Source organism: Trichosurus vulpecula, chromosome 4, assembly GCF_011100635.1.
Source record: "Trichosurus vulpecula isolate mTriVul1 chromosome 4, mTriVul1.pri, whole genome shotgun sequence".
NCBI lineage: Eukaryota > Metazoa > Chordata > Mammalia > Diprotodontia > Phalangeridae > Trichosurus > Trichosurus vulpecula.
This window is the reverse complement of record NC_050576.1, coordinates 12,252,998-12,325,086: the sequence shown is the minus strand read 5'-3', so window position 1 is coordinate 12,325,086 and position 72,089 is coordinate 12,252,998. Positions and strand designations below refer to the sequence as shown.

At 42.6% G+C, this 72,089-nt stretch overlaps 1 protein-coding gene across 1 annotated transcript; it reads left to right on the top strand.

Moving 5' to 3' along the window:
- Positions 1-12,535: 12,535 nt before the first annotated feature.
- On the top strand, positions 12,536-71,536 carry IL23R (interleukin 23 receptor). Its single transcript, XM_036753307.1, has 11 exons — positions 12,536-12,595; positions 16,958-17,060; positions 17,800-18,102; positions 24,746-24,869; positions 28,627-28,787; positions 32,661-32,806; positions 39,817-39,973; positions 61,988-62,077; positions 65,328-65,433; positions 69,028-69,118; positions 70,901-71,536. The coding sequence occupies exons 2-11, from the start codon at positions 16,991-16,993 to the stop codon at positions 71,534-71,536; spliced, it is 1,884 nt and encodes a 627-aa protein (XP_036609202.1). The 5' UTR covers positions 12,536-12,595; positions 16,958-16,990.
- Positions 71,537-72,089: the final 553 nt, after the last annotated feature.

Sequence of the window (72,089 nt, the reverse complement as noted above, 5' to 3'; positions counted from 1 at the left end):
CTCCTACTTCTCACTGAGAACTGGCTCTCTTCTGATGAAACAGCCTCCCTGGCCAAACTTTCCAGCACAGTGTGCACTTTCTTATTCTCCCCATTCACTGGCTGGGGTGGAGGAGTTGGAGAACTCATTGACACTTCCAGTCTCTCCCTCATCACTCAGTAATCTCTTCTCCTTTAAGGTTCACTCAATCCTAGTCTAAATCCTGGCAGCTGTTGTCTAGTGACCATTAGAACATGTCCCTTCTTTCCTCAATGAATTCAGTACCTAGCTCACATTCTGCCCTTATACTAGGGGACTTCAAAATAGATGTTGATGCTTCCTTAAACATCCTCGCCTCCTAGTTCCTTAACTTACTTATTCCCTGTGACAAGTTACTTGTCCATCCCACTTCAGGTACATATAGAGACAAAGACCTAAGGCTAAGTTCCCACTGGAATAGTATGGCGTAAAATTGTATTTGGATGGGCTGAGAAAACTTGACTATGTCCTTACAAATTCTGAAGATAGTTGAAAAGAGATTTGAAAGCTGGGAGCAAGCATAATATCATAGCTCACCCCTGAGGAGCAAAGGTGTGACTGTGGCAGAGAAGAGAGATAATGAGCAGGACCATTGGCTCTATAGATATCTTGGAGCAGAAGACCTAGCCTGAGGGAAGTCCTAAGAAAAGGCTAGCTCTTTGCTCAGCTTTCTCTCTTGATGCCTCCTTATCAACAAACACTACATGATAATCCACTATTTCATTATCCAAATGGTTTTCACTAAATTGAATTTTTGCCTCAACCTCAGTGAGGCCAAGAGTTAACAAGAAACATGCTGACACACCCACACACACATGTGTGTGAGTGTGTGTGTATGTATGTATGTATGTAATGTGAAGTTGGTCACAGAGCCCAACTTCTGTCCAAATGTTAGGAATTTTCCTACCTGGGGGCTCGGAGCAATGTTAACTGAATTAGTAACTCTTAGTCTAAAATAAATTTCCTAATGATGAAAATGAGAGAACCACACAGACCTTAAGAGCCATTATATTGTCTTTAGACTTAAAAGTAGTTAATTATAGCAGACTATTAAGAAAAAAATGCCTTATTCATCACTACTAATCGGAGAAGTGCAAATTAAAGCCATTCTGAGATTCTACCTCATTCCCCTTATTTGGGTAAAGATGACAAAAAAAGAAAATGATAAAAGTTGGAGGGGTTTTTTGTGGGGAAGCACATTGATACAATCTTAGTGGACCTGTGAATGGTTACAATCATTCTAGAAAGCAATTTGGAATTTTACAGAGAAAGTTATTAAATAGCATGTGCCCTTTGACTCAGCCATACCATCGCTATGCCTATATCCAGAAGAGATCGAAGAAAGAGGAAAAAGTCCTTTATGTACAAAATTACTTATAGCAACTCTTTCTGATAGCAAAAAACTGGAAACTAAGATGTCTTACAATTGTACAATTGAGGAATGGCTGAATAAGTTGTGATATATAAATGAAGTAGAGAACTTTTACACTGTAAGAAATGAGTAAACAGATGATTTATATGAACTGATGCAGAACGGAGTGAGCAGAACCAGGAAAACAATTTGTACTATAACAGCAATATTATGAAAATGAAAATTTGGGGGACTTTTATAAACTGAAGAATAAAATGAGCAGAACTAGGAAAAATATATATATAATGACAGTGTAAAAATATGAAACTTGTAAAGCTGTAAGATCTATGATCATTACAATGAACTCTCATGATTCCAGAGGACCAAAGAAGAAACATCCTATCTATTTCAGAGAGGTGACAGATTTAGGGTGTGGAATAAAACATGGATATTTTTATATACAGCAATTGGAGAAATTTATTTTTGCTTATGTAAATTTGTTAAAAGAAATTTGCTTTTTCCTCCCCTTTTTTCCATTCAGGTGAGGGATGGGAGGGAGAAAACTAAAAAAAAAATTAATACAGGTTCAGTGCTACAGATGCAGAATGTTGCATGCACTTTTCAGATGAGGTCACTGTGTTATTAGTTTTACTTTGTTAGAAGACATTTCTCATGAAATGGAGTAATCAGTAAACATAATGTAACAACAAAGCATCAATAAAACTGAAATTATATTTTAAAAAACAGGGTGTTATACTGGGAAACACATTTTAAAAAAATCCACTTTGCTTTTTAAGTGTAGATAGTTATGTGGACCTCATTTGAATCACCCTGGATTTCATTAAGGATGCTTTGTAGTGTTCCAAGTCTTGGTGCAATGCCAATTTATAATACCACCTGAGAATAGTAATATTTGGAGACCTTACCATTAAACAGAAATTTCTTCATTAGAATTCTTATGCTCAGGAACTCTCCTGTAAGACTAGTAAACATCTTAGGTGAACATATTTGTTCCTTATTGCTAAGACTAACTTTATTTTACTCGCATTGCCAAGAATAGATATTTAAATAAATGACTAAGAACCAAAGCAACAGAAATAAAAATACAGATACAAGTAGAAACAAACAAAAATATTCTGGTTGCCCTATTCCCCATCTTGGAGTGGGGGGAGGGTAGAAATGGGAGAAAATTTGTAATTCAAACTCTTGTGAAAATCAATGCTGAAAACTAAATATGTTAAATAAATAAATTTAAAAAAAAAGAAACAAAGAAAAATACCAAGGGCTTGTAAAGGACCTTACACACGACTAGAACTTTTGTTACTTGCTCAGTGTTAACCCTGATCCAAAAGCTGTGAGTGTTTGTTTTGACACAGTAGTAACTACATCATCCCTATTCTCCTCTTCTGTTTCTTTTGTCCTTCTTGACTTTGTTTTCAAATTTGTTGCTACCATTCTTGTCTTTGCAAAGTCTTTCTCCAATGCCTCATCATACTGTGGATGTGAGCATAGCATCTTGAAGAATATTCCACCAAGCAGGAAAGACTTTCAGTACAGTTCAGACAACAGATGGTGATTGTTTCCAAGGTCATATATTTTATAAATTCATTTTTTTGTTTCTATTCAGTCATGTTGAGCTCTTAATGACCCCATTTGGGGTTTTCTTGGCAAAGATGCTGGAGTGGTTTGCCATTTCCTTCTCCAGCTCATTTTACAGATGAGGAAACTGAGGCCAACAGGGCTAAGTGACTTACCTAGGTTCCCACAGCTATTAAGTATCTGAGGCTGGATTTGGACTCAGGTCTTCCTGAATCTAGGCACAGTGCTCTATCCACTGCACCACCTAGCTGCCCCAGCTGTTCTTGGGGGTGTTTGGGGTGTTCAAGAGACTAGCACTTCTGGTGTGAGGGCTTGACAAGCCCTTTCCAGGGCTGCTCATCCATCTTTGGTGCCCACCTGATTCACCCAGCTCTCACCCATGGCTCCTAAAAAGCTGTAGCATGCATGGCAGCCACAACCTGGTAAAATTATCTCAGCAGATGGGTGTAAGATTAATGTGAAATAAGATCTTCCCTGCCCATCAGTAGTCCTCATGTGGAGTCCATTAAGGGAAGCTTGCTTGTTTGTAGGAAGGCTTACACACCTTTTGTTAATTTCTAATTAGGCACTGAGCCTAAAGAGTATATATATTCTGAGAGGTGAGCTTTTTGCTTTGGGGGCTCACTCACTTACAAGAAAGATGTTGTGATTCCCTGGTCGAGACTCTGAGTGGCCGTATGTTCAGAGCTCCCTGACTCTTCAGAGGTAAAGGCTCTCTTGATTCAGTGGTGGATGTAAAGTTTTGATTCAGACAGCAGAGCCCTGTCTGCTGGTCTTTATTTCTCTTCTCTGTATTTTTTCTGTTTAATTAAAGAAGATCATTGATCCTTTTAAGTTGCTTTCCTAGTAAAGCAGATAAAAGAACCTGCACTAGCAGCCACCCTGGGTCTACCAGTGTGGTTGTTGTTACAATGGGTTAAACCAGGTTTAGAGCAACCCATAGACCTCGAACCTATTAGTGAGTTGGGAGGATATCTACCCCAAGTATGTGAAGCCTTCTCCTGGTACAATGGTCAGGTGAGAACAATTTGTACCAATAGCCATGAAAAGAGCTGAAGTAGGTACTGTGGAGACCTTAGAGCTTGAGCAGCCATTGAAGATGCCAAGGTTGTCTGCTGCATCCCAGACCATCGTCAGTCATCCCGACTTTTGTTATGACTTTGATGACTCTGGAAGAGGGAGTGAGGCTAATGTCTTTGAGCAACTCTGCCTCCCTTAAATCCAATTCAGGGTCAAGTCAAGACATCACTCCATGATATCACTGGCTGTCTTCGAAATAAAAGATGAATAACATTTATAAGTTCACAAATCTAGAGCTGAAAGGGGCCTCATTAGCCTATCTGAATAAGGAGAGGCTCCTTTTATGTAGACTGGCCACTTGGTGATTATTCATTTATGGAAAGTCATGAAACAAAGACAAATACAAATGTCCCTCAGTCCTGAGGCCCCCTTCTGATTCTACAGAGATGGTGGCAAAATAGTGTGAAAGGGGGCAGAAGGTGTTAAAAAGCATATAGATTTTAGACAGCTTTTCTTTAGGTGCTCTAAATATGAGATCCTCATCTAATGATCAGTAAAACAGACATACCACTGGAGGAACTAAAATATATCCATCTTTACATTCTCAATATAAATGAAACCACAAAATAGAAAGAAAATGTAGCTAACTGAGAGGATGGTTCACAGGTCCTTCTTGGAGAGAAAAATAGAAGAGTTGGCAGAGTTGGTTTTATCCCACATCCAAAGGTAGCAAGAAACATCATTTCATGGGGTAAATTTGATATTTTTATATTGCAAAACTCAAGATGAGTATTTTTAAAAAATCAATGATGAAAATAACTGAAACTTAGCTTCCAACAGCTGTTTCAGAGGATGAAGCCATAGTGAAATTCTATAAAAAACGAACTCAGTTAGACTCTTCAAATCGATGTATCCGTTGATGCTCTGTGACTTCAATGTGAAGGTGGGAATAGGTAAGGACAGTGAAGAAATTTTGGAAAATAAAGATCAGAGGAGAAAGGCAAAAGCCATGTAGACTGCACAAACTCCTCATGCTTACACATTAAGTAAATTAAGGAGAAAAGAATTGAAAGACTGTGGCCATGGCCACAAAACTGAAGTTATTTATATTCTCCTGAACAGAAAATAACTTGTTACTGAGTGGCAATTATTCCTGCAGTACAGGAGGTAGCCACAGAGCTGTCCTTGAAAGTAAATAAGGGATTCCAAAAAACTGTGGTGAGAAATTCGGAGTTGTGTCAATATTTAATAACTAATGATACAAATGAATTGAGATTATTGGGTCGATCACTGGGGAACTTTTAGAAAATCTCCTGTCACTTTAATTGAAAATGATTTGAACGCTACCATTTGGTGACAATTTTGATTTTTATTTGGAAAGAAGCACAAAGGTAGAGAAGTTTTCTGGATTTGTTTTGTACATTTGATATTTTGAAATCAAGGTGCGTAGACTGATGTGGTGATAACTCTCAGTTGCAGTTACAGGGATCTAATGAGGTTATCATAATGATAAATGATTCAAGAAAAGGAAACCCCATCTACTACTCCCTCTAGTAATGGAGAAAATAGAGACAAAATTTAGGACTAGAATCAGACTATGGTATCCCTGATACCTTTCCTGGTATCCCTAGAGCTTGGCACAGAGCCTATCACTCACACAGCAGGTGCTTAATCAGTGTTTACTGAATAACAAAAATAGGTTCTGATAAGCTAATATCAGAACTAAAAATAGATTTTGAGTAACCTTTAAATTAGATTAAGCCGTATTTTTTGTTCACTCATATTCCCTATAAATGTTTCTTTTTATGGTTTATTAGTCCATATTTGTAAATTTGGGGCAGCTACATGGAGCACTGAGCCTGGAGTCAGGAAGACCTGAGTTCAAATATGGCTTCAGACACTTGATAGCTGTGTGACTCTGGGCAAGTCATTTAACCTTGTTTGCTTCAGTCAAAATTGCTGGAGAAGAAAATGGCAAATCACTCTAGTATCTTAGCCAAGAAAACCCCAAATGGAATTACGAAGAGTGGGCCACAACCGAACAATAGCATACCATTCACAAACGTTAGCATCTGTGAATGGATGCAACAGGAAATAAAGCGTAGGCGAAACAGCACTGGATTTGGGGTAAGAAAAGCATTTATTAAGCACTTATTATTTTCTAGGCACTGTGGTAAGCAGCAGGGATACAAAGAAAGGGAAAAACATTTCTTTTCCTCAAGGAGTCCCCATTCTAATGGTGGAGACGATACACAAATATCCACTTGCATTGTAAATAGAAGGCAATCTCCAAAGGTCTGAATTCTGGCTCTGCTGTTTGCTATCTGTAGAACGCATGGGCAAATGACTTGACCCATCCAGCCTCAGGTCTCTCCTCTGTAAAATGAAGAGGGGCATCCTAGATGATGTTGGTGGTACCTGCCAGTTCTAAATCGATGACATTTGAACATGATAAGAATCTGGATCTGTTTCTACTTAAGACCACATCGCCATTGCTGAACCTTCTTCCAACACCCTTACTTCCCACTCTGGGACCCAGTGAAGCTTCATTTTTAAGGTCAACATAACCTGGTTAAGATCCCCTCCCCACACCCCTGAGAACTCTAGAAAGTGTTTCCTGGTTTATTTAGTTTCCATCGTTCCCTTCAGTCTGATCCTCTGGGCGTTAGTCGAGCTACATCAGCAGCCATCCTACAACTGCTAAATCATTTTCATGTTTTCTCTGAAAATCCCTAAGTCCTAGACGCAGTGGAAGAAAAGGGGGGGCCTTAAAACACCCCTAATTTATGATTCCCACAACACCCTCAAACAGCCCTTTACAGAGATCTTTCTCCACAACATTGCAGTGTGGCACATCACAAAAGTATCAGCATCTCCATTTTACAGACGAGACAAATGAGGCAGGAGGAGGTAAGGGTCCTCAGACTTAGCCAAGGATTCTGTTTCTTATATTGGTGTTCTTAATCTGGAGTCCCTGGGCCCAAGAGTCTGTGAACAGATTTAAGGGGGCTGTGAACTTGGATGGGGAAAAACTGCATCTTGATTTTTACTAACTTCTAACTGAAATTTGTAATTTCCTTCACTTATTTTAAAACATGCTTCGCCAGATTGCCAAGGGAGTCTAAGGCACAGAAAGGGTTAAAGTCCTTTCACCATACCATAGCAATGTAAAGACACCATTTCACCTGAGAGGGTGAACCAAAGGGCTATAAACAAAGATGTGCAGATGGAGTTCACTGGTTTTGATTTGCTTTGGCAAAGGAGAGAAGGCAGAGAATCAGCAACCTGATTGAGGTTATGAAAGCCTTTTTTAATAAACCTGTTTATTTAATCTTTTAATCCCCTGGGAAGAAATAGGGCATAATGAAGCCTAATTATAGACTAATCATAGGATAATAGAATGTTTGAGCTGGAGCCTAAATGATGTAAGATAAATCTAGAAAGTTCCCTCTTGGTCGGCTTAAGGACTCTTTGGGGTTGAAATTTCATAACTATGCTTTCAAATTAGCACTAGAGAAAGGCTGGCTTACTCCTTCAGGATTTAAAATGTCAGTGGGGAAGGGATGTGCTGCAGTTACTTTGAACCAGCTCTCAAGAGTCAATTGTTAAATTGTCAGAGGGAATGTTTTCAACTCCGAAATCCACAAACGCTACAAATTAGGGCTTGATTCATTGTTCTGTCGGTTGTCTAGACTTAATCACTGTTAAGACAATACGCAGCATTTACACAGCTGTTGCTACGTCCCAGGCACTGCACGAAGCACTTTCTAAATATTATCTCATTTGATCCTCACAAGAACCCTGGAGGCAGGCGCTAGTATTACCCTGCTTTTAGAGATGGAGAAATGGAGGCAGAGGACTTGCCCAGGGTCACCCAACCAATAAATGTCAGAGGCTGGATTTGAACTGGGGCATTGTTCTCGACTCCAAGCCCAATGACCACGCCATCTAGCTGTCCCCATATTCTAACAGAGGGAGAGAATACATAAAAGAGAGTTCGGCTGCAGGACCAATTCATTTCCATCCCTAAGGTGGCCCAGCAGATAGCAAGGGCAAATGTTTCTCCATCTTAGCACAAAGAATAGAATTATTTACTACCCCTTGCTCATCATGGCAATTTGAGTGACAGTATCCTAGAGCAGCCTCATCTTTGACCATTGGGAAGGGGAGAGCCTGTGTGATTTGAGCAGAAGAAAGGCTGGGGAACTGAAAAATGGCTTTAGGTAATGAGGTGATACAGTGTCAAGCGTGGTCAAGAGAATTGAGTTCAAATCCAGCTTATTAGTTGTGGGACCTATGTAAATCACTAAACCTCTAGATGTCTCATTTTCCCCATCTATAAAACAGGAATAATAAAGACATCTACCTCCCAGGGTTATTGTTTGGATAAAATGATACAATATTTGTATAATGCTTTGCAAACCCAAAAGTGCTATCTAAATTCTAGGCATCTTTATCATTAGTATTAGTGGATCTGGTTGGCTCGACCCTCTGGTGTCCCATCTGGAATGCAGACAGAGTGAGATGGGTCTCCACTGAAATTCTCATTTTTTTAATGGATCGATACCACTCCATCACATTCTTTCAATTTTCTTTCAATTTAACAGTTTTCCTCAAGAGAACTCAGGCTTTCCCTTCAGTGGTGGAACATTGATTTCCTGCTTATCCATCTCTCTGTCTGACAACAGATCTCATTCATTGGCCACGTTTTGTCTCCAGACAGGGAAACTGTGGGCAGTAGCTGAAATGAAGCATGGGCAATTCTAACGGATTTGTAGGGCAGGAAAGTTGGTCAAGACCAAGTTCAAAGGCACTGACATGAGAGAGCCTGGAAGTGAAGAAATTCTGGATTCCACCCATGATTTTGTTTCATTTTTACACTCCCAAACTCTGGGGAAAATACTCAAGTCAGAATGCTCCTTTCTGTAATCCCTGACAATCCTGCCCCTGTTTGTTCAATGCCCCACAAATAACACCTAAGCTTCCTGCCCACCATGACTGGTGAGAGAGACTCACGAGGGTATGGAGGTGTGGGGGTGGCAGGGAGCCAAGAAGACAATGTGCCTTGGACCTCCGTCTCCTGCAGCAGGGAACAGGCAGAGGACCTTGGAAACACATTCTGAAATGTGGCAGCTCCAAGTCTATTCGATTTAAATAAATTTGGTTCTGGTGACAGAGAGACAACAGCAACAGTGGTGAAAACAGTACAAGAGGCTCCTCGATGGTTTGCTCCCCTGTGATATTAGGGAGTTGGACTAGATGCCTTTGAGGTCCCTTCTGCCCCCAGGCACACCAACTCCTCTTGACTCAGTGCTGACCTTGTCGAATTTCTAGCAAGCTCTTTTTAGAAGGAAAATAATTCTTGTGTTCATCCCCAACTAACTGGAACAGGAAGTGGTGGAAATGACTCACTAACTCTCTTCCTTCTATCAGGTCTGACTGAAGACCCTCAAAGAATAGGAAGGAGGTCAGGGCTGAGAACTGAGTGCCTATAGATGGATGCCCTCCTTTGGATGAGGCAAAAAGAGATAGATGCTTACTTGTCTTCCTTCATCAACGCTTCCAAGACATTATTTAGATGAATTGAAGAAACTGATTCAGTTTTTGTGGAAAGAAAACAGCGCTCATGCACAGGCACACACACAGACACACAGACACAGACACACAGACACACAGACACACACACAGACACACACACACACACACACACACACAGACACACGGCGCCCTACCTCCTTTATTTGGTATGGTTGGGGAAAGGAGCATCCCAGATAAACAGATTTTTAAGATGACTGGCTTACCCCCATCATATACTCATTCTCTCTTGTGTTAACCTCTTTAGGTGGAAATCTTTAAAGAACGTCTTACACACTTTCCTGCCTTCGTAAACAGACACTACTCAGATATATCTGTGGAGACTTGGCCTCATCTCTGTGCCTGTTTCCTTGGAAACCCATCCCTGTTCTCTCCCCTGGGGATCTTTGTCTGTCAGTGTTTTCCTGTACATCCTCCAAAAGTAATCTCCTGTACATCTTTCTCTAGGTTGATTAACATTTTGTGGTTTCCCATGTGGCATCCTCGCTCCATTCTGTCTTTGAATCCTCACTACCCAGCCCAGCACTGGGCACAGAGCAGGGCAGGAAATGACCTGAGAGGCCGTCTGGTCCAGTCTCTTCACTTTACAGATGAGGAAACTGAGGCTTAGAGAAGAAAAGCGTCTGGTCCAAGGACACACGTGTAATAAATGTTAGTGACAGGATTGAAAACTAGGTCTTCAACTCCAAATCTGTCATTTTTTGAACCGTGCTGTCTTCAATAACAAGCAATTATTAAGCACCTACGATGTGTCAGGCACTATATTAGGGGGTGGGTAATTGAAAGAAATGGAAATGGGGTGTGAGGGAAGAGAAGGGAACAAGCCTTCATCAAGGATCTCCTGAATGCAGGGAGTCATGCTCAACGCTTTACAAACATTCTCTCATTTGAGCCTCACAACAGCCATGGGAAGGAGGGTGGTCATTACCCCCACTCTCTAGGGACACCTCTCTCTGTCACTGTCTGTCTCTGTGTGTCTCTGTCTCTGTCTCTGTCTCTGTCTCTGTCTCTCTCTCTCTCTCTCTATCTCTATCTCTCTCTCTCTGTGTCTCTCTCTCGGTCTCTCTCTCTGTCTCTCTCTCTTTCTCGGTCTCTCTCCCTCCCTCCCTCTTTCTATCTCTTTTTCTGTCCTGTCTCTCTGTCTCTGTCTCTCTCCCTCCTCTCTCTCTCTGTCTCTGTCTCTGTCTCTCTGTCTCTCTCTCTCTTTCTCTGTCTCTCTGTGTCTCTGTCTCTCTCTCTGTCTCTCTCTTTCTCTGTCTCTCTCTGTCTCTCTGTCTCTGTCTCTCTCCCTCCCTCCCTCTTTCTATCTATCTCTTTTTCTGTCCTGTCTCTCTGTCTCTGTCTCTGTCTCTCTCCCTCCATCTCTCTCTCTGTCTCTGTCTCTGTCTCTCTCCCTCCGTCTCTCTCTCTCTCTCTCTCTCTCTCTCTCTCTCTCTCTGTCTCTTCCTCTTCTGGTTCTCCTCCTCCCTCCCTGACTGTTGTTTCTCTCTCTCCTTTGCTGGGTCCTCCTCCAGATCGAGCCCTCTAACCCAAAATTTTCCTCAGGGTCCTGTCCTGGGCCCTCTTCTCTTCTCCCTCCATGCAACTTCATCTCATCAGCAACCCTGGATTTAATGACCATTTCTGTGCTGAAGATTCTCAGGTCTACCTTTCCTGCCCCAACCTCTCTGAGGACCTCCAGACTCGCGTCTCCAACTGCCTTTCAGATACCTCTAACTGGATTGCAGTAACATCCTGGACTCAATACATCCAAAAGGGAATTCATCCTCTTTCCCCTTCAAGTCTTTCCCTTTCCAGACTTCCTTATCACTGTCAAAGGCCATAGCCTCCTCCCAGCCCCCAGGCTCATGAACAAGGAGTTGACCTAGACTCTTCACTCTCACCCCTATACCCGATATGGTGCCAAGGACTGCTATTTCACCTCTGCAGCATCTCTCCAATTTGTCCCCTTCCCTCCTCAGTTCCTGCCCCCACCCTGGTGCAGACCCTCCATGCCTCACATGTGAACTAGGGCAGTAGCTGCTGGTGGGTCTGCCCTCCTCTTCTCTCTCCACTCCAATCTATCCTCCATTCAACCACCAAAGTGATCTTCCTAAAGCTAGAACGTGCTCTTATAGACCCCAGACAGCCAATTCCTGAATTTTCAGTGTGAGCATTTGCACCATGGAAATTGGCAAACACTGAACATCAGGCCTCCATTTATTGTTTTGTCAATTGTCTAGGCCAGAGTCATCAAATGCACTGCCTAGGCAGTCCACAGCTCCAAACCCTCCCAAGTGTGGCCAGAACCAGACTAAAATGTAACTGGGCAATATTTAACAAAATAAATAAAAGTACAACAAAACACAGATAACACATTTGAAAACTAAGGGAATGTGGCACCTGCAGGGATTCATACCTGCAGATTAGTTACCCCTTTTCTGTTTGAGTTGGACACCCTAGTCTAGACCTAAGAAAGTGTCATAATGAAGATTAAACCTTAAAACTTGTCATTCTAACTGTTAAACATTCACCAGCAGTGTGCTGCTGATAACCTGGTGAGGCGGGTGCCACAGGTCATATTCCCATTTTAAAGATGCAGAAACTGAGCCTCAGAAAGGTTAAGTATCTTGCCAGGGGTTATACAAATCGTGTCAAAGTCAGGATTCAAACATAGACCTTTCGGCCCCCAAGTCCAGCTTTCTAGACTCTAATAATTCACTAAGGTGCAAGTTGACTTAAACTATCCAATTTCAGACCCTGATCTGTTTGGGGGAGGGGGGAGAAATAAAGCTCAAGCCCATTGCCTCCTTCTTGGAGGGGCCCAATAGCCTGGAACCACAAGAAAGGTCCTGACGAAGCAAACATCTTTGAAGAGATCTGGGCTTTCCCAGAGCATGACACCGCCGGAGCCAGTCATCTCAAGCCGGACAGTGAGAGAGTTCCTCTTGAAACAGCCCAGATGTAGGTCAAGTTTGTGCTGCCTTTTCCATTTGCTTCGGGGCCCTGTTCTGAGTGGAGCACCGGGAGGAGGTAAGGCAGCAGCTGACCCTGGAGGCCTGAAAAGGGAGGCTGGGGTCCCACAGTCAGCACCTTTCTTCTCTCTGGGGTCTTAGTCCTGCAATTTGGGCTTTAAAAAGTGCAGTCAACAAAAATACCTTGGCAGCACGGAAAAAAAAACAAAACCAATTTCCTCCCCTCCTCTCCTTTTCACTCTCCTTCCTTTCCTTCTCCTCACCCCTCTTCTCCCCTCTCTTTCTCTCCTCCCCTCCCCTCCCTCTCCCTTCCCTTCCTCTCCTCTCTTCTCCCCTCCTCTCTTCTTCTCTCCTCTCTTCTCTCTTCTCCTCTCCATTCCTGTCCTTTTCTCCCCTCTCTTCTTCTCCTCTCCCCTCCTCTCCTCTCCTCTGCTTCCCTCCCTTCTGCTCCTCTGCCCTCTCCTCTCCTCTCCTCTCCTCTCCTCCCCTCCCCTCCCCTCCCCTCTCCTCTCCTTTTGTCTCCTCTCCTCTCTTCTCTTCTCTTTCCCTTGTCTTTCTCCTTTCCTTTCCTTTCTGTCCCTTGCCTTTCTTGTATTTCCTTCTCTTTTCTTATCTTCTTCCCCCTCTACCTTCTTTTCTTTTATCTCCTACTAGCTTCTAAGAAATTTGTGCAGAAAAGTAAGGACAGGATTAACAAGATGTTGTAAGAAGCCCACTAGACAAAAATGTCAGAGTTCCAAGGGTTCGCATTCCACTAGTGACACCTGCCTGTGTGACCTTGGACAAGTTACTGACCCTCCCTGGGTGCCAGTTCCTCAACCGCCCAATGAAGGGGTTGGACTCAGTGGCTTCTGAGGCCCTTTCCACCTATAGGGCAATGACCCTCAGAATGATAGGAATAGAGAGAACCTTGATAGATTTCTGACTCATTTCTTAACTCAGACTCGGCGGCTCTGAGAGCCTGGAGACTTCACTTTCTCTGCCCAAGTCAGATCAAAGTCAGAGGGTTTTTGCTTTTTCGAGCTGGGTGACATCATCGTCCTGGTCACACAGTCAGGACAGATGTGGCCAGAGCTGCTGTGCAGTGATTAAAAAATGGCTAAAGAAATCAGACTGGGTCCTTTGTCTAAGATGATGGGCAGGAAGGTGATCGTCTCTTTATTTTGTGTGTTTTCTCTGAGGAACTGATTCTTTTTCCATCCATATGAAGGAGCACTTGAAAGGCAGGGCAATAGAGTGGAAAAAGATCCAGCCACTGAGCAGGGGGTGCTGGGCTGTTTTACCTTGTACATACATTGACTCTGTGACCCTGGGCAAATGGCTTAGCCTCAGTGTCCTCGGAAAATCCCAAAAAAGTTATAGAGCTTCATTGCAGGACGGGGTTTCCCAATGGGAGTTCCCTAAATAAATAAAATATTTTTCAAATGCTAGCATTTATATAGCACTTTAAGGTTTGTGAAGCTCTTTACAAATGTTTTCTCATTTCCCTTCACAACAACCCTATCAGGTAAGTATATTATTATCCTCCTTTCACAGATGTGGAAATGAGACTGAGACCAGTTAAATGACTTGCCAGGATCGCTATAAGTATCTGAAGCAGGATTTGAACTCAGGTCTTCCTGACTCAAAGTCCAGTACTCTCCTAGTACCACCTATCTATCAATCAAATCATAGGACCAGTCTAAAAACATATTAAGAAGTGTTTCACTAGAGGTAGCGGTGGTTTACTAGTGATAGCGGTAGGCTTGGACTCAGAAGATCTGGGCTGGAATGCTGCACAGGCAGCCACATGGTCTAGCAGATAGAGCATCAGACTCAGCGAGACCCAAGTTCAAAGCTAGCCTCAGACACCGATGAGCCGTGTCACTCACATTCTTTTGGCTTTGGTTTCCTCCTTTCGGGGTTATTGTAAGTATTAAATGAGTTAATACTTGTAAATTTGCTTTGCAAATCTTTCTTCTAGATATTGTTATTATCACCACTACAGTCTCTTGTGTTCCCTAGCCGTGTGACTCTGGGCAAGTCACTTTACCTCTGTTTGCCTTTGTTTCCTCATCTGTAAAATGGACATAATAATAGGACCTTCCTCCCAGGGTTCTCGTGAGGATCAAATAAGATAATATTGGTAAATTTGCTTTGCCAACCTGAAAAAGCTAAAGACCTGTTTCATCATCATCATCACCATCATCATTGTCACCATCATCGTCATCATCATCATCGTCATCATCATCACCACCATCATCATCATCACTATCATCGTCGTCATCACCATCATCATCCTGCATTCACCAGCTGTGTGAACTTTGGAAAGCACGTGAGCTCCCCGAGACTCAGTTTTTTCATCAGTAAAACGGGAAGACCGATCCTGGCATCACCCACCTCAGAAGGTTGTTGCAAGAATCCAGGGAGAGCATGGATGTGTGAATCGACTTGTCAGCCTCAAACGGCGGCCCCGAAGTTGTCTGCCGATAAAGATAGTTCTGTCCCAGTCCCCTTAGGATGTCCTCCCTTTCGGGTTTCAGAAATTCTAGTCTCCAGCACAGCCATACAGCCTCGCACCACTCCTGTGGTTCTGTGCTAAATGTTGTAGAGGGAATGCCTACCTGCTTAGGTAGGGCTTGGACCAGATGGCCCCTTCCAACTCTGAGATGCTGAGCTTCTGGGATACTTCCTAATGCCCCGGTCACTCTGCTTGGGCTCATCTCCTCTTTCCTCACTCTACTCTATCCGACCAACTGGTCAATGGGAATTTGGCGACGACCGTTTGGTACCAAGTGGGATGCTGGCGCTACAGGGGCAAAACCAAGACAGTCCCTGCTTTCAGGGACCTTACATTCTATCTTGGGGTGGGGGGAGGGGGACAACATGAAAGTATATAAGCAAATGCAAAATGCATACTCAGTCAGCTAAGCGCAGCAGGGGAGAGTGCTTGGGTTGAAGTTAAGAATGCCCAGTTACAAATCCTGCCTCAGGCATTCACCAACAGGGCAACTTTGGGTGAGTCATTTCATATCCTTCTGCCTCAATTTTCTCATCTGTCAAAAGGGACTAATAATAGCCCCTATGCCCAGGGCTGTGGTGATGATCAAACAAGACTGCACAGGCAAGGCACTTGGCAAACCGTAATGTCCTGTATAAATGCTAGCTATTCCTATTAAATAAAGAAATAATTTTGGAGAGAAGGGCTCTAGAACCAGGAGGGAACCGAGAAAGGCTCTTGTTGGAGCTGAACATAGGTATGTACATTTTGTCTTGTCAATAGAAGGTAAACTCCTTGAGGGCAGGCCAATTTTGTTTTTGCCTTTGTATCTCTAGCAGTGAGGACAGTGCCTGGTACAGAGCAGGCACTTAATGTTTGCTTACTGATTTATGGATGGAGCTGAAGAAAGAGGCTCAAGGGAAAAGGAAGGGCATTCCAGGCATGGGGGACAGCCTGGGCAAAGATGTGGAGATAGGAAATGGAATGTTTGTATACAGAGAACAACAAGCTGGCCAAGTTAGTTAGAATAGGATGGGGAGTGGCCACTCTTTTCTAAGGGTTGTGGTACTTCTGGGTGAGGAAACTCATCACTTTCTTCTTTTGGATGCAGGTCAACACCTTCTCCACAACTTAGACCCCACCCCCCTCCGCCGAGGGTTGTCAGGATCTGGGGATGTAAAGATAATTGTCACTGCCCTCAAAGGAACCAACATCCTACTTGGGAGGTGGGGGGTAGGGGACACAGCACATTCACCGACACTGCAAAAAAATAAAAAGTAATTTTGATGATTGTGTGAGGATCACTAACAACTTTGGGGCCATGAGGAAAGAGCTCTTGAAGGCAGCGGTCCCTGGGCTGAGACTCAGAGCTAAGGAGGGCTTCTAAGAAGGAATTCTTCTCCTCATCTCCCACCCCACCAACATCCTGGATTTTACCATCTCCAGAAACTCGTCATACTGTGAGATGACATCTCCTAGGCTCATACCCCCTCAGCTCTCCCTGCTGCAAGGTCCTAGAGGGTAAAAGTAGACATCTGGAAAACCCGCCCAGACCTTCTGTTGGAGGAGGGCGAGCAAGCAGGGAATTCTCATTTCCCACCTGGCTGATCTCCTGGATCTCATGATTTCCAGAAACTCATTATTTCATAAGATGAATTCAACTCTATAACTCACACCTAGTCAGATCATTTTCTGCCCAGGCTGCAGGACTTCATCATGCTCTTTCCTTATTCCCCACCCCTTTTCAGCATCTTTTTGTAAGTTATCTTCTCTGTTAGACTGGAAGCTCCCTGAGGGTAGGAACTGTCTGAGACTTTCTTGTATCCCCAGTACTTTGCACAGTGTCTGGAACACAGCAGGCACTTAATAAATGCTCTATCAGAGCAGTTGATTAAACTATTATGCTTTGGGAAAATATAAAAGCTTTCTTTTCTTTTTCAGGGGAGAATTCATGGCGTCTTACCACTTTCCGACATGAGAAAAGCCCTCAGGCAATGGGAACTAGTCATAGCACTTTGGGTACTCGTCGATTGGAGTTCTGGAGGTATTTTGCTTCGGCCGTCTGTCTTTATTAGGGGGTGAAAAGAGCCTAATGGAATCCAAAAGTTAAAGCTAGTCGTCTATCCCAGCCAGCTGCCAACGCCAGGAATCCCTGCTGCAATGACCTCGAAGGATGGCTTGCCCATCTTTGTCTGAACACTTTCAGATGGTATGGTCCAGTGGCAAGAGCATTTGGGTTCAAATCCTGCTTTTGATACTTACTACTTGTGTAACCTGAAGCAAATCATTTCATTTCACTGGGCCTCAGTTTCTTCACCTGTAAAATGGGAAGGATGACCTCATGCCAGCTTCTGTCCTTCTCCAGTTCATTTTACAGATGAGGAAACTGAGGCAGACTCGGTTGAGTGACTTGCCCCGGGTCATGCAGCTAGTAAGTTTGTGAGGCTGGATTTGAACTCAGGTCTTCCTAATTCCAGGTCCAGCACTCTATCCACCATGGCACCACCTAGCTGCCCATTCTATTTTCTACTCATAAATAGATGTTACCTGCAAGGTGATGTCTCCTGAAATATTGTCCTAACCTATTACAGAAACATAGCAAAGAATTATTATCAAGCAATTGGGAGGTATTTGGTGTGTCTGGTACCATTTTAAGACACTGCATTCCAAAATGTTAGCTTCAGACATCCAAAGTAGGAACCAAACCCTCAACTGCATTCTGGGGCTTCTGAGGTGACATTCTCTGCTTTATCAGCAGTGATTCTTTTGTCCCTTCTTCTCAGGGATAACAACTACCACTTGCTCGGGCCAGGTCTGGGTGGAGCCAGCAGCAGTCTTTGAGATGGGATCGAACATCTCCATCATTTGCCAGTCAACTCTACAAAACTGCCAGCCAAGGAAGTTTCATCTCTATAAAAGTAGTAAAGGTATCGAGGAAAAACTTCGAATGGCAAAAATCAACCAGAGGACAGCTTGGCTACGGCTTAGCAACTTCCGAGAGCCACGAGCCCATCTAATCTGTAGCGTGGAATGTTCCGGGGAAGATAAAGAAAAGTTGGTATGTGGAGAAGACATCGCTTCTGGCTGTAAGTACCAGAAGCTAACTAGAGTGCAGAAGCTTTGGGAGAGTCAGAAATAAGCAGGCAGATGGTAACAACAAGGGCTTAAAGGTTTGCAAAGCACTTTACACAGACTATTTTACTGAAGCCTCCCAACACCACTAGGAGGAAAGTGCTATAATTAGCTCTATTTAATAGAAAAGGAAAATGAGTTTGAGTGACATTGAGTCACTTGCCCAGGATCACACAGCTGTTGTCTGATGCATAATTTGAACTCCTAAGTCCAGTGCTCTGTCCACTGCATCCCTTAACTGCCTCTCCCTATCAGTATTTCTTCCTGCAAATTCTAGGTTGGACAATGAGAAGCTCATCGGAGTCGACTTAAAGGTTTCTCTGGGTTTTCAAAATTCCAGTCTCATGGATCTGGGATGGGGGTTGGGGTAGCCCCTCCTCCCGCCGGTGGCAATCTCAGCTCACCCACGCGTTCTTAGCCAACGGGATTCCCATCCACTCTCTTTCTAGAAATCCTCCAAGGGGGATTTTTGTAAGTGTTTCTATTAGCTCAATGATAATATTTGCCGGCCTTTATACCAAGGGGAAATCTTATATGAGGTGTGTCCCGGGCAGCGTATGGAGTACTGGTTGTGAAGTTAGTGAGACTCGAGTTCAAATTCAGCTTTAGTGATGTGACTCTGGGCGAGTCACTTAACCTCTTTCTGCCTCATCCTCTCAACTGTAAAACGGATGTAATAACAGCGCCTACCTCACAGGACTGATGTGAGGATCAAATGAGATGTTTGTAGGGTACTTGGCAGAGTGCCTGGTATATAGTAGGTGCTTAATAAATGCTTGTTTCCTTCCTGTAAGGGAAAAGGTGGAAAACCTGCAATCAAAGGACTCCACCTGTAACACTTAAAGCCGTGTGCGGAGGGGCAAGTCATTAAACTTTCCTCATCTATCAAATAGGGGAACATGGCACCTTACTCAGAGACACAGCAAAGATCAAATGACACAATATATTAGAGTCCTACATGCAGGCTAACTCCAATTCCTCCGGTGTCTGTCCAGCTTTCCCTCTTGGAAGGTTATAAGAGAGCTGGATTGACCATGGGGGATCTAAGCTCAGATCCTGGCTCGGTCCCTTAGTACTTACTGCCTGTGTGACCTTAACCGTTTAAATCACTTCACTTTGCTCTCACTCAGCTTTCTCAGGGGCAGAAGGGGGTGGGGCTGGATCCCATGACCTCTGAGGTTCCCCCCCCCCCGAGATTTATGAGCCCATGTCTCACTTGAGTCCCTCCCAGCTCTATGTTTATGACTTTAAGGATTGTAACTGTAGATGGCTCGGCCATCCATAGAATGTAAACTTTCTGCGTGCTTTGTCTTTCTATCTCTAGCATCTATGGTATATGTATGACATAGTAGGTGCTTAATACATGCTCTTTGGAGCAGATTGGGCAGGATAGTGTATGGACCTGTTCAGCAAAGGCAGGTGGTATCCTTGTCATCCCTCTCCCCGTGCATGCGCACTCGAGCACGTGCACTCCACACACACACACACACACACACACACACACACCCCACTGTCATGCCTGGCTCGCCAGAGCTGATCACTGCTCATTACCAAGACCCAGACCTGGTACCCCAGAAGAACAACAATTGACCACCAGCTGCCCCTCCTGTTGAGAAGGCGCCAACCCTGGCTCCACTACCTTATCTTCGTGACACTGAGGAAATCACTAAACATCCCTGGGGATCGGTTTCCTGCCCTGTAGGATAAGAAAACCAGACTCAGTGAGTACCGAGGTCCCTTCCGGCTCGAGGATTCAGAATCATCTGCTCTGAGACCAGCGTTTTCCAAGCAAGAAAACTGAGACCCTTCCATCTGCCTTCACCCCACCCAGCTCTAGGCATCCTTCCAGACACTGGAAAACTGGCGTTTGTGTATGTGCTTTGTCAAGTGTGGGAAGGGCAGAAAGGCACTCTTTCAGATGCAAAAAATTGAGAAAACACCTTGTGCTTCTGACCAATGTTTTCATTTAATTAGCAATATCAAGAGGAGCCAAACAGGTTTTCACATAGGATTGAAACAAATCTGCAAAGTTTGAATATTCTAGAATTGCTCTGAATTCTAGAAATGGAAACCACAGAGAGGTATCGCAGAGCAGGTGGATGACTGAGGTCTGTGCAGATTCATTTAGCTTCTCCACATCCTCAGGAAGCATAAGACACTGGGCCTCTGTGAGAAAATGAAAAAAAGAGTGCCCATTTTCCTTAGAAAAGCTCAGGGGGTAACTTGTACGGAGGCATAAAACAAACTCAGGCTTTTCAAATTAGGACAGAATGGGATATGAGGCAAAAGAAGTTTTTTTGTCCCACGTTCTGTAGTGCTAGATTTGAAGACCTGGATTCAAATCCCTCCTTAGTCACTAGCCAGGTGTCTATGGGCCACATATGTAGCCCTTCTGGGCCTGTGTCCTCTTCTGTAGACTTAGGGGTTTGGATAAGATCATCAAGGAAACTTTCTTTTCCCTTTCTTTTCCTTTCTTTTCCCATTTTTGCAAACACTTTATGTATTATCAGAATTAATTGTTCTTTGAGTGTTGGAATTTTCTTGTAAATCTCTCTTGTCTTAAGTCGAGAGTTCTTTGATGGCTTGTTCCATTTCTTTTTCCTGAGATTGAGCCAATTATATTCTTTATTTCTACAGATCTAGACATTTTATATTTTTGTAAATATTTATCTATTTCATTTAAGTTGTCATTTTATTGGTATAGAATTAAGTAAAATAGTTTATAATAATTCCCTTTATTTCATCTTCATTTCTTGAGAATTTTTTTTCATCTTTGTTACTGGCAATTTGCTTTTATTCTTTTTTTAAAAAATCCAATTAGCTAAATGATTAATCTTTTTAATGATTTTTTTTTCAAAAACCAGTTGCTAATTTAATTTCAAGTCAATGTTCTTTCACTGTTGTTAATCTAATATTTGATTTTAATAATAATAACAATAATAGCTCTCATTTATATAGTACCTACTATGTGCCAGGTACTATGCTAAGCACATTTTTTTTTTTACAAATATTATCTCGTTTGAGCCTCACAACAACTTTGGGCGGTAGATGTTATCCCCATTTTACAGAGGGAACTGGGGTAGACAGTGGTTAAGTGACTTGCCCAGAGTCACATAGTTAGTTAGCGTCTGAGTCCAGATATGAACTCAAGTGTTCCTGATTCCAGGCCCAGAGCCCCCTCACTAAGCCACCTTGCTGCCACAGGATTTCTATTTTTATGTTTGATTGGACTTAATTACTTTGTTGGTTTTCTAGTTTATTTTAGGTATATGATGAATTCATTGATTTGTTCTTTCTGTTGTTGAGGAAAGTATTTAGATATATAATTTTTTCCTAGGGCCTGCTTTGTCTGAATCTTTAAATTTTGGTATGTTGTCTTATCTGGCCCTGGACATTGGCTAATCATTGCCCTCTTGGATTGAGCTTTGTAGGTTTCTGATCATGGTTTGAGTCTGAGCAGCACAACTACAGGCAAGCCCCTGGTCAGAGCTCCGGTAGAGGGCTGGTGACCTGGACCTCTGTTAGCTAACTGTAAAGTTCTCTAATTTTCCACACTGAGAATTCTCCACTGTAATAAAATAATAGGTCTGGACTAAATAAATAAATAATGATTTAAGTAGTTCAAGGAAGAATTATTTTTAAAATATATTCCCAGAAATCCCAAGACTTTTACTATCTTCATGTTGGTATATTGCCGTGTCAACCTCTATATCACCATTCTGAAAAATTATTCACAATTCTTATTTCTCTTTAAACCAGTCAGAACCATTTTGCTGTAGTTCCATATTCTCTTGGGAATCCACATGGTCCTCTGCTCATCAAGTTTTGGTTCATTTTTTTTTGTCTTGAAATATTTATTCATAGATGTCTGGACTCATTTAGGTGACCTGGAAGCAATTTTCCCTTCTGTTATTAGTATCTTCCCTGTTAGTTTATCCGCTTACACTCAAGGTCTTTAATCAAGTCTTCTTCCTCCTGAAATCTTTGGTAATTTCAGTCTCTTTTCTTTATTATACCCTTACTGTTCCCTTTCTGGTTCCTTCCCCTTTGAATGTAATTTCCCAGTGGACCTAAACCTCAAAACTGTCTCAGCCTCCTCCCACACTGGGCAATTTATATTTCATCAGCCTCAGTCTATGCCTCTATTGACTTCTGGAGGAAACAAAACTGGCCCCAGTTGGATGCTAGCCTTTTCTCCTCAGGTCTAGTGGACAAGTCTACACCTTAGTATCCTGCCTTCAGTACCCTTTTTTTTCTCAGTTTTCTGACTACCTACCGTTTCAGAACAGCCATGCTACAGGCCCAGCTTGAACAAATTTCTACCTGTTAGTTTTCCTTGGCATAGTGAGGATGGGAGAGAGAGTTGAGTTCTGTTACAAGACTATGTGCAATCCTGCCAAAGTGTAGTGGCTGATGGGGAAAGGGGTCCTGAGTGAATATGTTAGGGGTTCAGAATTCACTTTCTCTGCTATTTATCAGGTTGTTTATCAGGTTGTTACCTCATTAGAGTTCTTGGTGTCTTATCCCATGGAGGCAGTGTAACAACAATGTGGCTAGCAGCTGCTGTGGGGGTGAAAGACCAATAACACCAGAACACAGAAGGGCTGCCAGCATAGGTTCTTTGATCTGCTTTTCTAAGGAAAGCAACAGAGAAGCACCAACATCTGGGTTTTTTTCAAAGCCGGGGGCTTCTTAAAAATGGCTACCCCAGTCTCATCTGGTCAAATCACACAACACTCTTCCAGTGGGTGAGAGCCCCAAACAAAATGCTAACCTCTGAGTTTATGTACCCTTCTTAGGGCCAGAAGGCTTCACACCTAATCAGCCAAAGGGTGTGGGCCCGGGGCTTTGCACCTAGCAAGACTTAATCAAAGGCACTTGATTACTTTAGCATTCTAAAAGAGGAGACAGTAAAAAAAGTCCCACCCTGCTTAACATTACCGCAGCTGGAACTACTTGATCTGTCATGCATAATTCCTGCTTTGGAGAAGTTTATGAGGTCATGAAGATCGAAGAAAGTGTCTAGTCTTCCATCTTGTTGGCCATGTGATCAGGAAGTATCTTAACAGTAGTTCAATAACACTTCTACTATCATAGTATGTGTGTGTGTGTATTTATAATAAGGATAAGAAGAGAAAATTGGATCAGTCATTGTGTCATTCTTGAGGTGGTCTGACTTCCCCAGCGGCTAACACCCCCCTTTTCTCAACGCACTATGCCTTTATCTTGTACGTATTCTCTGTTTACTTATCTGTGAACATGTCGTATTCTCCTGATTCTAGGACCTGGTAGAATGTAAACTCCTTGAGGGCAGGGGCTGTTTTTTATTTTTACATCCCACAGTAACTAATAGAAGTTGTGGCATATACTAAGTGCTTAGTGAATACTGATTGATTGATAATATAATTATGGTGAAGAGACTAGGATTTTCAATACATACGACTATTTGTAGATTATGTTTTCACATTTTCTGTTTTTAATCGCATGAAACACTAGTCTCTGAATTCCTTGGAACCAAGAATGGACATATTATTGTAGATTGGTTCAGTCATGCGAGAAGACCATGTGGAATAATGGAAAGAAGGTTGAATTTGGAGTCAAAAGTCCTGGGTTCAAATCCTAGCTCTGCCACTTAATACCTTTGTGACCTTGGGCAAGTCACCCAATGTCCCTAAGACTCAGTTTATTCATTTGTAAAATAGAGAGTCTTCTGAAGTCCTTTCCAGACCTATGATCCTATGATACTGGTTTTGTGACTTGCTCAGGGTCCAATACCTAGTGTCAAAAGAAGTTTATGAACCCAGGTTTTCCTGACTCTGAGTCCAGAGGTTTACCCAATGTGCCTTGCTACCTCTCAGTACTGAGAGACAGATGGAAAGGAGCTTCAGTAGAGTCCTAACTCATCAGGCCAGAGTCAGTGACTTTACATTTGCTTAGACTTTTCTTCATTTTGTCACCATGATGCTAGTCAGCAGATTTATATTCTAGGGGGTTGAGCAACCCAGGAATTCATTACTTTCTCCTTTTTACTCTTTCACAAACACATTTCCCCACGATGTGTAGCTCTGACCTTACAGTAAACTCTATTTCCTAACAGTTGTTTGTTCAAGCATTATATACTTTTATAATTACATTTTTTTGTTCTCTTCTCACCATCATTGCTAAATATACCTCTCTCTCTCTATGTCTCTATTTCTCTCTGTCTCTGTCTCTTTCTCTCTCTCTCCTCGCTGTCTCTCTCTCCTTTCTCTTTCTTTCTCTCTCTCCATCTCTCCCTCTCACTCTCTCTCTCTCTCTCTCTCTCTCTCTCTCTCTCTCTCTCTCTCTCTCTCTCCTCTTCTCTCTCTCTCTCTCTCTTTTCTCTTCTCTCTCTTTTCATTAAAAAGATGACTCAATGTGGGGAGGAGAGAGAGAGATAGAGAGAAATAGAGAGAGAGAGAGAGAGAGAGAGAGAGAGAGAGAGAGAGAGAGAGAGAGAGGGAAGGAAGGAGAGGGAGAGGGAGGGACAAAGAGAGACCCATTTATGGGTCACCTTACAAAGATATTGGGTCCTTAATTCTGCCCCCTGAATTGTCCAAGGAATGTGTCTTATTGCAGATCCTCCAACTGTTCCTGCCAATTTAATGTGCCTCATTTATGAACATTCTGGCAACATGACGTGTACTTGGGATACAGGGACACCTACCTACCTGGACACCAAATATACCGTGCATGTGAAGAGGTGAGTGCTCACCCCCTCATTCATTTAATGAACACTTAACAAACTCCTACCATGAACCATGCAATGAATGCCCTTAAGTTTTGTATTCAGTTTTGGACATGGTGCTTTAGGAAGGAAATTAATAAACCAGTGAGTGTCCAGAGGAAGGCAACCTGGATGGGGAAGAATCTGGAGTTCATGAAAGGATTCTGCTGTGTGAGTTCTCCTGGGCTATCTCAGAACAGGTTACTTGCTGAAACTATGAATGAGATGAAATTTTCTTTGTTATTTCGATCAGTCAAGCAACCAGCATTTATTAGGCGCCTATGGTGTGCCAGGCACTGGCTAAGTCCTGGGGGGTGGAAAATGCTTATATTCTAACAGAGGAGACAACCTGTACGTATGGAGATACACAGAGAAAGGAACTGGACTTGCAATTTCACTAGTATGATGCATATTGTGTATTATTTGTATATTAGTATAGTACAACTAACTGGGTGAAGAAAGTCCCACCAATGTAGATCAGCCCCTCCTTTGCAGCTCTTAGCTTTAGACGGGAGCCCAGGGCAGTGAGAAGTCGATTGACTTGCCCAGGGTCACGCAGCCAAGTGTGTGTCAGAATTAGGACCCGAGGCCGGCTCTCCCTGGTTCTGAGGCTGGCTCTCTCTCCACTTGGCCGATATTTACAAAATGAATTCATGGTCGTTTTTTGAATTCTTCCCCTTGCCGCTTCTCAGGAGCTCTCTCACTGACTTCACATCGTCCCCATCAGTTCAGAGAGCTGGCCCTGCCCACCCGTGACACTGCCTTGTTCTCTTCCTATCAAAATACCCTCCATGCTTCAGGGCTCGTGTGATGAGCGGTCATGGGTCCATTAGACAGGACTTTAAGGCACTTCCCGCGTCATCTCCCTTGATCCCCACCACAACCCTGCGAGGCCTGCGCTACTTTTGTTTCCCATTCATAGGAAGGAAACAAGTATCTACTATGTGGGTACCATATAATAGGAAACAAGTGCCTACTATGAAGTACCTACTATGTGCTAAATACTTCACAAATATTATCTCATTTCATCTCACAATGGCCCTTGGAGGTAGGGCCTATTTTACAGTTGAAGAAACTGAGAGGGGCAGGGCTTACGTGACTTGTTCAACATCACGTAGCTAGTAAATATCTGAAGCTAGATTTGAACTCGGGTCTTCCTGATTCCAGGCTGAGGCTCTATCAACCACCGCACCTACCGGGTCCTATTAGTTCAATGTCTTCCCCATTTTTCCAGTATCTTGGGAACCAGTGGCTCAATGCCCTCAAGACCATGCCCTCGTAGCCTAGATTTCTGATGTACACATCAGCTTTGTTCCTCCCATCTTCCTCTTCTTCAGCACCATTTCCTTTTCTCCCTATAGCTTATCTGGGAGTGTCCTAATATGGTCATTCCATCACCATTGATGGTAAAATGGTTCATCGTAGAAATGCTGACATACCTGTTTCATTTTTCATCTGTTTGTTTTTCTCCTTCCAGTTTCATATTGAAATACACTTAGGATAATCTGACTTAATTGGGCCTCATGCCCTGTTTTCTGCCGGCTTATTTCCCCTTTATGTCAAACAGAGAGAGAGAGAGAGAGAGAGAGACAGAGAGAGAGAGAGAGAGAGAAAACAAAACCTTTAACGTTTAATTCTAGGGGGGCGGGGGGAGTGAGGACAAGTCCTGTTGTCTAGTCACTTGCTGCTCATGTACATGGTACATTATTAGGTGTGGCCGAGGTGCTAATGGAGGGGAAGGTCAGCTTTTTTAAGAAGCAAAACTCTTCAACGGGTGGTTATGGTTAACACAACTGTGCTCAGAGCCTGTTTCAGTTCTGTCTTGTGGTCTCAGCGTATGTGGTCAAAGAAGTACAAGCCACAAACCAATTCAGGACACATCTTTGCTCTAGTTTGTGAAATGGAGGGAACATTCAGAGGTGTCCTACTTTGCTTGCCATGTGCTCTGCCACGTTTCTGTTCTCACATAAGATATCTCATTGAGCAGCAGACAAAGAGTCCAAGTTAAAGCCTATTAGATTAGAAAGCCAACCTTTGGGATTTGAAATGAACACAATTAAAATTAAATTCCATGTGTTAGAATAGAACTATGAAAACAACATTGCTTTCTGTTAATAAAGTCAACCAATCCATGGGCATTCATTATGCATTGGGTTGTTGTATTTCCCAGTGCCTAACACAGTGCATGGCACATAGCGCTTAGTCAATCAATAAGTATTAATTAGCCAGTACCCAATGGACTGACCTGAATTAGGAAAGGCTAGATTTCTGCATGTTGTGGGGTAGAAGGTGAGTGAGGCAGGGAAGGTGAAGAGTAGTGCTATGTAGGGTGGCTCTTTCTCAGCTAGCCAGGTTAAGAAAGCTCAAGTATGGGGAAGGAGAAGTTGTAGGGGGTTGGTGTGACCAGAATTGGGATTTTATAGTCTTAGAACTCAAGACAGCAGAAGGGAAAATTCCTAGGAGGGTGTGGCTAACAGCGCCAAATGCAACAGAGGGGTTCCCTGGCTTTTGCTGAGAGAAGGTTGTTGGTAACCTTTGAATAGTTTCAGCGGAATGGGAAGAAAATCAGCTCTCAAGGGCTTCGGGAAATAGTGGGTGGGGAGAAATGGGGGTGGTGGTGATGAATTCTCATTCAAAAATTGAGCTGTGAAATGTAAGAGATAGATAACTGGAAGGGTAGCAGGGTCAAGTAAAGGGTAAACTTTAGGGAAAACCAATGAGACCTCTTCCCATAATATAACAGACTGATCTTCTCATAAATAAGGGCAGAATTTCAAAAAGAAGATTCAAGTTTTCCTCCTGATTCCAACAACTCCAAGTGTCGACAAATGTCACATCTCCTAACACTTTTAAATTTAATCATTTTTAGAAAGCTGCAAAATTGGCAAACCTATCTCACCCAATTTAATTAATTGGATCTAGTTCTTTGGTCAGGTATCCCTATCTCCAGCCTCTAGTAAGAGGCTGGGTCAACTCATATAGCACAGAGTTTTAAAATAACACTCAAGGAAGATGGGAACAGCAATTGTTTATGTAGACATACATATAATTAGCAATAATCAGACCAGGTTTGAGATGACTGAGGGTGTTTCCAATTTTCTTGAATAGTGTAGTGGGATTCTAAAAATAATTGAACCACTCTCAGTGTGAAATTAATATTAATTTAAAAAACATGCCATACAATGTTTCCAAGAGGAAAAAGGCATCCAGAGAATTACAATCACTGAAAACTGCTGGGACCAAATACAGTTTGGGAAGAGGATGGGGAAATGGAAGTGAGATGCACAGGTTCAGACAGATGGGAGACAAAGAGTCTTGGGGAGGTGGCTGCAGGATGACCAAAGAATGGAGAGATCAGAGGATCGTAGATTTCAAGATGGAAGGGAGCTTTGAGGGCAGCTGGTCCGACTTACTCATTTAGAATGGGGGAAATTGAAACCCAGATAGGTTAAACAATTTGACCAAGGTCATATCGGTGGTCAGCGGAAGAGCCCATATTTGAACCCAGGACCTCTGACTCCAGACTCAGCCCTCTTTCTCTTGTATCGGCCACATGGAAGTTCATTTTCCGAGGAAGAATGTGCACCTCCCACACATGTTGAGACCTTGGAGCTGAGCCCCACTGGCCTCATAATGGTTGTAGATCTGTATGTTCCCAATGAGGACTAGGAGTCAGAAACAGTCAAAAGTCACAATTTAAACCCTGCTTATTGAGCTCATTGTCTTGTTTCAGCTTGCAGACTGGAGAAGAACAGCTCTATCTCACTTCAAGGTATATCAACATTTCGACCAACACTCTACGCAGTGGCAAAATGTACTCCGTTTGGGTCCAAGCAGCAAATGCTCTAGGCAAAGAAGAGTCAGGCCACCTGCAACTTAACCTTGATGACATAGGTAAAGAATTCAAATTTTGATCATGACAGTGCTAAAAACCCAATTCAACAAATATTTATTAAACACCTAGTATGTGCTAACAGTGCCAAATGTAACAGAGGGGTTCCCTGGCTTTTGTTGAGAGAAGGTTGTTGGTAACCTTTGAATGGTTTCAGTGGAATGGGAAGAAAATCAGCTCTCAAGGGCTTCGGGAAATAGTGGGTGGGGAGAAATGGGGGTGGTGGTGATGAGTTCTCATTCAAAAATTGAGCTGTGAAATGTAGGAGACAGATAACTGGAAGGGTAGCAGGGTCAAGTAAAGGGTAAACTTTAGGGAAAACCAATGAGACCTCTTCCCATAATATAACAGACTGATCTTCTCATAAATAAGGGCAGAATTTCAAAAAGAAGATTCAAGTTTTCCTCCTGATTCCAACAACTCCAAGTATCGACAAATGTCACATCTCCTAATACTTTTAATCATTTCTAGAAAGCTGCAAAATTGGCAAACCTATCTCACCCTCTTTTATAGTGTTGTTGTGAAGCTCAAATGTATATCATAGAAGTGCTTTGTAATCTTTAAAGGGAGTGGGGAACCTTAATATGGGGAGGGGAGCCATGAACTTAAAAAAATTTTTGGATAATTACGTTTCAATATAATTGGTTTCCTTTATAATCCCTGCCTTGATGGAGCTTCTGAACCAATCTGTGCAAATATAACCTGAGATAGACTGGCTGAGATGAAGGCTGGTGTTAAATGAAATGTGTGTCTGGAAGAAGGCTCACAAAAAGAGCAGTGAAACTCCTTAGTATTTATCCATATCAATACAGGTACAGCATGGAAGCAGATGCGTAAATTAAAGTTAATTCACCCCAGCTTACTGAGAAACCTTTTAGGATTTGCTTTCATTTCTCTGTTAAAGGTAGAGGGACTTGGGGAGGAAAATAGAGTTAGAGTATCATTATTGAACTGGCATACGGAAATAGAATTGTTCTGCAGTTCTCCTCTCCAGTCACTATATTTCCCCACCCTCCCTTCTAGATGCCTTAATGGTGGTCGTTTGAGCCCGTTTGTGCTGTCATAGGATCATAGAGCTGAAAGTACCCTTAGAGGTCATTGAGTCTAACTTCATTATACAGATGAGGAAACTGAGGCACAAAGAAGTGACTTGACTTGTCCATGGCCAGGCAGACAATAAATAAGAGAGAGAGAGAGAGAGAGAGAGAGAGAGAGAGAGAGAGAGAGGAGAGATCTTCAAACCCAGTTCTTCTGACTCTCCACATCTGTGCTCTTTTCATTGAACCACTTGGCCCAGTGGGTTTATTTTTTCCCATCTTTCTTTTCTTCAGACCGAGAGATTAGAATCTAATGTGTTGGCTCTGCTGTGCTTGATGGTGAAACAAATTTGTTTTTTTTAAAAATTTGCAGATCTTTTCCATTCTTCGTTTGTTTCTTTTGCTCCCTCCAGTTTCATCCTTAAATGTCACTAGGATAACAGCTTAATTGGGTCTTTTTATAAAGTTTCCTTCCACTGTTTGTGTTCTATGAAGCGATGCTGCTCAATCTTCCATCATCTTTCTACATAAGAGTTTACAAATCCATTCATATTTTAAATTGCCATTGCCCTTGGCTGCTGTATCTCTCTATTTGACCAATCAATCATGTTTGCTGAATAAGGCATTTTTTAGGTTCTTTTAGCATCCTTGTTATGGCAATGGATTTGTATTAGTTAAATTTTGTTATGAAGTTGTTGTGATCCATCTCACCGTCCTTTTCCTCCTTCCTCTTTCTATATTTGTGCATGTGTCAGTTATTTGTTTAGGTTAGCTTCAGTTTTTTTAAAATTGCATGTAGTATCTTTTTTCTCATGTCTATTCTTTTCATTCATTTCAATTTTCTAACCAGTTGGTGATCTAGCTATACGCATTTAACTGATCCAGGAATGTCTCCCATACCACTCATCAATTATTTTCTGTCTATTAAAACATAATCAATTTCATTTTTCATGATGTTATTTGGAGCTCCCTACATCCAGCGTCTTGAAGAATGCATTAATATGTAAAAGCATCTAATTTCTGTGTAGCTGTACTTTTGGAGGCTTTCTCCTTCTCCCTGAACTATATTTTCTTTTCTTTTTTTTGTGAATGTACTGGAAAACTTTTTATTGTAGGTGGAGTGGAATAGCTGGACACAGTTTAGATGATTCCAATTTTGTTGGCAACATCTCAAGCATCGTAGTCTGGAGCAAGTCGGACATAGGCTTTCTTCTCTCCATCAGGCCGGATCAGTGTGTTGACCTTGGCCACATCGATATCATACAGCTTCTTTACTACCTGCTTTATCTGATGCTTGTTGGCTTTGACATCTACAATGAAGACTAGGGTGTTGTTGTCCTCAGTCTTCTTCATAGCAGACTCAGTGGTCAAGGGGAACTTAATGATGGCATAGCGATCCAGCTTGTTTCTCCGAGGAGCACTTTTCCGAGGGTATTTGGGCTCCTTCGAAGTCTTAGTGTCTTGGGTCGCCGAAAGGTGGAGGATGTTCAGATCTTCTTCTTTTTGTGGCTGTGGACACCTTTCAACACTGCCTTCTTGATCTTCAAGGCCTTGGACTTGGTCTCTGTCTTGGGGGGACAACGGCTTCCTTCTTCGCCTTCAGCGTCATCTTGGGGGAAAGGCTTTTCTTTTCTTTTTAAACTATATTTTACTTTTTTTTTTTGGAGGGGGGAAGGCAGGGCAATTGGGATTAAGTCACTTGCCCAAGGTCACACAGCTAGTAAGTGTGTCAAGTGTCTGAGGCTGGATTTGAACTCAGGTCCTCCTGACTCCAGGGCTGGTGCTCTACTTACTGCACCACCTAGCTGCCCCTAAACTCTATTTTCTAACCTATTTTTTGCTTGTCTTCACCTATACCCACATTTACATTGAAGTCACTGGATATATGTTGATTTTTTGGAGGTTCTTATGGAGTTCTTCCAAGTCTTTCTCTATCTCTTCACCCTCCTAAATAGATGTTGGCATATGAACTGGGATTACTTTCATGGTGGCCTTTTGGCAAATATTTATCATGGGTACTGAAATGTGAGATGACCAAATATCTCATGAAATTGTATTGCTTGTTTCTATTGGACACATCATAAAATCCACTTCAACAACTCCTTAATTTGTCTCCATAAAGAGATGCTAGAAACTATACATCCGATTAACTGGGACACTTCCTTCTGTGCTCTGGCTTCGTTTAGAACAAGAGTTTCAAAGTTAGTTCGTTGTATTAAAGCCAGAGCTTAAAAGCTATAGAATTCTAGGACTATCAAAAATGATATATGATACATGGACAGAAGGTAGATGTCTATATGTAAAGCGCTTCGCAAACCTTAAGTCCTATAGCAGGGCTGGCTATCATCATCATTATTTTCATTATCACTATCACCGTCAGGAGTTTAAGATGAGCAAAGCGCTTACAAGCATCATCTCATGAGATCCTCACCCCAGCCTTGTAGGGAGGGACAATGGGCATTATTATTCAAGCCTTCATCCTCTGACACTCCCTCTCTCACTTTCCACTTATGAAATCATAATTGAAATCAGTTACAGTGTTAATTCTGGAAAAGGTACATCACTCTATTCCCCTATCGCTCCAGCCATCATCCCTATGACTTCCCAAGCCCAGATAACCCTTCCCAGCCACCTCTTCCTCGTATGTGTTTTCCAGAACGTCGGCTTCTTGAAGAGAGAGACTGAATATTTGCCTCTCTTGGTATCCTCAGCGCATAGCACATAGTAAATACCTATGAAATGTTTCTGTTTGTTTGCTTATTTGTTTTTCCCATTTATTCATATGCCCTCCTTTTCTGGCTCAGCCTAACCCATGCCTATTATTGTTTTATTTTCCAGTGATTCCTGCCCTCCCAGTCATTACAAGAGCTGAGGATTTAAATACATCAGTGCCCACAACTATTATCCACTGGAAAATCCAAACATCGATGGATGGAGTTTTCTGTGAGATGAGATACAAGGCAGCCACAAGATCATCTTGGAATGTGAGTCAAATTTTGGTTTTCTTTTAGTGTGTGGTCAATTTAAAGAAAGCAGACTGGCTGAAAGTATTCCTGGCAGTATTTCAGTCTGGGGTACTTAACCCCACACCCTCTTGAGGGATGCGTCTTTGTATAGATTTCAGGGGTCTGTGAACAGGCATGAAAAAATGATGCATTTATTTCAGTCTGACTGGTCTTATACATTTTATTATAAGCTTTTAAAAATCTTATTCAAGGAGAGGCCCATAGGCTTTACTTAGCTGCCAAAGGGGCCCAAAGGAGAAGACCCCCTGGCGTAAGTGGTGAATTATGTTATGTGAATTTCTATCAGATGGGCACAAAAAGAATCCAGCAACATTCTCTTGCCACAATGATCAGCGATGAAGCTTTCAATTCAGGGCCAGCATGGTACAGAATCAGTAACTCCTCAGGACCAATGAGCCCTTTGTTGAGTCACAGTTATGAGCTGGAGGGGACCTTGAAGATCATTTAGTCCAACCCGCCTCGATTTATTGATGAAATCATAAGATGGCAGGCTCATAACTTTCGAGCTGGAAAAGGCCATTTTGGTCCCTTATCAAATAAGGAGACTAAGGCTTTTAAGTGACTTGTCCAACGGTCACATGGTTGGTGACAAAATCAGGAGTTGAATTCAGGTCCTCTAATTAAAGCTCCCTCCATTGTGCTACATGGCTTCTAAGTGTCCCTGTGTAAGGAGGGGCCCAAGATGGTGGACCTGTGGTCATAATAATGATAATAACAATAATAAACTTTTATATGATGCTTTCTTAACTTTTCTTTGGTCATGCTCCACCACCCCCCCATCCCATCCCACCCTTTGGCACCCCGGTGAATCCTATGGACTTCTCCCCAGGATAATGCTTTTAAACATATCATATAAAATACATGGGATTATAAAGGAAACCAATTATATTGAAATGTAATTATCCAAAATTTTTTTTAAGTTCATGGCTCCCCTCCCCATATTAAGGTTCCCCACTCCCTTTAAAGATTACAAAGCACTTCTATGATATACATTTGAGCTTCACAACAACACTATAAAAGATGTAATAAAGATTTTATTATCACTAGTTTATGGATGAGGAAAAGGAGGCCAAAGGCTTTCGTGACAAGTTGATCACGCAGCAAAAAAGAGTAAAGGGTAGGAGATGTATCTGGCTCCTCCTAACTCCAAGCCCCAGGCCCAATCCCTTCTGATGCCCAGTGATGAGGCTGAAGCACATGTATGAGGTATTTAAATACTGTCCCGTGGCCAGAAAAACTGAAATGAAGTTCTGAAACGGTCTCAGTTTCTGGCGTTCTCTCTATTCAAACCACTGACCTCAGAATATAAAGTTCGGTTCGGTTTATGTCTGGGCACCTCATTCTCAATGAGGTTTTATCAGCAGGTGCACAGGAGGGGGTAAATCTGAAGGCCTGTGCCCTGATCCAGCCTCTGGAAGGGTCTGTGTGGCCTGGAGGGAATCACTCTCAATTCTTGGGTTTTTTTTACCACTCTCTAAATTCAGAGCCTTGAGGCAAAGCACTGACCATAATACCTTATTAAAGCTCTGACTTCAAAAGAAATGCAGATTTTTTTTTTTTTACTTTCGTTGACTGTAGACTCCTATTCCTCCAAAAATGACTGCGGAACATTTCAAATGTTCTAGTAACAAAAAGTTACACATTTCCAAATGTGTATAATAAATGTAGTTACCATCAAATAAATACAGCGAAGTGACTAGGGTTCTTGGCTTGCAATCTGGAAGTCTTGGATTGGAGTCCCACACATACCAGCTGTGGGACCCAGGGTAAATCATTGACCTCTAAGGATCTAGGTTGTAGAGAAGATGCTAATCTGCATGGGGACCAATGAAATCACAGGTGTGACTAAAATAAAGACAGTAAAAACCACACTGAGCAAAAGTGGCATTTCACCTTTCTTTAGGGGTTGAAGAGTACTTTGGCTCCTCAGGACCATCACTCTGGAAATGCGGTATCACCATATGCACCATAACTAAACAATGCATAGAAGATTGGGCTAAAGCTAGACTAAACTTATGATGTGCCCTAGCTAGGGGGCACCATAGTGCATAGAGTGCTGGGACAGAGTCAAGAAGACTCGCCTCCCTGAGTCAAAATCTGGGAGGGACCTTAGGTCACCCTTAGCTGCACTGACACTCTAGTACGGACACGTCATGAATGTCCCTGGAGAAACCTTGCCCACGTGTTCCCTATTGTTAGCACCCTTGAAATTATCCTTCATTTTATAGCTTTTGTGTGCACAGTTATTTGCACCTTGTTAGCCCCATTTGAATACGAGTTCTTTGAGGGAAGGGAATATGTTTTCACCTCCATATCTGTATGTGCACTTGGCACAGAGCCTGGCACATAATAGGTCCTTAATTAATGCTCCTTCTGAATTCATCCCATCTTTCCCAGAGGAGTGCACACGTGTGGCTTCCCGCACACGGACCAGGCTCAGGACAAACTGCCCCGATTACTTTTCCTCATGCATGGCAGGCTATCTCCGCCTCTATCTTTTTCCAGACTCTTTCCCATACTTGGAATTCTCTCTCCATTATCTCTTCATCTTGGAATTCCAAACTCCCTGCAAGGCTGGGCTGGAGTCCTGCCTCCTATAGTGAAAGCTCTTCTTTCCCTCTGAGTCCCCTGGACTCATTTTCTATATATTATCCGCGTACCTTTTTTTCCCCTCCACAAGAGGATAAGCTCCCTGAGGGCAAAAGATATTCCGATTTTTTGTATCCCTAATGCCCAACACACAGTAAGCACATAACAAATGCTTACAGAATTGAATTGAATCTCCTTATTTTTATAAGTGAACAACCTGAAGCCCATTGAGGTAAAGTATATTGCCCAAAGTCACATATTTCTAGTAAAAGATGGGATTTGAAGCCAAGTGTTCTGACTCCAAAGCCAATGGCCACTCCTCTCCATGACCTTTGTCTCCAGCCTAGGCTTCAACTGGACATTTGCTTTCTGGTGGTCTAAGATCTGAGGGGATCCAGTCTGGTACCGTTAGTGATATTACACTTCCTTGTTTCCTTTTGAGTTTCTGAACAGAGCTGTATAAAGCAGGATCTGGTGTCTAGAGGTGGCCAGCAGATCGTATGGGGCTGAGTGGGCTAGTTGACACATAGTCAGTCACAACAACTGGGCACCTACTATGTGCCAGGTACTGTTCTATGTGCTGGGGACCCCAAATATACAAACAAAATAATCCCTGACATCTAAATTCTTGTTAATTGATTCTACGAGAGGGAAACATGACAGGCAAAAATATATTAGACCTAAATACAAAGTAATTTCAGTGATGGGGGAATGGAGAGAACCAGAGAGCAGCAAAACTAGACACTTGCCTTAGGAGAGGTGGGAAGAATTACACTTTAGGAAATGAGTCAAGTCATCAAGTCAACAAGAATTTATGAAGCACTATGCTAAGTGCTAGGGATACAAAGAGAGGTAAAAACCAATCCCTGCCCTCAAGGAGCTCCCAGTCAAACGAGAGACAACATGCAATCACCTATGTACAAATGAGATTTCTGTAGGATAAATGGGAGATCTTCTCAGAGGGAAGACTAAGAACCATAATTTATGTGCTTCCCAGAGTTGCTGGTTGTGTGATCATGGAAGAATCTTAGTATGTTTCCTTTTCTGTAAAATGGGATAGAAATAACTATAATACCTACCTCTCAGGTGGTTGTGAGGGGCAAATGAGAAAAATGCATAAAGGGCTTTGTAAGGCTTAAAGTTATAAAAATGTTAGCTATTTTATTTTATTTATTTATTTATTTAATTTAAATTTATTTATTTAACATATTTAGTTTAACATTTGTTTTTTTTAAATTTTGAGTTCCAAATTCTCTCCCTCCCTGCCCCCAGCTGTTGAGAAGACAAGCAATATGATAGCAATTATACATGTGGAGTCATGCAGAACATTTCCATTTGATATGTTTTCTAAGAATAAAATAACTGGTTCAGAAACAATCAGTCCTTACTGCGGGGGAGGGGAAGAGCTTATGAGCTCCCCCCAGCCCTACTTTGTTAAAGCATGGCTGAACTTCTCTTGAACTTGTACCCAAACTTGTCGATAGCACCTCGGATTTCTGATAAATCACTAGGGCTAATTTGATTGCATTTCCTGTGTGAGCCTGGCATTTCTTATCTCTGTATTGGTCCAGGCAGCTTGGTTACTTTCTCTATAACAGTCAAACACGCTGCCTGGAGAAGCGCCTTGGAAGGTTTCAATTGCTTTCTCTGGCATCTCCAGGTGTGTTTTTCCTATTTCTCCTTGGATCTTTGGTACTGACTTTTTTTCCCTTCACCCCCAGGGTTCAATCTATTTGCCTTTCATAAGGGTAGGGACAGGACTTGTGATTTCAATGGCATCAGGAATTTCCTGGATGAAGAAACTCCCTTGCAGCTTAGTACCTTCTTGCAAACTTATTTAGACCATTTCTGGGTCCCTGAAAAGTCAGATGATATGGCCAGGGTGACACTGACCATATGGGTCAGAGGTAGGACTCCTGACTCTGGGGCCAGATCTCTATCCTCCATACATGCCACACTCCCTCTCAGGATTTTCATTGTATCTGGACACTATGCAGTGAGAACAAAATTAAGAATTCAGCCTAAAAATGAGCAATTTAAAATTCCACAAGAGGTCTCTTTCACCTGTAACTCATTCATAGTAGGTGGAAGGAGCCATTTTCATTGGCAGTCAGAGCTGGTGGCACAGGGAGTAGCTGGGAGCAGACATCAGATGTGTAATGTTCAAAGCAGGAGGCAGTTGAATATGTATGGAGAGTCAGCAAGAGCAGAGAGACTTGGGTTCAAATTCTGACTCTGACACTTCCCATTTCTCACCTTTGCACCAGCCTATCTTTCCAGCTAGGTGGCGTCATAGTGCACAGAGTGCTGGGCCTAGAGTCAGGAAGACTCATCTTTCTGATTCAAATACGGCCTCAGACATTTCGTAGAAGTGTGACACTGGGCAAGTCACTTAACCCTGTTTAACCCAGTTTCTCATCTGTCAAATGAGCTGGAGAAGGAAATGGCAAACCACTCCAGTATCTCCACCAAGACCCCAAATGGGGTCACAAAGTGTCAGACAGAACTGATAAACAACTGAATAACACCTCTCCAGACTTTTTTTTTTTACATGATTCCCCTCTACACATTCTAGAGCAAGTATTCTTAACATTGTTGTGTGTCCTGGCCTTCTCAGAATCATGTTCTTAAATGCGTAAAATAAAATACCTAACATTGCAAAGAAAACCAGTTATATTGAAGGACAGTTCTCAAAATATATTTTCTAAAAAGTTCACAGACACCAGGTTAAGAACCCCTGCTCTAAATTCTGTGCAAACTGGACCACTTGCAGCTCCTCAAATCCAGAACTTGCCCTGCTCCCCATCCCTGAATTTGGTGATCCATCTCCTGCCTGTGCTTTTGCAGAGGCTGTGCCCAATGCCTGGAATGCCCTCCTTCCTCCAGCAGCATTCAAGGACTAATGTGGGTGCCGTGCCCTACAGGAAACCCTTCTGGAGCCCCCAAGTTGAAAGTGTCCTCTCTCTACTCAAATGGCTTTGTACTTACTCCTCTGCATAGCTGTTTATGTCTCTGCCTGCCCTCCCCCAATTCTGAACTAGACTGTATGGTCCTTGAAAACAGGGACTGTGATGTTGTATCCTGTGATATAAGGCACAGTGCCTTGCATCTAGAAAGGGCTTCAAAAACACTTTTTTCATTAAATTGAACTGAACTCTGTCTCCCTGGCCAAGTCACTTAATTTTGCCTGCCTTGATTTCTTCATCTGTAAAATGGCGTTAATAGCAGCACCTCTCTCCTGGGTTTTTGGACAGATCAAATGGAATAATATTTGTAAAATGCTTTGTGGACCTCAAAAAGCTATTTAAGAGCAGCTGCTTGGGGGCCTAGTTCACGGAATGCTGGACTTGGGGTCAAGAAGACATGAATTCAAATCCTACCTCAGATGTTTACTAGCTAAGGGGCTCTGGGCAAGGCATTTAACCTCAGAAACTCATCTGTAAAATGGGGTGATAATAGCACCTACGCTACAGGGTTGTGAGGATTAAATGGGATAGTACTGGTAAAGTGCTTCGCAACCCTCAAGGAGCCACATAAATGCTTATTATTGTTGTTTTTGTTATTAGACCTGAACTTGGAGGAAGACCTGAGTTCAAATGTTGCCACTAGTCCCAGTGTCTTTGAGTAATTCAATTAACCTTTAATGCTCAGTTTCCTTACCTGTAAAATGGGCATCATAGTGGTACCTGTCTCCCAGGGTGGTTGTGAGGACCACATGAGATACCGTATGAAGAGTTCTTTGCAAACCTTAAATCCCTTTCTATAAGCTAGCAACTATATCATCAGCGTCATTTACCAGCTAGTATCATTATTGGGAAGCTCAGAGTATAAAACGTCTTGTTTTTTCAACCCTTGAAGCCTGGAGCATCATTATGTGTAGCGCACTCTGTCCTTCACTGTGCCTGGAGGTTTTTATTAACTTGTTTCCTTGTGCCGCTGGGATGTTCTCCTTCCATGGCTTCCTCCAGGACTTTCTTCGGGAGACCTTTCCTGGAGCCTTCCCTCTGAGGTTACTTTGTAACCAGTCTATGTATCTTTATGTAGCTATTTCTGAGGCAGTTGTCTCCTTCATTAGAATAGAAACTCCTTGAAGACAGGGACGGTTTCACTTTTGTCTCTGTGTGCCCAGCACTACTCCTAGCCCACAGACAGCGCTTAATAAATGCTTGTTAGTTGATGCTCGGTATGACTTTAGGACTAGCCGTACTTAAACAAGAATCCAATCTATCACCTACCCAGCAAAGGGTCAACAATCTGAGCTGAAAGACCTGCCAATGAGCGAAACCCCCTCTTCTCCCGGGGACTCACTCTGCCTCTGGACGGCTATTCTCTGGGAAGCTTTTCCTAAGCCGGAATCTGCCTCTGTTTCTCAATTTCAGGTCAAAGAGCTGGAAAGCACTTCGACGTCAGCTCAACACATAGAATACAATCTGAAGCCTGGCACCAAGTACGCGTTTCAAGCCCGATGTCGACAGACCGGGAGGAAGTTCGGGCCGGAGTGGAGCGCACCCTTTTTCCACACAACCCCAGAAGCAGGTGAACCCTTCAGGAGATTTAATTCAGCTCCTTCTCCTTTACGTCTGCCCTTGTGTTCCCTAGGTAGGACCACTCACAGGGTTGTTTTCCCCTCCTCACCTTCTGGTTGGTAGTCATTGACAAAGATTCCCAACATGGCGCGGGAGATCGAGCCTTGGGCTTGGAGTCAAGTTAGTCCAGGTCTTGGAATCTTGCCTAAGATATTTGACTCTAGACAAATCTTGGCCTCAGTTTTCTCATCTACAAAATGGAGATAAATTTTACAGACTTGTGGTGAGGACCAAATTAGATTACCTAGATTTTATAAACTGACTATATAACTGTGGCACAGATCTGGAGGTAGCCGTGCCCTTAAAGACCATCTAGTCTAGCTTCTTTATTTTACAGATGAGGAAACTGAGGCCAGGGAAATTAAGTGGCTTGCCCAAGGTTCCATAGGTGATTCAGGTTTTGAACCCACATTCTCTGACCCTATTGCACTATACATTTTCCCAGTATAAGGATTCCTTTTGAAAATAAAAAAAATCCAGCTCTCTCACATCGCAGTAGTTATACGATTAATGAAATAGTAGAATCATAGCTTTAGAGCCAGGAGGGGCTTAGGAAAGGTCGACTAGTTTAACTCCCTCATTTAGTAGGAGAGAAAAGGAAGGTAGAGGGAGGTTAAGTAATGTTCCCCAGGTCACAGAGATAGTAAGTGAAAGAAATGGAATTTGAACCCACATCCCTTGACTCCCAAGACCAGCTCTCTTGTTGAGCAAGACAATACACGATGACCCAAAACTCCTATGAACTCAGTAATGCTTTAAGTGAATTTGTGTTTTACCGATCACAACAGCATTGCATAGGTTTGAAAAGAACCAACAACCCTATGTACAGGACTTCTTATCTATTCCATCCATAACAGATATGTTTAGTTATTTATTACATTGAGTCATTCTGCCCAATTTTTGGAGCAAAAAAAGATCAATATGAACTTCTTAGTTCACTTGTGTATTCCTGGATCCTTTGGAATAATTCTGAGCGGGGGGACTGCCCTAGCAAACGATTTAACTGGATAGATGTAATTATACAGTATTATGACAGTCATCCTCTATGGGCCTCAGTTTCCTTTTTTGTAAAATGAAGGAGGTGTATAAAATGACCTCTAAAGTCTCTTCTCAGCTCTAACGTTCTTTAATTCTGGTCTAAAAGTAAACTCGGGCTTTTGAAGGAAGACAAAGATGAGTTGAAATGTCTCGAGCGACCTCTGCTGCCCACTCTTAGAAAGGCAATCTTAAAAACAAAAAATGGCTGGCTGGTTTTTTTCTAATGTTAAATCATCTCACCCACTCACTCACGCATCTTTTTTCATAGAACCACCAATCACAATCTGGTCCAGTCACATTCTGGTCCAGTCACACTGGCCTGCTAGCCGGGCACCGTCCATGACGTGGCATTTCCCACCTCCCTGCCTTTGGACGAGCATCCCCACTCCATGCTTGGAGTGTGTTCCCATGTCATCTCTGTCTCCCAGAGCCCCTTGACTCCACCAAAGCACAGCCCAAGTAGCCCCTCCTACTTGAGACCTTTCCTATTCCCTCTCAGTTGTTAACATTATCTCCCCTTGGAAATTATTTTAAATTTTGTATTTTCTTACCTCTGTTTATGTTGTATCACCCAGTGAAATGTTGGGCAGACTGTTGTTTATATCTTTGTGTCTGTACCAACCAGCACAGTGATTTGCATACGTTAGATGCTTAATGAATATTTGTTGAATTCAATTATCTTTTACTTAGACACTCAGTGTTTCTTGGCCCATTCTAGTCTTAAGGTCCCAAACCCTAAGAATGGAAGTGTTAACTTGCAATGGTTATTGTTTAGGCCAGTGATAACCACACCTTTTTTGACTTAATTTTTTAAAAGATTCTGCATGAGCCTCCAATATATATATATACATTTATCTACAAATGATATGGGTACAATTTTCCTTACACAGTTCCTTATGTATATTATAAAATGTACACAAAATATACATTTAAAAGGGGTATATAAAGACAAAAACAATACTTTAAATTTCTTATTGATTAATGGCACAAAGTAATTGAAAAATTACATTTTGAAAAATCTCATATACATCCTAGGTGATAGGCTGGATGTGGGAAGATTCAAATAAATAATAAAATAACATAATATAAAATTATATTATGTGTAATAGGTTAATAAATAAACAATGATTGTCCATTAATCTGATCAGTGTGCAGAGCACCTGACTCATAGGGACATGTGTATTGGTTTTGGCTTGACTTGATCAGTCTAGCTAGCCATGCAGGAGAATCTCTCTCTTTTAAAAAAAACCTTTTAGTTTCTTTTAATATTAAAGAATACCCAACATAATATTCAAGTCATAGGTCGAAAGTTAGTGACTATCACAGCCTTTCAGGGTTTCTCTGTGTGTGAATATCCCCATAATGCACTGCAGAAACAGCAAGTGACATCTCAGCCAAATGTTTTCAGTATAAATCAACCCATGCCTCAATCATTACATGGTTCAGATTCATTGGACCTTTCCAATGTTTGGCTATTTTAGCTATATTTCTGTATGATCCCAGCATCATATGTTTAGAGCTGGGAGGCACCTTTGAGGTCAGCTGGCCCAGCCCTGCATTTTACAGACAAGAAAATGAAGAGGCTTCCTCGAGGTCGGTCCCTCTGGGAAGATGGAGCAGAGCCAGCCTGGCATTCAAATCCAGCGGCGCTGACTCCAAACCAAGCACCCTCTCCAAGCGGCAGGCTCACTCCTGAGTGTGAGGAGCAGTGAGCAGAGCAGTTTGGTTGGACCTCGGAGTGAAGGGAGGGAAATAAGATGACAAATAAGGGAATTTATACTAGTCCTTGAGGAAAGAGGGAGGGCAGGGCCAAAGAAGAAGGCGATGTTCCTGAAGGCATGGGAGAACAGGTACCATTGGGGAGCAGTATCAGTGGGTACCACTCCCTCTACTGTCCCCGGTTCTATAGGCAAGCTGGTGACTCAGCCATACAACACAGTGTACATGCCCTCCCATCCAAGCCCCAAAGCCGCTTGGGGCTCAAACTTCTCAGTTTTAGACAAAGAACTAATGCAGTTTACTAAAGGCTAACTCATAAAGAAAGTCTGTACTGGCATAATTGAATTAGCTGATCTCTCATTTAGAAACATTTTTTCTTTTGTTGTTTATTTTTTTAAAAAGTAACATTCAGTTCTAATACTTCCCCCACTCACCCAGAAAGCCTTCCCTTTTAATAAGGATTTTAAATGAACACACACACACACACACACACACACACACACACAGAGTTCAGTAAATCCAATCAACACACTTGACAGTGGAGGCAACATTTTGCACACCTAGGCCCCCACCTCTTCAGTAAAGGGAGAGAAACACATTTTCTCATCTGTGCTCTGGGGCCAAGCTTAGTTCTTATACCTGGGTAGGGTTCAATTTCATTTTTCATTTAGGAATTTTTAGACACATCCATATCTGGCACTTGGTAATATTGTGAGACTGTCTTCACAAGAGCCTTCTTTCTAAATCCCTTTATGTCCCCCAGGAAAACTCTAACATGGTACTTCCCCAATCAGGCAATTTGTCCTTTTCCAACAGTCATGCACCCAGCTCTTTGGTGGTCCAGTGGGGCCCATGGACCCCTTGTCAGAATGATGTGTTTAAATATATAAATAAAATAGAGGACCACAAAGGAAGCCAATTGTACTGAAATTACTATCAAAAATACCTTTTAAAAAATGTTTATGGCCCCCAGTTTAAGAATCTCCTCCATTACCAAATGCTACTCTTAAAAACGTACAACTTCATTCATACTAAGGTGTGAATGACTAACTTCAAACCTCAAGAAACCTTTATATAAGCCTCACCTACATGTGAGTCACCATGCTGTGCATGCAAAGAAAAATTTGAAACAGTCCTTGACTCAGAGAACTGGCATTTGTCCCACTGAGAAATGATAAAACACACCCATGGGACAGGAGAAAAGGCAGAGAGTCTGGAGAGCTTACTCCTGTGTCATCTTGGGCAAATCACTCCCCATTCTTGGGGCTTCTTCTGCTCTTTATCTGAAAATATGCGTGGGACTGGAGGAGAGAGATGATCTTTGAGGTCCTATCTGGCTCTAAATTTTCAAGGAGAAAGTAACCTCTTAGTGGGTAGGGGACGCATAAACCGAGGGGGTGGCTCCCTCTGGAGCTGGGCTTTGAAAGAAGATAAAGATTCTGGAAGGCAGCAATAAAGAAGGAGTCCATTCCAGGCAGGGGAATCTGTCCAGAGATGAATCGTGGAGCGTGGGAAACACTTGAAGCCTAGCTTGGCTAGAACGTTGAGTTCCAGGAAAGTAAGAGTGGATGTCTACAGAGCCCTTTAAGATTTGCTGTGAGTTTCACATAGGGTGTTCCACTGGACACTGCCGCCCAACCAGCCTCTTGGGTTGGAAGGAAAAGTGTTATAAGCCACATTTTATAGATGAGGAAACTGAGATTCCCAAAGGTAATGTGACTCACCCAGGACAATGCAGCCAGTGAGAATCAGAGGTGGGATTCAAGCTTAGATTTTTTTTTTTTGTTCCAAATCTAGTATGCTCTATCCACTAAGCCACACTGCCTCAGTTAGGAAGAAAAGTGATATGAAAAGTCAGAAAGGTGGGTTGGAGTTACATGGTGGGCGGCTTTAAATGCCAGCCTGAGAAATTTGTGTTTGGGGAGCCACTGAAGATTTTTGAATGGGGGAGTGCCGTCTCCAGAGCTCCATGCGTTAAGGCATAATGCCTCCCTTTAAGGCGACTGAATCTGTGGATAGATTTCAGGGGGTCTGTCAACCTGGATGAGGAAGAAAAACTACATAGTGGTTTTCATTAACCTGTAAATGAAATTTTTAAAAATTAATTTATTCATTTTTAGTTTACAACATTCAGTTCCACGAGCTTTTGAGTTCCAAATTTTCTCCCCCTCCTTCCTCTCTTTCTTGCTCCCCACTCCCCAAGGCAGCATGCAATCTGATATGATACATTCACAGTAAACATATTTTCACATTAGTCATGTTGCAAAGAAGAATTATAACCAATGGAATGAACCACAAGAAAGAAGAAACAAAACAGAAAAGAGAGAGCGAATAGTTTGATTCAATCTGCATTCAGACTGCATAATTCTTTCTCTGGATGTGGATAGCATTTTCCATCATGAGTCTTTTGGAGTTGTCTTAGAACCTTGCTGAGCTGAGAAGAGCCAAGTCTATCCAAGTTACTCATCACACAGTGTGGCTGTAACTGTGTACAATGTTCTGGTTCTGCTCCCCTCACTCAGCATCAGTTCATATGAGTCTTTCCAGGTTTTTCTGAAGTCTGCCTGCTCATCATTTCTTATAGCACAATAGTATTCCATTACATTCATACACCACACTTTGTTCAGTCATTCCTCAATTGATGGGCATCCCCTCAATTTCCAATTCTTTGCCACCACAAAAAGAGCTGCTATAAATATTTTTGTTCATGTGGGTCCCTTTCCCACTTGTATGATCTCTTTGGGATACAGCCCTAGAAGTGGCATTGCTGGGTCAAAGGGCATGCACATTTTTATAGCCCTTTGGGCATAGTTCCAAATCCACAACTGAAATTTAGCATTCAGGGGCAGCCAGGCGGCACAGTGAGTGGAGCACTGACCTGAATCAGGAGGACCTGAGTTCAAATGTGACCTCAGACACTTGACACACTTACTAGCTGTGTGACCTTGGACAAGTCACTTAACCTCAATTGCCCTGCCTTCCCCCCTCCAAAAAAAAAAAGAAATTTAGCATACTCTTCAGTTATGAATGTAGGCAACAAGACAATCCTGAGATGGAGGTCTGTAGGCCTCACCAGACTAGCAAAGGAGTCCATGACACAGTAAAGGCGCAGAAGCCCTACTTTGAGGGGTATGTGCATTTTAATAGGAGACTAAGTCTGAAACAAAAGAAATGAACCTCTAATTGTATACTTTTAGGCATTGCTGGACTTAGGGGATATTTGGGCATCAGCCGTAATACCAAAAATTCATAATCAAGTTACCTCCCTCTCCCATTTTATTTTTTTCTTTTCTCAAATGTTGCTATTTATTTTCTTTCAGTTCTGATATCATTTCCCCCTTGAAACCACATACCATTTCTCTCCCCCACCACGCAATCCTTGCTTATAACAAATAAGTGCAGCCAAGCAAGAACAAGTCCACACACTGACCCTATCTGAATGTGCATGCCACATTCTGTCCCCATAGTGCACCCTCTGTCCACCAAGAGGCAGGAAGCCATCATCACTGCATCTGCAGCGGTACTGACAGCTCACTGCACTGGGCAGGGTTTCAGACTCTTTCTTTCAGTGTGGTTTTCCTTTACCTTATTTTGGTCTTTACATAAATTGTTTGTTCTTCCAGTTTTGCTTACTTCACTCTACATATCCATTCATACAAGCAATTCTTGAATATCTTTGTATCCTTCATATCAGTTATTTCTAATAATTCAATATATTTTAGTACATTTATATCCCAAAATTTGTATGTCCCCAATAAATGGGAGCCCACTTTCCTTCCATTTCTTTGCTACTAATAAAAATGCAACTCTAAGTAGTTTTGCGTAGGAAGAGAAGAGTACAGACATTTATTAAACACCTACTAGAGCAAATGTGACCCTGGGCAAGTCATTTAATCCTCAGTTAACCCTCAGCCTCGGTTCCTTATCTGTAAAATGAGCTGGAGAAGGAAATAGCAAAGCGCCCCATTGTCTTCACCAAGAAAACCCCAAATGGGGTCACAAAGAGTCAGACATGACCGAAGCAGCTGAACCACAATGTTCCTGGTGCTGTGCTAAGCGCTTAATATATATGATCTCATTTGACCCTCACAACACCTCTAAGAGATAGGCTTTATATTATTATCCCCATTACAGATGGGGAAACTAAGGCAGATATTAAGTAATTTGCTGGGATGTCTGAAGCTGGATTTGAACTCAGGTCTTCCTGACTTGAAGGTCCAGCATTCTATCCACTGGGCCATCTTGTTGCTGCATATATGGGACCCCTCGTGACTTTCACTTCCTTGCAATATAGACCTCATTGTAGTATCATTGGGTCAAAGGCCATGTACAATTTGTAACTTTTTTAGTATAATTCTAAGTTGTTTCCAGTACGGGAAGACCATTCAGTGGTTTGTCTTTCCCCAGCCCCTCCTGCACTGATGATTCTCATAGTTTTTCGTCTTTGCCAATCTGATGGATGAGGTGCGAAACCTCAGAGTTGTGTGCATTTGAATTTCTCTCATTATTAATGATTTGGACATTTTTCCATATGGTTGTTGACAACTTGTGGGTTTTCATTTGAAAGCTATTGACCAGAGTTCCTGAAGTCTTTCAAGATTGTTTGCCTTGAGAATGCTATTGTCTTTCTCCTGGTTCTGCCCATTTCATTCTTCATCAGTTTACAAAAGTCCTCAAAATCGTTTGTCTTTATCATATCGATGTTCTATATTGTTCCCCTGGTTTTGTTCCATATCTGCTGTCTATCCTACTTCACTCCATATCAGTTCATAGAAGGCTCTTCATGTCTCTGTGAATTCACCTATCCCCTCATTTCTTACAGCCCAGTAGGATTCTGTCACATTTACATATCACAACTTCTTCAGCTATTCCTCAGTTGATGGGTGTCTCTTTATTTTCCGGGGTTTTCACCCCCACAAAAAAAGCTGCTATAAATATTTTCATACAACTAAGACTTTTTCCTCTTAAAAAAAACTCTTTTGGTTATAGGCTTAGCAGTGGTATAACTGGGTCAAAGGCCCTTGTTGCCTAATAACTTTTTGTGTATAATTCCATTTGGCTTTTCAGAATAGTTGTGCTCATTTATATATCCACCAATCGTATATTAATGTGCCTTTTTCCTCATAGTGCCTCCAAAATTTGTCATTTTCCTTTTTCATCATCTTTGAAACTCTCATATATATTTTTGTATACAGCGATTTTGTTTTGCTTGACTACGCATATTTATTGTGATAAATTTGTTTTTCTTTTCTTTTTTCCAGCGGGATGAGGGGTAGAGGGGAGGTAAAATAGATTGTCATTAACTTTTTAAAAAGAGAGATGGGGCGGGGGTGCTAGAGATGTAGAATGTTGCAGATAAGGTCACCATATTATTAGTTTCATGTAATTGTTTTATTTTATTACAGGATAGCTCTCATCAACATCTATAAGTGTTTATAATGTAAAAACAAAACATATCAATACAAATTTTCAAAAGGAAAAAGAGAAAACTCATCATTCATGTTTTTTTTTTGTATGGTGTGTGTATTTTCTTTTAATGTTGGTTTTTTTTTTGCTTTTCTTCTTCTAGATTGTCCTTCACTTCTATGTATTTGTATTCCCAATCTGTTATTCTTTCTTTAGTTTCTTTGATAAAACATGCCATCACAGATTCCAATTTTTCTCTCTTCTGCCCATGATTTCTGCTATGCAAGCCATACATTCTACTGTCATAATTCTCATTTCTCTTTTGAATTGCTCAGGAACAGTGTGTCATAATTTCATGTTCCCTTCAAATTCCATAGGGTCCCCTGTCTCATCAAGTGTTCCTTTGTTTTGCAATATTTATTCATAAATACCTTAATTTGTTTACTAGATATGGAGGCCAGATATCCTTCTGTTGTAAAGTTTAACCTGCTGGTTTATCTTCTTATATTCAAGGTCTTTGAGTTTTCTTCTTCTTGAGATCTTTGGTAATTTCAATCTCCACCCTCCCCACCCCCAAGCCCAACTCTGATCTTCCCCCATTCACTCTGACTTTCTCCTTGAAAGTCAGTTTCCTTGGGTCTCAAAATGTCTCAGCTTCCTCTCACGCTGTACAATCCATGCCTCATGAGCCTAGGTCTCTGCCCCAACTGACTTTTGAATGGTCAAAACAGGACCCAGATAGATGCTGTGTCCTTTCCCTAAGGCTTAGTGGAGAGCTGCACAGCTCCCCCTCCCCCAATACACACACACACACACACACACACACACACACACACTCAGTATCCAGTCCTGTTCCTTCTGTCCTTTACTTCTCTGGCTTCACACCAAACAATTCAAAGTTTTGCAGCACTAGTGCTACTGGGTTGTGACCTCTGGCAGGCTTTTTGCTCCTGAATGGCTAAGGCAGTGCTGGCTGGCTGTCACAGCCCTGGAAAACTGCTATAGCCTTTAGACAGGCTTCTCCATAGCACTGGAAGGGGGTCAGTATCAGGGTATGGAGGCAGGTTTTGTTGTTAAGTCTGTGCTGGATCGTTGGGTCTGCTGGTGTTCTCATTACTGGTAGCATGGGAGGTAGAGGAGGGATGCTGAGTGAGCTCAGGGTCAGGGAGCATCAGTTCATGGGTGTTTTTTTTTAAATTTTTTACCTCCTTTTAGATTTTGGGTGTTCTAGACCATTGAGATAGCTGATGTTGTTTTATCTTTGGTGCATAATTTCTATTTCAGAGAGTTATGAGGTGGGATAGATTCCTCTATTATCCCCTATTTTTTTAAATGATGTGGCATTTTATATTAAAAATGTATATTTATCTGGGGATTATTGTGGTATAAGATGTGAGATGTTGACCTAATTTCTTCCAAACTGCTTGGCAATTTTCACAGAAATTTTTGTCTTCACTCTAATAGTTGGTGTCCTTGAATTTATCAAACATCATGGCTTCAATATTCAATTACTTTGGGTCTTACTTACCTAGTTTATTCCATTCGACAATTTATTTTTTTAAACCAAAACCAAATGGTTTTAATTATTCCTCATTTGGTGTCTGGTGATGGTGGTTACTTTATTCTTACTGTATTTTGCTATTTCTTGCTCCTTCAGATTAATTTTTATCAACTTGTCTAGTTTGATAAATTAATTCCTTGGCAGTTTCATTGGAAAGGCACTAAATCTATAAATTAATTTTAATATTGTCATTTTCATTGTGAACAATTAATATCTTTCCAATTATTTCTCTTCCTTGATTTTTCTAAATAGTGTTTTAGTGGTAGTCATTTATATGCTGAGAGTGTCTTGGTAGGTTGACGTCCAGATATTTTATACATTTTGAAGTTATTTTGAAAAAAAATGTCTTTTTTTCTATCACTTCATGCTAAATTTTGTGAGTAAAATACAGAAAAGCTGATAATTTTTCTGTATTTGTTTTTTAATTTACTTTTTTAATGAAACTATTGGGTTTTTTTTTCCATATCATTTACAAAGAGGAAATTTTGCCTCCTCTTTGCCTGTGCTCATTCCCAGTTTTTTTTTTCCTTGTCTCATTACAAAACTAATATTTCTAGAGCCTTGTTGAATACTAGCAGTGATAATGGACATCCTTGCTTTACACTGATCTTTTTAGAAAGCCCTCTAGTTTTTTCCCCCATTATACATAATTCTGAATCCTATTTTAAAAAATCGATAGTTTTATCATAGTAAGGAAAAGCAACTAGATAGTACAGTAGAGTGTTAGATCTGCAGTTAGGAAGACTGCTATTCTAAACCAGCCTCAGGTACTTAGTTATAGGACCCCGGGCAAGTCATTTAACCTCTAGAGGTCTACCTCATTTTCTTCATGTGTAACAGGGTTGTTGTAAGTATAAAAGGAAATAATATATGAGGGAATGTAATAGTGAGCACACAATGAGTTACAGCTAACTTGATATAGTAGTAGGGCATGAACTGGTTTCTGGAGTTGAAGGAGACTGGGTTCAGATCCTGTCTCTGATACTCGCAAACTGACATTAACCAATCCGGCCCTCAGCTTCCTCCTGTGTAAAATAAAGGGGCGGGGCTAGAGGATCTCTAAGGTTCTTATGAGTTCTAAATTCATTATCCTGATATAGTTTTTCGTCATAGAAAGACAAATGCAAACTTGAGCGTTGAAGGTGTTAGGGTTCAGCAGTACCTGATACCAGCAGAGAAAGCTTTCCTCTCCTCCGAGATGTTGTAGATTTCATAGCACTAATGGAGGAAGTACTTAAGACCTATTATACCTTTAATGAGAAGGCAGAGGCTGGGAGGGAAGGGGCTGGCAAATTTACAGTAACTAATTAAGTTGCCTGGTTCCCAGGTGAAGGTTTTGTTGCTACTTGCAGTAGCAAAGGTTCCCACAGACACTGTTTTAATGATGGCTCAGTGTGCAGGGATTTTTTTTTTCCTGTTTTTTTTTTCTTTCTTTCTCCCAACCTGTCTCAAGATCAGAACGAGTAAGAGCAAGAGGTTAGACTGCATTTTCTGGTCTCACGAAATCTCACTATCTCAGTGAGCCTTCTGTGCCCTGCCCAGCTGTAGTTGAGAGTCCTGACTTTAGTCAAAAAGCTTGGGTTCAAATGCTACCTCTTGTATTTATCCACTGTGTCATTTCACCTTTAGGAGCGTCAGTTTAACTATCTGGAGAAGGGGGGAGGAATCATACTTAGAGTTGTTGTTCAGTCGTTTTGCAATCGTGCCCGACTCTCCATGACCCCATTTGGAGTTTTCTTGGCAAAGCTACTGGAGCGGTTTGCCATTTCCTGCTCCATACCTCCCGTGGTTGTTGGCTGGAATGAAGTAACGTCTGCGAATGGCTTGGCCAAGTTTAAAGGGCTGTTTGAATGTCAGTTATTTCTTAAATGTTTATTTCACAAACTACTTCAGCTTCCAGTTAGGGACAGAGACCTTTGTTTTCCACCAGTCCTTCTATTACCCGGATCGCAAATTATCTCCAAGTCAATCTTAGAGTTGACCAGAGCTCAGAAAAGTGAAGGCACTTGCCCAGGGTCACACAGCTAATTACCAAGCATCTATTGTAGACCATTCCAGCTTAGTGTACTTCCCCTCCAAATGCTATCGGGGGATTCTAATTCATTTATAATTCCTCTACAGCTACATGAGGAACTTTTACGGAAAATAGCACGTATTTAAAAATCTAACCCGTCTATCGTAGCAGTAACATGAAAGGGTTTTATGCTGTTATTACCCATCGCTGTTTTGTCAAATACATAGTGTTCTCTTTCAGAACGGGCACAAAGACATCTTTGTGAAAAATAAAACGTACTAAAAATTTCATTAAAAAATTCACTAAGTCAGTAATAGAAATGATAGCAAGCATCTGTAATAAAGGGCTTACCCTGTGCTGGAAAGTGTTCTGGGTGCTGAGGATATGAACACAAAAAAGAAACCGTCCCTGCCCTCAAGGAGCTTCCCTTCTATTGGGGGAGACAGTAACAAGTACACAGACTTCTTCTTCTTCTTCTTGTTTGTCTTTCTCAAAGAGGACCAGTGACTGAGTCACAAGGTGATGTCTTGAGCTGCATATGGATTGGATTTCAGTGATTTCACTCTCTCCTCCAGAGTCTCTGGAGTCCACATTTACGTGTCTGCAGTACACCAAGTGGGTATTGGGGGATGGGGAAGCTCTAGCACCCCGGGAGATCTGGGAAGGCTTCATGGAGAAGGCAGTGCTTGGTTTGTCTTTTTTAAGTAAGCATTTACATGGGGCGTTTAACGTTTGCAAAGCCCTTTACATGTATAAAAATAATGATAATAATAAGTAGCATTTAATAGCACGTACTGTGTATGTAGGCATATTACAATTATCTCATTTGTTCCTCATAACAACCTCAAGAAATAGGTGCTGAGGGTCCTATGAGTTCTAAATTATTAGTATCCTTATTTTATCTCTTTACAACAACCTTACAAGGTAAGTACTAATATTCGCATTTTACAGATGAAGAAACTGAGACAGGCAGTGATTAAGTGACTTACCCAGGGTCACACAGCTAGTAAGTTGTCTGAGCCGAGATTTAAACTTGGGTCTTCCTGACTTTGGGTTTAGCATTCTGTCCGCTGGATCACCTCGCTGCCTTTTCTTGAATTAAGTCTTGAAGGAGATTCAACTTTCTAAGAGGCAGAGGTAAGGAAAGAGGACATTCTAGGCACTGAAACCAGCTAAGGTAAGAGCATGGAGATGGGAAATGGAGCACCATGCATAAGAAGCAAGGCAAATGAATTCCTACTATTATATTAATATATTATTAAATAAGATATTGTAGGGGGTACAGTGGATAGAGTGCTGAGCCTGGAGACAGGAATATTCATCTTCCCAAGTTCAAATCCAGCCTCAGACACTTGCTAGCTGTATAACCCTGGGGAATGTCAGTTAACCCTGTTTGCCTTGGTTTCCTCATCTGTAAAATGAGAAGGAAATGGCAAACCACTCCAGTATCTCTCCAAGAAAACCCCAAACGGGGTCATGAAGAGTAGGATGTGACCGAAAAACAACAAATATATCATTATTTTGTAATTATTTTATTATTACTTAGTTCAGAGAACAGCTACGTATTAAAGAAAAGTATGTTAAATAAAGCTGGAAAAGTAGAGGGGAACCAGATTTCAGAGGGCCTTAAGTGCCAGTATTAAAAGTGCCCAGGAGTGTGGTGTAGTAGAAGGAGTTATTGGATTTAGCACTGCCCCTTACTAGCTGTGTGACCTTGGTCAAATCCCTTGACCTCTTCATGCCTCAGTTTCCTCATCAGCAAAGTGAAGGGGTTAGACTCTGGTCCAGGTGGACTCTTAGGTCCCTTCCTTTGTTTTCAATGCTTGTTTACCCATGAAATAAAGATGTGTGACTTTTCTTCAAGATTATCTCAAAATTATAATTTTGACTTTTCTTAGGAGGCTTTGGTTGTTTTTTTTAACATGGCCCCCCCACCCCAGCCCCGAGTCTGTATGATAGAGTCCCTCTTCTTATCAGCACACATTTTGCAAGAGTTGCCGTTGGCTCAGAACTTTTCAGAAACAAGCCAGCAGTAAGACTGGAAAGCAGCTCAGTGTCCCAGCCTCATATCCCTAACAGAAACAAATATTTTCTCTGTACTGGAACACGTTCTACTCAGAGTTTCCATTATCCCCACAAATAACAAACTGGATGATAACATAATACTTGGAAACATTTTTTCAAAGCTCTCCCTGGCCGTGAGTTTCCCCAAAGAAGTAACTTTTGGGAGCCTGGACCAAGTAGGAGCACCAGTTAGTTCAATACCTGGACCAAGTGGTTGTTGTCCACCCATGTCACCTGACATGTCACCTAACAACAACTGACATTTGTAAAGCCCTGGAGAGGTTCCCAGGCACTTCTGTAGATTGCCTGCCAGCAACCTTGAGAAAGGCATCCCCTTTTTACAGATGAGGAGAGCTATACCCCTTATACAGGTCCTTGTTACCTTGTCACCTCTCATCTAAACTAATAAGGCAGCAGCTTCCTAGCTGGTCCCCTCGCGCCCAGTCTGGACAGCCCCCAGTCCTTCTCCAACACAGCAGGATATCCTTAAAACAGGAATGGGTTCGAATCACTTCCCTGTTCAAGGAGTTTCAGTGGCTTTCCGTGGCCTTGTAGATAAAATACAAACAGTTTTGTCTTTGAAGCCTCCACAGTCTGGCAACGAACTATCTTTCCATAGTGACTGCACGTTTCATATATTTCCTTATCTCCATTCATGTTGCTGTCCCTCCCTAGAATGTGAACTCCCGCAGGTTCTGAATTACTTTATTTTTGTCTTTCCAACATCTTCCACCTATATAAAATCATATGAAATATAAATGCTAGTTATTATGATTATTATATTATGTCCACGTAGGTGGTTTTTCTCTAAATGACATCTCATATCAGGGATGCAGCCCAAATTGGGGGCAGCCAGTGTTTGAACCAGGAAAATGGAGCTGAGCTCAGCATCTTTTCCTTCTCTCAAAATATGCTCCTCTTTCGCTCCCTCAATCCACAAGCTTTTACTAAGCCCCTGCTGTGTGCCAGGCACTGGGCTAGACTCTGTTGTAAAGAGGCTTGCACTTTCGTAGCAACAATCCGGCTAGCAGCTGCTGTGGGGATGTAAAACCAACAACAACCAGCTCACAGAACGCTGCAAGCCCAGGTTCTTTTGATCTGCTTTACTAGGGAAAGCAACATTAAGGGGTTAACACTCTTACTTTAATCTAACACACAAATATCATTCACTCAGCTCAGGGGGAAAAGCCAGCACCCTGAGCTTCAGAGGAAATACAAACAAATTACAAACATCCACAGACAGACCTTGTCTGATTCAAATCTCAATTCAGTTACCAGAGTTTAACAAAGTCCCAACATCTGGGATTACAAGCTGGAGGGCTCTTAACTGCAGCTGCCCGGAGTGAGAGCCTTAAGCAAATAGCTCTGCCTTCCCTTTTTATGCACTCTTTAGCTGTCATCAAACATCATCTGAGCGGCCAGAACTTAATCTCTTACTGCTGGCTCTGGAGTTAGCACCTCCCTTCATTGGCTGCACCTGGGGCCCCACCTTAGTTACCAATTCACACCCACATAGGCTTAGCACCTAATAGACAGGGGTGTGCGCCTGGGGCTTAGCACCTAGTAAGACTCAATCAAAGACACTGAATTAATCAAAGGAAACAAAGGCCAAACTCTCCAAGGACACTTGACTGAATGAGTGCTAGGAGCCCATCTTGATCCCCAATACAACTTTACATAGATAAATATGTGCAAGACAAATGTAAATAGAATAAATGCAAATAACTATAAGATATAAGGGAATTTAAGATGGGGGGGGGGGTTAGGGAGGGAGGAAGGAAAAGAGGGAGGGAGGACACTGGCCTTTAAGGGGCCAGGAAGGGCTTCTTGCACAAGGCGGTGTGATTCTCCTTCACATCACTGTTTGGGGTGGGAGCAGGCCCTGCCATTCACTCACATCTCTCATGTTCCCAACGGGAGGGGGGGGCAGCTTTGACACTGCCCAGTGGCATTCAGTGGCCAAGCTCTGTCGATTTGGAGCTGGAGTTGACCTTAGGGGTTATCCATTGAGGGAGGGGCCTGATCCCAAGGGTACTTCCTGCTTTTGGTCCTTCTCCGACTCCCGCTGCCTCCACCCAAGTAAATACCCTTATTACTGAGCCTTCTGCAGTAGAGTCTCATCCAGTCTCCTTTGTGCCTCTTCTGTGAAGTCATCTTGAGTTCCTCATGAATAATTCACTTTTCCCCATGTGCTCCACATGGCGCCATCTTTGCATTTCTCTAATGCAATTATTTTGTGCGATGGTCATCTATCACATCCCCCATCCATGAAGAAGATCAGCCAATCAATCAAAAAAGCATTTATGAAGCGCCTACTATGTGCTAGGCACTGTGCTAAGCACTGGAGATTCAAAGAAAGGCCAAAAAAAAAAAAAACCCCACGGTTCCTCTCTTCAAGCTGCTCACAGTCTAATGAGGGGAGAAATCCATGTACACACACACACACACACACACACACACTACATAAAGAGAAGGCAACCCTAGAGAGAAAGGCACCAGAGAGACAGTACAGGGACCAGGCCCCAGTGTTTAGCCCACTTGCTCAAGCCAAAGAATTTGTCCCTAGAGGCAACGTCATGGGGTACTCCGTGACCCTAAGCTAAGCTGGTCCTTAGAAAGCAGATAACTTGCTGCTGAGCTGTTATTCAGAGCCTTTCCAGCACTTGCCTTTCTCTGTATCCCCAGTGGATAGCACAGCTCCTGGCACCTAGTAAGTGACTAACAAATGCTTGTTGACACCTACCAGAACTTCTGCTTAATTTGTATAGCCTTTGAGAACCAGGAGTCCCCCAGATGCCACAGTGAGATGTTGGAGAAAGGAAGGAATGCCCAACGTTGGGGAGCTCACAAATTGTCCTGCAGCATCCAACTGTTCCAATTTTACAGGTACCTTGTTCAGATGCCTAGCAAAATGTTCTGCATACAGTTGGTGACTAATAGTTGTTTGTGGAATTTAATTAAATATGTAAAAGGAAAGGAATATTGAACTAATGTTCTATGTTGTGGTTTGCACAGTTTGACTTTCCACCAACATTGTAATTATAAGACAGGGGTCATCTAGCCCAATTTCCTTATTTTAAAGATAAGAAGCCTGAGGCCCAGGGGTTAAGGAACTTCTCAAGTCTCACAGTGAGGTCACGGATCTGTTGGAACTTGGACTATTTTAGTACTATTAGTACTATCTATTTAACTAGTGCCCTTGTGGGGCAGGAGCTTTGAGGGTGCTATAGAAATATGCGTTATTAAAAGCCAATTTGTCAGACCAACAAGAGAAATCTCACATGGCAGAGAGAATGCTTTCTGTGGGCAGGAGACTTTCCTCTTAACCAATTCAGGACAGCTGGAGACCCTTTTTCGGTAGAGAAGCCCCTAAGATGACAGAATTAGAAGGGCTCAGAGAGTAGAAGCGTCTGCAACTGTGGCAGGTTTCTACTCAAAAAAAGGAACATATTTGCTTAAGAATTGGTGCTGTTCAGGAGTAGGGGGAGCTGCCTCTGGAGGTCCTAGATGCCCCTCTCACTGGAGGGCTTCAGGCAAAGGCATGCTCTGCCAAGGACTTCTTGGCAAGGGACAGGGCAGCCTCAGTGGCTTCTGGGGCCCCTCCCAGATCTAAGAAACTTCCTGAGAATCAACTCATTGTGGTCAAAACTGAAGCTTCACTCCCTTGTAATTTACTGCAAGAAAAATCATTTCCCCTTGCAGGAAAAAGTGAGTGAAACATAACACTTTCATGTTAAGTGATTTATATCAGTCTCTTGATAATTGTTTGTGTGCCTAGCATTGTGCAAAGAAGGAGCCATGGGAGACACCACAAGCGAGTATAAGATGGTTTCTTTCCCAAGGAAGCTAACTTACTAGGTGGTGGGAGGGGATGAGTGAGGGTGAAGGTCAAAGGTGATGCCCAAGGCTAAGTGGGGGCTGGGGGTTCTGCTCCCAACAGAAACAGAGAAGTTGGGCAACCATTGGGTTTTGTATAGTCTGCCTGGGATGCTCTCCCCCCTCGTCACTGCCTCTTGAAAACCCCAGCTTCCTTCAAAACACCATTCAGGAGCCACCCCCTACACAAAGCTCTCCCTGATTACTGGTATTCTCTTCCTCTTGAAATTACTTTGAATCATTTTGAATATTCTTTGTATTTACTTATTTGAGCATTTGATGTTTTCCCCTAGTAGAACACAAGGGGGAAACCTCTATGTTTTCATTTGGGCGATATAACTGCAGAGATCCTAAGATCCCTCCTCATAATTCACAGTTAAATTCTTAAAAATATCTCCCAGTTTTCTCTCCTTTCTACAAAGTGTCCCCCCATGAGGTTTGTTAAAAAAGCACCAACCTCACTTAGACTGGATGTTAAACCCCAAATACTATTGAAGAATCAGTCAGTCAATGAGCATTTATTAAGCTCTTACTATGTGTCAGGCACTGGCATGCCCTGCCAAGGGCTTCTTGGAAAGGGACAGGGCAGCCTCCGTGGCTTCTGAGGCTTCTCCCAGATCTAAGTCAGCCCTGGCTATTCAAGAAAGGCAAAAGACAGTCCCTGCCCACAAGGAGATTACAGTCTAAGGGGAGAGACAGCAAGCAAACAAATAGGAACCAGCTTTATAGAGAAACATAATCACGTAAATGAAGGCACAAGAATTACCTCTGCTTTGTGCATCCTTAGTCTCACTTAAACTTGTGAACATGTTGGGTCTCTCCCTCTCCAGCCCTGTGGAGTGTCTCTACTGCTTCGCACCTTGTTTGGCCCAAATGAGATTGTGATGCACCTTGACAAGTGACGGTAACCTCTCTGAGTGCCAGTTCAGGGCCTCTTGTCTGAAACGAGAGGCTTAGACTAGCTAGGATCCCTTCAAGCTCTGAATCAATGCTCCCCACGTCTGATGGGCCTGAATTCTGGATGGGTAATGGTCTCCTGATTGGGACATGCAGCCACCACGAGGTGGCAGCAAACCACGGCAGATCCATGGAGCACATGCGTCAGCTCTTCATCCACAGCTTTGCCTGGGATTGGCCCTGGGGATTCTCTCCTGAAATTATCCCTTCCTAATTCAGTATCTCCTTAAAATTAATGCAATGGGCCTGGCCAATTCGGAAAAGTTAGGACAAATGGACTGAGAAGTTTTGGCTTCATTCAGAACCAATTAGGATGCAAAGCTCTATCCAAGGCCCATTAACAAAATCATTTTGAACTTGATGCTCAAGGTAGAGCAGGCAGGAACTATGTCCCTCACTCTAGTCCCCCCAGATAGATATGGCAAGGATTGCTGCTCCCATTTTGAAAATGGAGAAACTGAGGCACAAAAAATTAAGTGACTTACAAGGTTATTGAACTAAGTGTCCAAGGCTCTCTCTTCCCTGACAATGGTAATTCCCCCTAATGACCAGAATCCCCAAACTGGAGCCTTTCCACCTTCGGCTGGTTCATCCCTTGCTTGAGTTCGCTGCTGGACTAACTGCTCTTTTTAGATATATGGTGTCCGCAAAGTCTGTGTGCTGTGTTAAACTTTAACAGCTATTAGAACGAATAGCAATCAGAACTATGAAAGCTTTAAGGTACTTTGGGGACATCCTCTATAGACCCAGAGGTGCGTCTGACATTTTCAACCAATTACAAGCCATTTCCTGTGCTGCGCCATCTGTCTTCATCCAATATTCAAAGGACTTGAATCTTCTCTGATTGGTCAAGGAGTTGTTTCCCGTCCAGTTTATGCTGTTGATTGATTGGCTGATTGCGGTTGAGGTCTCTAAGTCTTCTGTGATTGCCTGGGCTTAGGTCAGAACCCCACTCTTACGTGTGCACCTCATTATTGCCGTGGCGCCCCTATTAGACTGTAAGCATCCTGAATCTGGAGGCATTTTTGCCTTTCTTTGCCCCTCCAATGTTTAGCGCACAGTAGGCACTTAATACGTCTTTGTGGATTTATTGATATAAAAAATCATTTTACAACATGGAGCTTCACGATATTCCTGGGAGGAGTTGAGGAGGTGCCCCATACATTATTATCCCATTTTACATACAGGAAGCTGGAGCTTAAATGGTAAAGTGACATATATCACACAGATACTGGGTAGTGCTTCTCCTAGACTACGTCCATCACAAAAACCTGGGTAAAAATCATCTCACCTTTCAGCCTCAGTTTCCTCATTAGTAAAATAATTGGGCGGTCTTGAGGTTTAAATGAGATGATTCATTTAAAGCACTTTGTGAACCTTCAGTAATATTAATATAAACATATAACTAATAAGATAATAGCTAGCATTCATATAGCACTTTAAGGCGGGCAGAGTACTTTACAAATACTCTCTGATCCTCATAACAACAGTAACAGATACTATCACTCCCCATTTTACAGACGGGCAAACTGAGCAGTCAGAGGTGAAGCGAGGTTTTAAGATTTAATCATTTCAGTAGCTATCAAAGCTCAAAACTGCACCTGAGTTTTAAGGCTGAATTTGAATCCAGGTTTTCCTGACTGCAAGTCCAGAAATCAGTCATCTTGGTTTTATATTTTCATTTACAAGATGGAAATAATGGGTGCCTTTCTCTTGGGGTGGCTGTGAGGTGGCTGTGTTGAGATAGATCATCTATGGCACCGTCTTCATGGGCCTCTTCCACATTATGATATGACAATTCTTTTCAATGGAGTGTTGTGATGACGCCTATGAATATTCCATGATTTAATAATGCACACAACTCCAAAAAGTGAACCAGGCTGGAAAAGAATTGAAAGCAAAGCCGTATTTCAAGCAATAATTTTGAAACAAAGAAATACATTTCCTTTTTGTGTAGGAAAATCTGAATAACAAGGAAATTGTTTTCTTGCAACAGGAAAGAACCTTTTAGTCCTGCTTTGTTGGTTCTCTTAGCAAAATGCCCTCTTCAGTATGTTCAGGAAGCCATTTAGCAGAGACCCACACTCGATTAAGCTATTCCCAAAGAAATTCCACCGGGACTGAGCAAAGCTGTTTTTCAGAAATCTGTAAGGCCAATTTTAAAAGAACTCGGCCGGGGGGACGTGCATACTTTGTGGGGACCTTTGCAGCAATAATGCATGCAGCTCTGATGCATGATTCTCCACGTCCCTATGTATACATTTTTAAAAGGGATAATTTGGCCACCAAACAATTCAGACTATCAAGATGACCGAGTGATCAGGGTTTGTGGCTCATGGATTCAGAGCTAGAAGGAACCTCATAGATTTTCTAGCACGAAGCCTCTCATTTTACAGAGGAGCCAATAGAAACATGGGACATTGCCCAAAGTCACACAGTCATGATCGTAAAAGATGAAACTTGAACCCAGGTCCTTATTCCAGAGTTGGAACTATTTCCGCTGAACCACATAGCCTCCTAAATGATGAGAGAGCTGATTTTTAAAACTGCTTGATGGAATTTGTCCTGTCTGTTGAGGGGAAAGCCCCCTTGACCTTATCTTGGGCAGCTTTGAAAGGAGAACAGTGGGTAAAAAGAGTTTTAGGATGCCCTGGTCAGACAAAGAAAATCTGCTGCTAAGAGTCCCCCCTTTCCTCCTCCTTTTCTCCCTCCCTTTCCCCACAGCCCCTGCTTTCTAGAGTCTTTTAGTAGTGGTCCATGTTGCTTTCACAGAGGGTTCAGAGTAAAGGCTAATTCCAAGGGTCTCTGGTGGAGGATCTCTGCCCTGCCTGGAGATCTCCTGAAATACCAGCTAGACAAAACTTGGTTTCTTTTGCAGAGCCAAGAAAGGGGGAACAGCCTCCTGACAGTTGTGGAAGGGTGAGGCTGAGGCAGCTTTGGAGATTCAAGCAAACTGAGTGTTATGACTACATCCACAGGGAGGGGCCTCAGCGAGACATCTTCAGAGCCAGATCTCTTGCCCTTGGGAAATAAAACTCCACTGGTACTTTCATTCAAGACGCCTCGCCTCGCAAGATCAATAAAGCCATATTCTAGTTTTCTGGGCATTGAGCAGTTTTTATAGGCCATGCGATACATCCTTCTCCTTCTGATTTACCTGATCAGAAATATCTGCTTAAAGGCTGTTGCTTTTGATTTACTTTCCAAGCCAGTAAAAGTTGATGGCTTACTTCCATCATCACCAGGCAATCAGAGAAACTGGTTATCAGGCAAATCTCCAACCTGAGGCATAATGTCACTGTGCTCACATTGTCTTCTTTTTCTCTAAGTTCCCCAGGTCTCTTTGAAATCCTTCCAAGACGAACCTCATCATAGTGTACATCCAAGTGCTTCCATCTTTAAAGACTATTCGACTTCCGGTAAGAATCATGTAATAGCTCACATTTCCCCAGTGCTCTAAAGGTTATAAGGTTCATCTCGCATCAACCCTGTGAGCTGGGTAGTCCGAGGGTAATTATCATTCCCATTTTTAAGATGAAGAAACTGAGGTCCAGAGAAGTTAAATAACTGGTCTAGAGTCACAGAGCTATTGAATGTTGGAGCGGAAATTGAATGCAGAACCAGTTCCTATCCTCAAGGAGCTTATAAAAATTTTCATGGTCTCATTTTCCTCCTTTCAAAATTTTGACCATTGGGTTCATCCAAGTGCACCATTAACTGTAGAGTCTCTCTTGGACCCTCTCCTCTTCTACCTCCATAGTATTCCACTTGGTGATCTCATCAGTTTCCACAGATTCCATGATTATTTCTATGGGAATGATTCTCAAACCAAACCCTAGCCTCTCTGCTGACTTCCGGTCTCACGTCCTCAACTGCTTATTAGACATCCCAGGCTGGATTTCATGTAGACATCTTAAACTCATCATGACTAATATTCAATTCCTTGTCTTTTCCCCCTTAACATACCTCCCAACCAAACTTTTCTGTTATTGTTGAGGGTGCCACCCTCTTCTTAGTTCCTCAGGCTCAAAACCTAGGTGTCATCCTGCTCTTTCTCCCCCATAACCAATCTATTGCCAAGTGTGTTGCATTATCTCTTGAATACACCCCATTCTCTCCTCTGACACTGCCACCACCTCCTCACGTCTCGCTTGGACAATTTCAATAGCCTAGCCGCTGGTGGGTCCTCCCACCTCAGTCTCTCCCCACTCCAATCCATCCACCAAAGTGGTTTTCTTAATGTACAGGTCCTATTCTGTCACTCCCCCCTCCTCAATAACCTTCAGTGTCTCCCTGTTGTCTCCAGGATCAAATAAAAAATCCTTTGTTTGGCATAAAAAGTCCTTCATGACCTCGCCTCCGCCCGCCCTCCAGTCTTCTCACACCTTTCTCCCTGCTACGTACTCTTCAATCCAAGGACACAGCCTTCCTTGCTGGCCTATGAACAAGACTCTCCATCTCGGCTTTTCTCTGGCTGTGTTCCCTGCCTGGAATGCTCTCTGTCCTCATCTCCACCTCCGGTTTCCCTGGCCTCTTTCAAATCCTGGCTAAAATCCTGCCTTCTACAAGAAGCCTTTCCCAACCTTTCCTAATCCTAGGGCTTTCCTTCTCTTAATTATCCCCTCATTATTCTGCATATATGTTTGCTTGTGTCACTCCCATTGCATTGTGAGCCTTTTAAGGATGGGGATTATCTTTACTTCTTTTTGTATCCATCAGTCAATCAACAAACATTTGTTAATGTGCTAAATGCTGCGGATACAAAAAGGGGTTGAAGACAGCTCCTGCCCTCAGGAAGCTTATAATCTATGGGAGGAGAATGCAAGCAGAACTACAGCAACAATAACTAGGTTAACTTCTGTTGGGTCATACAGAGATAACTAGTCATGGTACAGTGTCAGAACAGGATTGAGGAATCCGGGTTCCTAGGTCATATGTTCCTAGAGGATGTGAGTTCAAATCTCACTTATCCTGTCTACTACTGTCTATGTGATTTCATTCTTCCCTCTTTCATTCAACTTCATTCTCTGAAAAAGGGGTTGGCTGGGATAGACTAGGTGACTTCTGAGTCGCCTTCTAGCTCTGAATCTTGTGATGTTTCCACTCAACTCCAAGCCAAGCCAAACAAGCATTACATGCCGACCGCATCTAAGTCACTGTGCTGGGTGCCAAAGCATATGAATAGAACGTGGAAAACAGGCTTTGGCCTCAAGAAACTTACATTCCAGTTTGGGGGAGGGGGAGGGGGTCAAGACTTGTCAAGGAATGAAGTGAATCAACATAGTCAACATGCCAGCACAGCATCCTACAGGTATGTAGTAGGTGCGGAGGTGCTCAATAACGTGGGTGAATAGTGAAGAGACAGAAGGATGGATAGATGGACAAATGGATGGACAGGCAGATGGATGAGTGCATGGATAGACAAATGGACAATTGGATGTGTGGACAAATGAATGCATTCACATCCATAAATCCCTGCTTTTATAATCTAGTGGAAAGGCAATGTAGACGTACCAATGGTGATTTTGGGGGCTCATTCCTCCAGTTCTATTAAGACATGCATAATGCTCTTCTCAATAGATTAGGAGTGACCTTTTTACCCTGAAAATGAGGCAAATTGAACATAAGCATCATTCACCTCTCACAGAAGGTTGAAAACAACAATAACAAAAAACCCAGACCAAAGCCACAGCACCACAGAAGCTAGTTTTGCTACCTGTGAGGGGCGATTGGGAATTCTCTCACAGGTCAAACCAAAGATGGTGCTTAACTAGAAAGGATCCCAACAATAAATGCACACATAGCACAGAAAGGTACTGAACCTGACCACATTTTCAGAATCACACCTCTAAAAATCCTCTGACACCAGCCTTCCACGCACACAAGTTTTCCGGAGTGAAAGGTTATTTGCAGAGAAGAATCTTACCTATCAAAAGACAGGCTCTCCACCATGCACGAAGACAAAAAGAAACTAAAAAGTAATTCAAACATTCATTCTTACAATTGGTCTATTAATATTATCAATGAAACTGAGGGAAGAAATCATATTTCAAAAGAAAAATTCCCTTCTCTCCTATTCCCAATGCATTTACCCAGCATGACAGGTAAAACAAAGTCAGTAAATACTTGTGGAAGGATGGGTTGATGGGTGGATGGGTCGATGGGTCGTTGATTTGCTTCCAACTTTCTATTTAAGCCCTTCCCTCCAAGATCATTGTTTTCTCAAACCAGAAAAGTTTGCTTGGAATGGAACCAGCTTTTATGCATGTCTATCCAAACAGTAAATCAGTTCATACACTTTAAGGATCAGCCCTCCATTCAGGCAATAGAGGGGAACAGCACTAACACAGTCTCCTTTATACTGTTGCCATTATCCTTTGAGCTCACACTAAGCATCCCTCCATTGACCACTCTCATCCATTGACAGTGGTTTCCCACATCTACTGGCTCTTAATGGCTCCCTGCTCTGGAATTCATTATTACAGTCTCCAGTGTGTGGTTGGCTATAAAGATGGCAGCCCATGCAGCAGAATCCCCTTTCTTCTCACCTCCTCCTACCTTGCAGAGATGTCCACAGTCTACACAGTGCACACTAAGAGAAAAAACAGATTCTGTCATTATTCAGCTGCAGCAAAAGCCAAGCACTTGTCTTTTTTCCCCCTTTTTCAGGCAATAGAAATCTCACCACTGGACTTTTGTCTGCAATACTCCTCTGCATCACTGTGCTGTCCACTCTTTTCTTGACTGTGATATTTAAACACTCACTCAGAGTCAGGTAAGTGTGTCCAGGACTCATCCTGTCAATCTTCCCACCACAACCCTCCCTCCAACTCTAGGTCATGAAACACCCAACTGACGTCTGTCTACACAAGACCAACACGTATTTGGTTGGTCCATCAATTCTATGAAAAACATCTAGGCAGTCACCTAGATGTTTTGGCTACACACCCAACAACTGCTTTGCTTTTTTCTAGGTGTTTGCCATCTCAAATGCACAGGGCTGTGGTCAGTTTGAGGGGCTCTATCCCTCAACTTCAATGACAGCTCACTCTTGTTTCATTCCTCTTTGAACAAACCACAGCTCATCTGTTTTTTCCAAGCTTTTCCATTGAGAAAGTACAGCTTTACTAAATGTCCTTTTCTTGTTTGCAAAAGAAAAATGTATTTAAAAATATTAAACCGACAACAATGAAGATGATGTGGGGGCAACTAGGTGGCGCAGTGAGTACAGCACCGGCCCTGAAGTCAGGAGGACCTGAGTTCAAATGTGGCCTCAGACACTTGACACACTTACTAGCCGTGTGACCTTGGGCAAGTCACTTAACCCCAATTGCCCTGCCTTACCCCCCTGCAAAAAAAAACATGAAGATGATGTAGCCAGATCTTAGTGGGAATGCTTAGGCTGGTCAGAATTGAAGATGATCCCAACTATTGAAACATTCTTTGGAGTTCTTGTGCTTTCCATGGCTTTTTTGAATGAATTTTACATTGTTATCCTGTTCAAATCACTGTCATAATTTCTAAAAGGAAATGCGATTTCTGGAGGTTTGGGCAATGAACTTATAGCTGAGGTTGGAGGAGGGTGGAGAATCAAAGAAGAGAAAGGAAAGGGAGCAGGGAGGGAGTGAAAGTGTAGGAATCTTCTAATTAGGAGTGACCTTTTTACGCTGAAAATGAGGCAAAAAAAAGGGGGGACAAAGCGCCAACTCATTGCTACCTAAAGAGGAACTGGATTAGTTCATTGGAAAAATTAGTGCCTACAGAGATAGTTTCTAGAGAAAGAGAGAGAGAGAGAGAGAGAGAGAGAGAGAGAGAGAGAGAGAGAGAGAGAGTGTATTCTACCACTTACGGTGTCCTCAAAGAAGTCATTGCCAAACTTGGTTCCAAACCTGAGCCTCAGTTTCTCTTTCTGTAAAACAGAGATAATCCTACTTATACCAGCTTCCTCTTGGAGTGGTAGTGAGGAAAGTAAATAGAGAGGGTTGGACTTTGTTCCCTATGAGGATTGGCCAGAGGACTAGGGGGTGGGGTGAGGAGGAGAGATGGGGGAGAGGTGATGGGTGTCTTCACGTATTGGAAGACTCATCATTTAGATCCCTCCCCAGAGGTCAAGACCAGGATTGATGCAGATAGGACAGTTTTGGCTTGATGTCAGAAAACCCTTCCCAGCAGCTATCCTACACGGGAGTGGGCTTCTTTCCCAGTGGAGGGACCTCCCTCCCTGGAGATCTTTAAGCAGAGGCTCTTTGTTGGGTATCAAGTGAGAGGGGAATCTCCTGTCCTTGGCTGGAGGCCTCCGAGACCTTGTCTGTAATAACATTTCAAGCATTAAATGACCCAGATAGAATCATATTCACAAAGCTGTTAGGAGAGGCTCAGAACCTGCTCCATCACTTCAGGCTGCCTTTAATTAAGCCTGGCACAGGCCCTGGGAGACGTTGTCCTTAACCATACTCTACATAAAATCATTAACATTAGGGTCACGAACCAAAGATTCCCAATTAGCTTCACAGGGCAAATAGAAAAGACCAACCTGCAGTTGGCAAGGAGAGATACATGGGTGGGACGGGAAATGTTTTTGAATTTATTAATATGTTTTAAGAGAGAGAAAGAAAGGAACGTGATTCTAAAGCCAAGCCAGTTGCTATACATAGGAACATATCCTGTTACTCAATGATCAACTGGGAATTGTTTGTCAAATCTTCATACAGGAAACAGAAATGGAAATAAGCATGGAAAACATTTCAGTGATGGTAGGAGAGAGGGTGGAAGGCCATTTTGGGGCCCTCCTAAGTCACCCAGTGTCTTGTCCTAAAGCTGTTGGTCTCAGTGGTCATTATCCATCCATAAGCATCTATCAGAACGTGGGTGTGCCCTGCAGGCTTTGTGCCCCCTATGGGGGATACAGCCCGGGTCGGTGAGAGAGCAGCCACATTTTGTGGGGATACACAGACATTCCCAGTTCATACACGGTGATGGAAAAGGGGGAGGCAGGAGAAGGGGGAGATCAGGAGCCAGGTTCATAATCTGGGATCAGGGAATTTTAAAAGTTAAATCGATGACTATTTCAAGTCAAAACGCATTTATTGAGTACCCACTGTGTGTCAGGTACAGTGCTGAGCACTGGGAATACAAAGAGAGGCAAGAAACAGCCCCTGCCCTCAAAGTGGCTTACATTCTAAGGGGAGGAGGGGCAAAGTAGCAGGGTGTCTTAACCAGGGGTCCATAAACATAGTTTAAAAAATAGTTTGAAGGGGAAGAAGGAAAGTATTCATGCCTGTTAGGTGCCAGGCCCTGTGCTAAGCGCTTTATAAATATTCTCTCATTTGATCCTCACAGCAACTCTGGGAGGGAGGTACTATTATTATCCCAATTTACAGTTGAGGAAACTGAAGCAAACAGAGGTTAAGTGACTTGCCCAGGGTCACACAGCTAGTCAGTATCTGCAGCTGGATTTGAACTCAGGTCTTCCTGATTCTAGTCCTAGTGCCCTATCCACTGTACCACCTAGCTGGTAACTCTGTTTCAGCATGATTGGTTTCCTTTGTAATCCTATATGTTTTATTTTGTGCATTTAACCATCTTATTCTGAGAAGAGGTCCATGGGCTTCACCCGACAGTCTGCCCATAGGGTCTGTGACACAGACATTGAGCAATTCTTGTAGAAGGTGATTCCTAGGCTGACTCTCGAAGGAACCCAGGATTTATGAGAGATAGAGGTGAGAAGGAAGTGTAGGGGATGGAGTGTCATGTAGGAGGGACCCCAAGAATGTCAGTCTGGCTGGACTTCTAGTACTAGGTGGCTAGGGGGCGCCATGGTGCACAGAGCACTGGGCCTAGAGTCAGGAAGACTCATCTTGAGTTCAAATCCAGCCTCAGACACTTCCTAGCTGTGTAACCCTGGGCAAGTCACTTAACCTGTTTGCCTCAGTTTCCCTATCTGTGAAATAGGCTAGAGAAGGAAATGGCAAACCCCTTCAGGATCTCTGCTAAGAAAACCCCAAAGGGGGTTGTGGAAAGTTGGCCACGACTGAACTAATATTCTTAACAGCCCTCATTCCTGTAGTACCTCAAGATTTATAAAGTGCTTTCCTCATAACAACCCCATGATGTAGGGGTTCGTAGGTATTATAGGCATATTATAGTATTATTATCCCTATTTTGCAGGTGAGAAAACTGAGAGCCAGAGTGTCTAAATGAAGCTCAGATAGCTTAGTAAATGTGAGTGTGAGTGTCCCAGCCCAGGCCACTTGGCACTCTCCGGCTTAACCCTCTTCTATGACACTGTCACACCCGAATAGAATTGAATGAGGCGATCCATAGCCAAATACCACTTCTAACGTTTCATTTGAGGTGTTGTTCTTTTAAGAATTAAAAGGAGACTGCTACTGCTCCTACCAAACTGGCTTCATGAAGACATTCCCGACATGAGGAATAGTTGTGCCGTGAAGACCTTACAGGTAAGCCTGCCAAGAACCGATAATGGTTGGGGGAGGGGGAGGGCATTCCTGGGGATGCAGGGATGGGGAGTCAAAATTGGGATAACTATTCTGTAGAAAATATTTGCTTAAAAACTGACGTTTGGTTCAGAAGGCAAAGCTGAGCAGGGCGGTGTTGGAGGTACTATTAAACTGGAAATCAATAATGTTCCCAACAGCAGCCCAAGCTCTAGGTGTGGGAGGTTTGTGGGTTCACATCGTAGATTGGGAGCTGGAAGGGAACTCAGATCATAGGGCGCCTTCACTTCCCAGGAGAGGAAACAGGCCCAGGGAAATGAAGTGTTCAAGGTCACATAAGTAGGAACATTTGAACCCAAGGCTTCTGAGTTTAGCGCTAAGTCCTCTTTTTCTGTCTTTGCGTAGGGAAATATTCATGTTTCTTAAATTCATAACACTAAAAAGATAAACAGTTTTGTAATATTAATGACAAAGTACCCTGAATATACAAACATATATAAACTGGACAAGAAGTGCCAGAGGTTACAATGAAAACTGTCGAGTGGCCGGATTTCGAGTCCCCTCTCTGCCACATCCTGGCTGTGTCCTTCTGGACGAGTCGCCTCTGGCCGTCAGCAGTCTGAGCCTACAGGGTAAAGAGCAGGAGCTGGGCTGGACTCAGAGTCAGGGTTGGGAAGGCCGGCACCCACTGAATAGACAGGTAATGGGCGGTATCTTTCTAGCCACCCTAAGATCAGTCAGTACCTCCTTCCCCGGCGACACAGTAGACAAGCTATACATAATCTAATTCTTCTGTTTTATAACATCATCTTAATAATAATAGCTGACAATTGCTTAGCATGTTGAGATTACCAAGTGCTGTAAATGCATGGCCACATTTGGTCCTCCCAAGAACCCCGGCAGGAGGTCGTCACCTACAGGTATTGTCTTCATTTGGAATGTAAGCAGGTATTCAAACATGGTTTCCCTCCATGGTTGGGAAAGGGAGTCAAACACAAAATACCCAGTTACATAAAGACGAAGAGACTGAGGTTCGGAGGACTTCCCTGATTTCCCCAATGTCAAACAGCCAATGAGTATCTGAGACTGGAGATGAACCTAGTTCTCTTTTGATTTCTAGGACACATCCTCTGGGGCCACCAAAGGACCACCCATGCTACTGACAGGGAGAGTTCCCTAGCTGGGCAAAAACAGATCCTGGGCCGGATTTGGCCCTTAGGTCAGAGTCTGCTGACCAACCCCTGCCCTCTGCCAAGCTCCTTCCTGTCTCATGTCATATTCTAACCAAACCCAACCACGATGTAGCTAAATACCTCAGTCATGTTGTTTTGATTATAAGATTTATGACTTTGTTCTAAGGGAATTCACTGATTCCTATTCATCTTTTGCCTAGCTATGTATTTTAAAAGGGTGACCCAAAAGTGAATTTTTAAGCTTTTAGAGCTTAAAACTGCACTAAGACTTATAGGATTCCCTATATACGTGTGTGTGTGTGTGTGTGTGTGTGTGTGTGTGTATCTGTGTGCATGTGTGTATATAATGTGTGTGTTTGTATATGTATACACACATACACCATATATATCAGAAGTGTTAGATTAATATTCAGTCTATTAGCTAACAAAAGTAGGAAGTAAGGATGAGAAATAAGATGAGGAAATGGAATGAGAAAAGCAAAGAGGCATGAGAAAGCAGAACGGAGACAGAATTCTGATCTTCTGCTCAGCCTCCATTTTGGACTTCTTAGATGGCTTTGGGGAAAATAATGCTTTTTTTTTCCTCTTTTAGGAAAAAAGTGAATTTATCATGAATAATTCCAGTGAGTCATTCCTTGACCCAGATCCAACAATCACAGAGATAGAGGAAACCTATCTCCACAAAGAATTCCAAGCCCTGCACTCCCAAATGGAAAACACAACAGAGTTAGTGGCAATCGGGGAGCATCTGCCAACCTCACCGCTTGTGGATATGACCATCGTGTATCTCCCCGACCCTAGCACTGGCTACAAACCACAGATTTCCAGTTTGCTCCCTGTGGAGAACCCTCCCTGCGAGATCAGTGATCTGAGAGTCTCAGCCTTTGAATCCCAAGTCAATTCCTTGGGCCTGGGCAAGAATGTGGTGATCAGAAACTGTCCAAGTCCAGTTTTCTCCCGCTCCAGCACCACTGTTGGGAGGGACATTTTCTCCCTGGAAGACGGAGGCCTCATCTTTGACCACAGTGAAAGTGGTTCAGTGGAAGGGCTGAAGGAGGATGAAATGGAAGCCTTGATGATCCTGGAAAAGCAACCGTCCAGAGAGAGTTTCCCAGAGCAGACCCTGCTACCTGATGATCTGGTCTCCTGTTTGAGGGCCACAGGGGAGGAAGAGTCCCCAGATGTCCGCCCTTATTTTCCACAGTGTTTGGGAGGGCCATTTCCATAGCATTTTCCCCTTTCAGTAGGAGAGGTTTTGTCTCATTTGAAGCCAACCACCCCACATGGATTCGATTGAAGTTACTGCCTGGCCCGAAGCCTGGTCTTTGTCTTGATGCTCCTCCAGATGATTAGGATAGAAAATGCCTCATGGTCATTAGGTGCAGAGATGTCAGTCGGGGAGGCCATAGATCCTTTCATTTCTGAGCCATGGCCTTCTTTGCATTGAGAATAGCTCCTTAACATATGTGAGTAACCAATGTAGGATATCAGCTGGAAACAAGGAGATGGGTACCATGCTGATAAGGCATTTGTATGCTGAAGGGGATGCATGATGTCAGCAGGGTGTCTCACCAGTCCAGACTACTCCTTCCCACGGAACACGACTCTCACTTGTATCTCTCCACAGAGGACCTCTGCAAAGCTCTGGACACCATCTTCTGGCCCTTTGACTATACTGTGGCTATTACTGAAATACTTGGGTTATGCATCTGTTATCCCTGACCTTGCTATGGACTGCCCCACCTCCCTTTCTGAACCCACATGTCTGGATGGCTTTTGCG

Bases quoted from the DNA above. Each gene is read 5' to 3' on its own strand.
- IL23R (XM_036753307.1), top strand. From the start codon at position 16,991: ATGAGAAAAGCCCTCAGGCAATGGGAACTAGTCATAGCACTTTGGGTA. The intron at 17,061-17,799 runs GTATTTTGCTTC...CCTTCTTCTCAG, and splicing joins CGTCGATTGGAGTTCTGGAG to GGATAACAACTACCACTTGC. The intron at 69,119-70,900 runs GTAAGCCTGCCA...TTCCTCTTTTAG, and splicing joins GTGCCGTGAAGACCTTACAG to GAAAAAAGTGAATTTATCAT.